Source organism: Podarcis tiliguerta (genome assembly GCF_965153285.1).
Source record: "Podarcis tiliguerta genome assembly, chromosome: 14".
Classification (NCBI taxonomy): domain Eukaryota; kingdom Metazoa; phylum Chordata; class Lepidosauria; order Squamata; family Lacertidae; genus Podarcis; species Podarcis tiliguerta.
This window is the reverse complement of record NC_139547.1, coordinates 10,780,197-10,852,285: the sequence shown is the minus strand read 5'-3', so window position 1 is coordinate 10,852,285 and position 72,089 is coordinate 10,780,197. Positions and strand designations below refer to the sequence as shown.

General features: G+C 43.1%; 1 protein-coding gene across 3 annotated transcripts; it reads left to right on the top strand.

Annotated features, from left to right (window-relative positions):
* Positions 1–46,533: 46,533 nt before the first annotated feature.
* On the top strand, positions 46,534–68,033 carry PKM (pyruvate kinase M1/2). Of its 3 annotated transcripts, none has more exons than XM_083412093.1 (11): positions 46,534–46,754; positions 52,418–52,578; positions 53,717–53,808; positions 57,341–57,472; positions 58,077–58,263; positions 58,540–58,810; positions 59,220–59,370; positions 60,173–60,325; positions 64,413–64,579; positions 66,467–66,648; positions 66,947–68,033. In XM_083412093.1, the coding sequence occupies exons 2-11, from the start codon at positions 52,437–52,439 to the stop codon at positions 67,051–67,053; spliced, it is 1,584 nt and encodes a 527-aa protein (XP_083268219.1). In that variant the 5' UTR covers positions 46,534–46,754; positions 52,418–52,436; the 3' UTR covers positions 67,054–68,033. The 3 variants fall into 3 exon arrangements, 2 of the variants coding, with proteins under 2 accessions (XP_083268219.1, XP_083268218.1); XR_014504576.1 differs by having other exon boundaries at positions 46,607–46,754; positions 63,728–64,579; XM_083412092.1 differs by lacking the exon at positions 64,413–64,579 and adding an exon at positions 63,728–63,894 and having other exon boundaries at positions 46,607–46,754.
* Positions 68,034–72,089: the final 4,056 nt, after the last annotated feature.

Below are 72,089 nucleotides of genomic sequence, written 5' to 3'. Positions count from 1 at the left end.
TTCGAATCCCCGCGACGGGGTGAGCTCCTTTTACTCGGTCCCTGCTCCTGCCAACCTAGCAGTTCGAAAGCATGTCAAAGTGCAAGTAGATAAATAGGTACCGCTCCGGCAGGAAGGTAAACGACGTTTCCATGTGCTGCTCTGGTTCGCCAGAAGCGGCTCAGTCATGCTGGCCACATGACCTGGAAGCTGTCTGTGGACAAACGCCGGCTCCCTCGGCCTATAGAGCGAGATGAACGCGCAACCCCAGAGTCGGTCACGACTGGACCTAATGGTCAGGGGTCCCTTTACTCTGTTTTAGAGAGGGCAGTCCTCTGAAGGGTTGTCTGGCCCAATTAGTGTGAGAGGCAGTGTGGTGTAGTGGTTAGAGTGCCGGCATAGGACCTAGGAGACCTGGGTTCAAATCCCCATTCAGCCACGAAGCTTACTGGCTGACCTTGGGCCAGTCACCAACACTCAACCCAAACAACTTCACAAGGTTGTTGTGAGGATGAAACGGAGAGGCAGAGAACCATGTATGTCACCTTGAGCTCCTTGGAGGAAAGATGGGAGACAAATGCAATTTAAAAATTGGTTAAAAATTAAGTAGTGCAAGAAGGGAGAACAAAGACATTGAAGTTGTGCATTTGGGCAGCATACTGAGTAAGCACATTGTTGGCCTGACCACAGTTTCCCCCACTATGGCAAGATGTATTTTATTTCTATTAAAATGATACTGGTTATTTATAAATCTTGCCTTACAAAATAGCATATGTAAACTGGTATTCCATTTTTTCCGCTTTTTTTGGTGATGCATAATAGGCCACCCTAAATATATTTAAAGCCAGAATGTTATTTTGTTGGCTTGCTTTTTGCTTGAGCATCTATATACCATACCAGCTGGAAATTGTGACCAGCTGAGAGTTGTTAAATTGCTTTGCTGTTTTCACTTGTGCTTATGCTATTATGGAAGACTTTGCCATAAGAAATAAAATTGTATTCATATTGTATACCTGGCCTGTCTGCTCTGTAAGTGAGGCAGCTTATAAACCTGAAATAAGAAAAAATCCTCTAAAATGAATGTTTACCATGTGTATAGATTTGAGTTGTGTTCCCCAGCACACATTATTATAATTGCTATTGATTTATTAATTACCTTGTCTTGAGGTGACTTACGTATAAGATCATTAAAAACAGTTAAACACACACACACACACACACAATAAGTAATAAGAATAAGTAATAAGTGGACACTCATGGCAAAGACCCCATTTACCCAGCTGGGAAAGCCCATCAAAACAAAAATATATTCAGGTGTAACACCTATTTGTGTTGCACCAAAGAGAACAAACCACGGGCCTTGGAAACCCAGCAATTGCAACAAGACTTGATTAACAACTGTGTGAGTTTCCAGCCCCTCACTATGGATCCCAGGGATCTTCAGAGCCCTAGCCTAGAGGTTCTCTGGCATCTAGAAAACACCTGGTAAGCTCTTCCCCCTGGTTGAGTTTAGAGTCCTTCTGATATGTCTATTCAGACAGTCTGGTTTCCCCTATAATCCCTCTCTTATCAAGTGCATCAGGTTGTCTGACCTACTTCAGCAAACCCATTCCTTCCTTGGCTTGCCCCTGAGGTGGATGACCCCAGAATTGTCACCTTCACCATCCTCCTGCCCTGTCCAAAGTCAGCGGGCAAGGCTTGCCCATAGCTTAGCTCTTTACTTTTTTCTTTTTCTGCTGCTCCTCCTCCTCCTTCACCCTCGTTCCCTCTCTGCTTTGGACTTACCATTGTCCTCTGGCTGGTTGAGCATCTCTCCTTCTCCAGCAGGGCTGTTGTTCTTCTGGTCTGTTCAGCTCACCTAACCTGCAGCTGATGGTGTGAGGAACTGCAGCACCAGCCACTGGGCTACTTCCTATAGTCCTCCTGGCCTGGAAGTTCAGGTGATACTGGGCGGGGTGGGCAGGGGGCATCAGCACAAAGGCTTTCAGGCTTTCTGATGTCCTCATTTCAGGGAACTTGTTGCTGGGGGATGCCATTATCTGGTTTTCCCATTGTGTACCTGGTATCATCTTTCCGTCTGCCCACCTCCAAGATACCCATCTGCCCTCAGGCCTGTAAGCCTGACTTTGTCTTTGTTGTTGAATAGTCACATGCTGCCAAAACAGCAACCCCACCTTGGGGAATGCTGTATATATCCAAACACAGAGACTTTAGTGTGGGAATTGCATGTATGGTTACCCATAGTTCAGGGAGTATTGCAACGTCTGTAACCCCACGTACGCCAATAATTTAAAAGGAGAAAATGAAACAGGCTGCTTTCTTTTGTGATGGGGAGAATGCCCAAATCATAATAATAGATTTTAATAATAAATTTTATTTATACCCCACCCTCCCCGGCCAGAGCCGGGCTCAGGGCGGCTAACACCAGTAAAATTACAGTAAAAACATAATAGGGGGAAAAAACCAATTTAAAATACAGGTTAAAATGCAATTTAAAATGCAGCCTCACTTTAAAAGTAGCCCATAAATTGGCTATTTATCAAGCAAACAACTAGTTTTGGAGCAGATTTTCTAGGGCCCCTGCAGACTGTAGTGTTGAGCACCTTTCTTCAGTGTTCCAGCCAGCCATGCCCTATTCCAGGATACTCCATTCCCTTTCTCTTCCCTCCCTGTTTTCCCATCTCCCCCTCCCTGACAGCCAGCCAACATTTTATGGCCCCTCATTGGGCTAGTTTCGCGGTCCTGCTCCTCCCAAATATTTGTTGTTGTTCTACAAAACCTAGGGTTCCCCCAGGGCCCAGGCCTACTTCAGGTGTGTGGATGGTGCCATTTGTGGTTACATAAGGATCCATGCTCAGATAATGAGTTTGCAAGCACAAAGTCCCATGTTTAATCCCTGACACCTCCAATTAAATGGACCTCTGAGTCTGACATAGACTCCTCTGTGGCTGAATACTTGGAAAGTCATTGTCAGAGTAAATAGTGTTTGGGTAGGTGGACCAACAGTTTGACTCTGTATACAAAAACTTTGTACGCTCATAGGGTTTTTTCCTCTTCAAAATGCTTGCTGCTGCTATGGAACACACTGGTATTTAAAGGACATGAAAAGACAGTGCTACAAAGATGCATTCTCAAAGGAGAATAAGTGTGTGTCACCAGGGAATTATCTTCTGACCACAGTTCAGTTTTCAACCCCTGGAAATTTTGCAAGCCTATTGGGTGTGTTTGTTCAAATGAGGCAGGTTAATGATCAGACTGTTGGGTAAACAGAAAGGGGGTCCATACATATCGGCCTTAGTAACCAGCCAAAATTTGTCACACTCCCTCCCCAGCCTCAAGGCTTCTAGCATCAGCCAAACTTTGGAGGCACTCGGATTACTGCAGGGACTTGCTCCAACTTCTCCACCAGCTCAGACTGGGGGGGGGGGGGGGCTATCTGCATTCACTTTTGGAAGTGTCTCCAGCACATCCAAGAGCCAAAATAATTCTGGAAACATTTACAGATTGTTCCCTATTGAAGGAGAATTACATGAAGATGATGTACAGATGGTACACAACACCAGTGCAGTTGGGGAAAATGTACAAAACTAGTTCAAATATATGTTGGAAGTCTAAGGAAAAGGAGGGGACATTTTATCATATGTGGTGGGATTGTAAGGTAATTTTAAAAAATTGGGAAATGATATACAACGAATTGAAGAAAATGTTCCATTTAACATTTGTTTAAAAACCTGAAGCATTTTTATTAGGTATTGTAGGGAAAGATCTGCCAAAAAAGCTGAAAAACATCTTCATGTATGCGACAACGGCCGCGAGAGTTCTGGTAGCACAAGGATGGAAGACTGAAGAAACACCAACCAAAGAACCATGGCAAGAAAAATTGATGGACTATGCAGAACTGGCAAAATTGACATACAAGCTATGGGACAAGGATAACTGTGACTTTAAGGATGAATGGGAACCCTTTACAAAGTATTTGAAGACGCAACAAAGTGACCTGGACTCCTTGGCTGGTTTTGAATAAACATTCACAAACTTTTTGTTGATAATAATCAGCTAAATAGTTTGAGGATTTATACAACTGTGTAACATGCAGAAAACAGCATTTTTAGAGAAATCAAAGACTGGAACTGAGGGAAGTCGGGGGTGGGGGTGGGTGGGTTCTGTGGGGAATGGGGGGGAAATAAGGATGATATGTTTCTGGATAATATGTTTTGTTTAAATTTTGAATAAAAGTTATTTTTAAAAAAACACACAAAATAATTCTGGAAACAAGGTCTCCTTGCAACTATTTCCTGCTATGCTCACCTTTATTCTTACCAGAGAGCCATTGTGATGAGTGAATTTCTGGACCCTGATTACGATTTTCTTTTTCTATTATTGACATTATTTATATCAGCCTTTGCCAACCTGGTGGCCTCCATTTGCTTTGGACTGCAACTCCTATCAGCCCTAGAGCTAGGCTAGGGCATCTACTGGGGCTGATGGGAGTTGTAGTCCAAAATAGATGGAGGGCACCAGGTTGACAAAGACTCATTTATATTTTCTCTTATAACAAAAATTTTCTGGGTGACTTAGGTTGCAACATTAAAACAATAACAGTACTTTGAAAATGCAATAAAAGTGATCAATGCAATCACATCAATAAAATAAAATAAAGCCTTATTGATATCATTAGAAATAAAAGCATAAACCAGATCAAATTAAAGAGACAGCACTTTAAAAGGCACATGATCAGGAACTGGGTGGGAGAGGGTCACATAATTAGCTTTGCTAAGAATTTGCTTTGCATACAATTAATTCATTAATCTGATCAAGATTTCCTGCTGCTTCTTTCCAAATCTGTTCACTTTACTAAGAATAGCTTTGTTCTTTGGGGCAGCGGCTGTGAAAAGTTAATTGAAGTGAGAGGTCCTGTTGTGTTAACCACTTTGGAAGGCTGTACAGTAGAAGTTTTGAGGCTGACAAAACTAATCTTCTCCGTCTTTAGGCCACTACTGAAAAATCAACAATATTGAAATAATATTAATATATAGCATTTGAAATATGTACCTTCTTCTTCTTCTTCTTCTTCTTCTTCTGGAATCACTCACAGCCGAGTAAGATTGTCTTCCATAAACACGGTTTTAACAATGAATCCGTAGGTGACTGTGGAGGCCAATTCTGGATCCACATGTCCTTCCACAGTGGGGACATTGGTTTCCAGACGGGAGTTGATCATGGTGTGGATTTGCCAAGCGTGCCTTCCTCTTAGCATGTTTCTCCCTTGCGTCCTGAGTTCAAGTGTCTTCAAAGCCCATGACACCTTTGGTAAAGGCTGTTCTCCAATTGGAGTGCTCACGAGCCAGTGTTTCCCAATTGTTGGTGTTTATACTACATTTTTTAAAATTTGCCTTGAGACAGTCTTTAAACCTTTTTTGTTGACCACCAGCATTACGTTTTCCATTTTTAAGTTTGGAATAGAGTAGTTGCTTTGAAAGACGATAATCAGGCATCCGCACAACATGACCAGTCCAACGAAGTTGATGAATGGTTACAGGGGCAGGATTGTGAAATATGTACCTAATGTAACCATCTTTGCAGTTCCCACACTACCAGATGAGAGGTCATTATCCTGCCAGTTCATGGATTACCCAATTTGAGACAGTGACCATTGGCTGAGTACTAGGTTGCGAGCCTGGGAGACACAGCACACCAATATTGCCTGTATGATTTTTTTAAATGACTTAAGTTTGGTTCACTTTGCAAGGAGGTTGCTTGAGATCTGATGGAAATTCTGGACACAAAAGTTGTTGAGCTTTTTTTTAACAAAGTTGTTAAGTTGTTTGTTTGCTTTTGCCTAAAGTTTGTGAGCTTTTCTTTGCAAAATGAAGTTTTTGAGCTATTTTTAAGGAAATTCGCCAAAATCTACACTTCCGATGTGGGTTGCCATACATCCAGATTTTACTGGACATTAAAGCAATTTCCACCTGGGCGCTGTTTCCAATGGCTGAATCCTGGCTATGTCTGGGAAATTCTGGATGTATGGCAGCCCTAGCTTAGCTATGTCACTCCCTCTCGCCTATCTTTTCCTTTTATTCTACCATGTTGTCAGGGACTGGCTGGATGAAGAGCAGCAGTGGGAGGCACCAGGCAAAGAACCCTCAAGGGAAACCCCAGGGGAAGAAGGCTCAGAACCAGGGGGTTGGTGGTGGAACACAGAGAGGTCATAGGGGAAAGAGTGGGATGGCTTGTTTCATGCTGAAGGGGCAACTTCTCTGACAAACTCTACTTCTTACTTGCTAACCTGCGTCTGACTCCAGCCCTGACACATGTGAACCCCTGCATATAAAGGTCTGAGCTGGTTGCTCCAAGCTCCATCCACATGGCTTTCTACAAGTCATCTTTGTGTACCTGTACAAATAATGGGATACGGGTGGCGCTGTGGGTTAAACCACAGAGCCTAGGGCTTGCTGATCGAAAAGTCAACGGTTCAAATCCCCACGATGGGGTGAGCTCCTGTTGCTCAGTCCCAGCTCCTGCCAACCTAGCAGTTTGAAAGCACATCAAAGTGCAAGTAGATAAATAAGTACCGCTCCGGCAGGAAGGTAAACGGCGTTTCCGTGCGCTGCTCTGGTTCGCCAGAAGTGGCTTAGTCATGCTGGCCACATGACCCGAAAGCTGCACGCCGGCTCCCTCAGCCAGTAAAGCGAGATGAGCGCCGCAACCCCAGAGTCATCCGCGACTGAACCTAATGGTCAGGGGTCCCTTTACCTTTACCTTTTACAAATAATTTAGGAACTTTCACCGCTTTGGAACTAACCTAACTTTTGCTGCCTGTGCTTTCTGAATACTGTATGGAAAGGCGTATGAATCTGACCTCTGAAGAAATTGCAAGTAAACAATTTTTAACTTCTCAAACGTGGTCTTTTTCTATCCTGGGGAAGTGGGAAACTTTGGAAGGAACTTAAAAGGGCACAATTTAAAAGTTAAACAGCCTGTAATTTCATGCTTTACTTTTCTGCATGTTTTCTGATTTTAAATCTCTGCTAAGGTTTTCTCACCAAAGAGTTCTTGCTCCGGAATCTTGGCAGGCAGGAAATTCTCCATTTCATACCATTTTTTCCCTTGCCAACCATCACGAGTTCTAGGCCCAGGGAAGTAGACATGGCTAAATTCTTTTGTTGTTGTTTAGTTGTTTGATCGTATCCGACTCTTCGTGACCAGATGGACCAGAGCACGCCACTCCTGTCTTCCACTGCCTCCCGCAGTTTGCTCAAACTCATGTTGGGGCTAAATTCTTACTCCTTTACCGTTTTAATTGGCACACAGTGGGGAAACAAGGACTGTAAACACCACTATTAAAGAAGTAACAGAAACAAATAATAGATATCTGAAACCTTGAAGCGGTAGTATCATCATCCTTTACCCACAAAGAATTCACTTGGACTGGCATGTGTTGACAGATGGATTTATTTGCTGCATGCCTTCTTTCCAACTTGTCCAACCTCTCACGGCTTTGGATCAACTCCTTTTAAAAAATGACGCATACACTGTGATGCATATTCCTCTGCAGGTATTTGGCACGTGAGCTGGCGTGCATAGCTGGGTACGGATGATTCAGATTGGAAAATTGATGCCTAACCTGAATTAAGGATGACATGTAGCTGAAATTTGCAGAAGTAGATAACTTTGCATGCAGACCAGCGGTCAAGTTTGTATAGATTTTTCCTTGCCAAGAAAGTTGGGGGTGGGGAGGTCTTCATCTGTTGGTAGGTGGCTGAAATCTTGGAGGGACCTCTGTTCTATAAACTGGCAACAAGCACACTTACAATGGGATTCACATTACAGACTCTACATTTTAGACAGATGATGCAGCGAAGTAAATAACACAATAGACAGAGAGTTTATAATTCTCAGATACAACAAATCTTGCCCTGGGCTGCTTCCAGGAAAGGTGCTTCTAGAAATTGGTCATGACAACAGTGGTCAAAACATAGGACAAAGGTGCTGGCTAGGGTTAAATCTTATTTAGCCTGATTATTTCAGAAGCAAATTAGGTGCCCATTTCCCATTTTGTTTTTGTTTTTTAATAATGGTTCTAAAAATGAGTGCAGACAAAACCATACAACACCAAAGAAAAACAGATTGTAGAGTATCACATCAACGACGGTTGCAGCTTTATAAGTCACATTTCAGAGTCAAATGAGCATCTGTTACATCTCATTAGCATATGAGTCCTTCTCTCCTGCATATGAGTCCTTGCAGAGGAACACATGTGAAAGCAGACATGGGGGTACATGGCTAGGTTTCTCTTCACAAAACTATGGAAGGAAAACCACACCTTTTTGAACTGGGCTTGCTTTCCCAAACCTTGAACCTTATTGTCCTGTTCCTTGCTATCTCCATATAAGCAAGCACAGGGCTATAAGTCAAGGTCTAAGACATAATCCGGAGACTAGGCCCAGTTCAAGATCAATGGAAAAAGGATGCTATGAACAACAAAGCAGAGGGATATAACTCAGAAACTAGAAAACTGCATTCTTCCCAGAAACTGGAAAACTTAAGAGGTAGGCCCTGAATACTCTGGCCTTGCTCTCAAGGAGACCCCTACTTTGAACAATTGGGTCACATGACTCCGGGTTTGTAGTTGGGTCTGCCACCAGGGAGTACCCTGGCATGCTTAGAATCTTTCTCATGATTTGGTCCCTGACCTGTGTGTGATCTCACATCCCCTCTCCACTTTAGTGTACCCACGTTCACGTTAATGCCCCAGCAGGGCTGATTGTCGCAAGTGCACAGGGCCATCTTTAGAATACGCGGCGCCAGGGTGCAAAGATACACTCAGCACCCCCTCCCGCAGGTCACCCAGAGTTGTCAACCTTTTCTTTTAGGGGGGGAACCCCAAAGTTGTGGACCTTTTTTTAGGCCATGCTGGCGAGGTGCACACGGCAGAGCTGGCCTGGCCAGCCGCCTCAATAACAACAGGGGAGCCTGAGGCAGCAGCGGCAGCAGAGCAAGGCCAGGGCCAGGGGTCGGGGGGTGGACAAGCAGAGCCCAGCACAACAACAGTCAAGCCTGAGGCAGCGGCGGCGACTGAATGAAGCCGGGTGCCTCATGTGAGCAGTGTGCACCCGCCAATCCCAGGCATGCAGGAGGGCGGAGCCGGCCGACTGCCTCAGCGCCTCGCTTGCCCACAGAAGAGCTGTGGCTCCAATGGGCTCTGGCCCACTCAGCAGTGGCTGTTGGCTCTTCCCAACCCCCAGACTCCAAATCCTGGCCCCGGACTCTTGGCCTGGCGCCGCTGAGAGCCCAGCGCCCTGCACCCCTAGCGCTTATGGGTAAAACGGCGCTGCAAGTGCAGCAGAGTCTGAAAGCCTCAGACTTTAACCAGAAAAGACATTCCCTGCTGTCCTTTCAGGACTAGAATGTCCTGGTCAGGGCTAGAATGGAGCCAGGGATATCTGTTTCTGTGTGCTTATCCCTGTATATATTTTTATAGCCTATCCTTCACCAAGCGGACCGAGGGTTTCGTGCAGCTCGCTGCAAGAAATATAGCCCCATCATGCTTATCTCTAAAGCAACAATAAAAAACAGCACATTTTGGAGCGATCAGGTCAGCAGCAGCATTGCAATAGGGAATATTTTTCCCTAGATGGGGTTTGCTGCAAGTTGTTGTGACTAGGGAGCAGAGCTAACATGTTATCCATCTGATTGATGCTGCTTCGAAAGGAAGATGGTTGCTGTGGAGTCAGTAATCAGGTCGAGGCTGAAGAATCAAGGTCAAGCACTTTGACTGAGGGCGAGGCAAAGTACTGAAGTAATGCAAGATAGCTGAACATACGAACCAGAACTGCAAGAGTGAGGGAATCAGGAAAGGAACTGCTCTGCTGATCAGGCAAGTTCTGAAAGCCAGGTTCCTTGTATTGGTAGAGGCCTTTTATTGGCTGCCTGTAAATATGGTTAATACAGTGGTACCTCAGGTTACATACGCTTCAGGTTACATACACTTCCGCCAATCCAGAAATAGTACCTCGGGTTAAGAACTTTGCTTCAGGATGAGAACAGAAATCATGCTCCGGCGGCACAGCAGCAGCAGGAGGCCCCATTTGCTAAAGTGGTGCTTCAGGTTAAGAACAGTTTCAGGTTAAGAACGGACCTTCGGAACGAATTAAGTACTTAACCTGAGGTACCACTGTATTGGAAATCTTTGTTCTTTACTAAGCTTCAAGGCTGGGGGTAGTTTACCTGGCTCGGTCTTAAGGCTCTGTTTGTTTGCCTTTAACACTCAGATGAGGTAGAAAATGAGTGCTAAATCTCAGCCCAGCTATACTTGTTTTGCTGGAAGCCTGCTTCTTGCTTTTGGGGGCCATGGTACACAAGAAGCCTTGTTTCTCCAAAAGAGGTCTTCATTTTAACCCGCAAGTCAGCATTCTTTTAGTAGCTACAAACTGACAGGTACTCCTCTCCAGCAGTAATGTCACTATGTAGATATGGTTCAGTTAGACAGTGGAATACCTGCTTACCACTGCCACCTCAAGTATGGCCATTGATTTCATTGGAACTGGAGTATTAGTAATTTATTACATTTATACCCCTCATTTTTCCCCCCATAGTGTGACTTCCCCCCATAAAAACCATACATTAATCACGTTTTTAATAGGTGAAAAAGTGGACTTTAAAGTTGATTTAAAGGAAACAGTGCTTTATATGTGGGGTGCTTGCCTAAAATCGTATGATCAATTCTAGAGTCAACTACATCTCAAATGTCTCATCTGAGCAATCCTACTCAAGCCATTAATCATCAAACAAACAGCAGTTCTGTTAATCATCTTTTCAAATTAGTGACCCTGGGGGCTGCTTCTCGGAACATTATTTCCTGCACCAAGATAATCTCTGTACAAGACATCATGTGTACAATATAATGTGTGACGCTTAGCATGGCATTTTAGTCCACTTCATTTATTTCCTGTATTTTGGAAGTAGGATGTTGCTGGGCTCCAGTTCCAATCAGCCCCAGCCAGCCTGGTCATGTTGCTAAGTGCTTAAAAAATTCAACAGGCGAGCACATGGCACATTTTTTCATAAAATTAACATATGCAAATTTACATGCATAGATGCCTCTGGGAAAATTAAAATGGTGGATAACTGAAGTCTTGCAACAGCTGTGTGTCACAGTGTGTACAGCCACCTTGTAAGGAAACAGGGGCGGGGGCGGGATTCAGGTCACATCTACATCATACATAGGTAAAAGCAAAGGTAAAGGATCCCTGGGCAGTTAAGTCCAGTCAAAGGCGACTATGGGGTTGCGGTGCTCATCTCACTTTCAGGCCAAGGGAGCCGGCATTTGTCCACAGACCGCTTTCCGGGTCATGTGGCCAGCAGGACTAAACCGCTTCTGGTGCAACAGAACACCATGACGGAAACCAGAGCACATGGAAACGCTGTTTACCTTCCTGCTGCAGTGGTACTTATTTATCTATTTGCACTGGCGTGCTTCCAATCTGCTAGGTTGGCAGGAGCTGGGACAGAGCACTGGAAGCTCACCTGTCATGGGGATTCAAACTGATGACCTTCCAATTGGCAAGCGCAAGAGGCTCAGTGATTAAGACCACAGCGCCACAGCGCCACAACACGTCCCTTCATACATACATCATACATATACTGTAAAGCACTCATACCACTAACAGTCATGGAGAATCTTGTGAACTGCAGTGTGATAGGGGCGCCAGGAATTGCAGCTCTGTGAGGTCAGCACCATTAATAAATTACAGTTCCCAGGATTCTGTAGGGGAAGCCATGAGATGCATGGTGGATGTAACCTACATTTAAAATTAAAAAAAGGTAGGGAAAACTGTTAAATAGTGAGTAGACATAGCAGACGACGCAGTGATTTCTCCAAAGCAGCTCTTTATTTGTAAGCTGGAACAGAACTGAACAGCAAACAGCTCAGCTGGCCTGCTTTTATAGGCAGCCGGCTGTCAACATTGTAGCAACAACAACCCAGGGTTTACCCCCTTAAGTAACTGATGTGGACCGGAGTGAAAACTATATGTGGTACCTCGGGTTAAGTACTTAATTCGTTCCGGAGGTCCGTTCTTAACCTGAAACCGTTCTTAACCTGAAGCACCACTTTAGCCTATGGGGCCTCCTGCTGCTGCCGCACCGCCGGAGCATGATTTCTGTTCTCATCCTGAAGCAAAGTTCTTAACCCAAGGTACTATTTCTGGGTTAGCAGAGTCTGTAACCTGAAGCGTATGTAACCCGAGGTACCACTGTACACAATACTCCTGGTGGCCGGGTGAGAACTTCAATACATAACAAAAACGACAGGAGACAGGTAGATTATTTTGTATCCCCCAACCACGGCTTACCTGCTCACTCGCTGGCTCCATGGAGCCCTCACTGCTGCTATCCAAAAGCAGTTGACAGTGGACCACCTGAGCTCTCAGGGTTCTTCCTTAGAGTGAGGCCACTGTGTTTGAGATGACCACAGAGAGCCCCTGTGCCACAATGCTGGCAAACACTGGTGAGGAGGAGAAGGAGCAACAGTGATGCAGCATGCAAATTTATTGTGACATTCCTATAGTATTTCAAGGGATTCAAGGAACAAGGCACATATCCAGATATAAGGCAATACTGTATTACAAGGCAGTAATGAGGCTGCTTTAAACGTGCAGTTTATCAATGGAGTTGGCAGATCAGTAAGATGAGCATCAAGGAGAGTGCAAATTTATTCTAAGTAGCTGGGTAATTATTTCCTATGTTCTTCCAAAGCCCTTTCATTACAATAATATGCTATTCGTTGTTTTTTATCACGCTCATCCAGACCTGCTAAATGTTGGATTTTGTGCATCCTGTTTTCCTTATCCTTGCATTTGGAATAAAAAAGTTGATGAATTTATAAGAGCAATAAAGCTGGCTTCACATCAGACCATAGCCGTGTTAGATACATAGTGCTGAAGGATGTTAGAGAACAATAATAAACATATGCAATCCTGATTTCTTTTAAATTAATATGGCAAACTGGAGATCACATTTCATTGGGCTGAAAGTGTTTATACTGGAATCGTGCCTTAAACTGTGGACTATTTTTGGAATCCTGTTTGCAGCATTATTCGTACTCAGAAATGATTAGTCATTGCAACTCAGCTTTCCCCAAACCTCTGATAGTTTCTCATTTCTTTCTGAATTATAACTGAAGGCAGTGCTTTTTTTCTGGGGGGACACAGGGGGATGCAAACCCCTAAACATTTTGTGAATCTAAGTTTGGCCTCATTGAGGGTCAGTATTTCAACAGGAGTAGGAAAAAGAGAATACCCCTAAACATTTTTTTAGAAAAAAAGTACTTACTGAGGGTATAATTCATTTTTACACCCTAAAAGGTTTACAGGATATTCTGGTGGATTATTGGAAGACTGGCAATAGATTGCCAAGCGCCTCTCAATGTAACAACAGGAATAACTCCCCGTCCTCCACAAAATTAGGATATTAGCATCCCTGCTCTGACCTCAGACACAGTATATGGAGGTCACTGAAATGTAAGGGTCATGAATGGAAGTAGCCAACTTCTATTTAGTAAACAAGCAAGCAAACAAAAACATGCAAGGCCCAATCTCTTGCTTAAAATTATTATTGTTGTTGTTGTTGTTGTTATAATTGTATACCACCTGTTAAGTTGTGGGTGAACATATCAGACGACACAGCGATTCTTCAAACAGCTCTTGTTTATTCACAGACTAGGACAGAACTGAACTGAAGGGTTCAGTCAGCCTGCTTATATAGAGCTCCAGTACAACGTAACTGTAACAACTTTCTAAAACTATCCAATCACTGAACGTCACTTTCGATCCCTTATTTGCATAACTATCTACAGTATCCCCCTGCTAGCCCAGGGTGAGAACTTCAGTACATAACACCGCCCTTCATCCATAGATCTCAAGGTGGTTCACAACATAAAAATACAAGATAAAAACACAATATATAAAATAAAATGAAGAACAAAGAAAAAACACAAACCAGTAACCTCCCCACCCCCTCCCACAAACACATTTAAAAGAGTATTGGATGTAAATAGATGAGCCAACAGTGTGACGCGGCAGCTAAAAAAGCCAATGCAATTCTGGGCTGCATCAATAGGAGTATAGCATCTAGATCAAGGGAAGTAATAGTGCCACTGTATTCTGCTCTGGTCAGACCTCACCTGGAGTACTGTGTCCAGTTCTGGGCACCACAGTTCAAGAAGGACACTGACAAACTGGAACGTGTCCAGAAGAGGGCAACCAAAATGGTCAAAGGCCTGGAAATGATGCCTTATGAGGAACGGCTAAGGGAGCTGGGCATGTTTAGCCTGGAGAAGAGGAGGTTAAGGGGTGATATGATAGCCATGTTCAAATATATGAAGGGATGTCACATGGAGGAGGGAGAAAGGTTGTTTTCTGCTGCTCCAGAGAAACGGACACGGAGCAATGGATCCAAACTACAAGAAAGAAGATTCCAGCTAAACATTAGGAAGAATTTCCTGACTGTAAGAGCTGTTTGACAGTGGAATTTGCTGCCAAGGAGTGTGGTGGAGTCTCCTTCTTTGGAGGTCTTTAAGCAGAGGCTTGACAACCATATGTCAGGAGTGCTCTGATGGTGTTTCCTGCTTGGCAGGGGGTTGGACTCGATGGCCCTTGTGGTCTCTTCCAACTCTATGATTCTATGATTCTATGATTCTAAATCAGCCAAAGTCCGGTTGAAGAGGAATGTTTTCACTTCTCTGGTGAGAACATTCCACAAACAGGGAGCCACTGCAGAAAAGGCCCATTCTCGTGTTGCCACCTTCCTGACTTCTTGTAGAGGAGCCATACAAATAAGGGCCTCAGAGGTGATTGCAGGGTCCAGGCAGGTTCATATGGAGAGCGGCAGTCCTTGAGGGATTGTGGTCTAGTTTGGCTTATGGAAGTAGAGACAGGTGACATCCATAGCATACGTTGTTGTTTTAACGGCTTTCCCCTGAAAACTGCAGTTTGTTAGGGGTCTGATAATTGCAGCTCTGTGAGGGGTGAATTACAATTCCCAGGTTTCGTTGGGGGAAGCCATGTGGATGTAACTAAAGCTGTGAGTCGGCCTGTCTATCTACCTGGGACATTTAGAAGACATCTGAAGGCAGCCCTGTTCAGCAAAGTTTTTAATGTGTGACATTTTAATGTATCTTTAATCTTTCTTGGAAGCCACCCAGAGTGGCTGGGGAAGCCCAGCCAGTTGGGCGGGTACAAATAATTTATTATTATTATTATTATTATTATTATTATTATTACCTTCATGTAGATGTGATACTAATGATGAGTTCGGGACTTGCATACTTATCTTTTTTTTAATATTTTATTGATTTTCACAAAATGACAGAAAAAACACACAAAAAAGAAAAAGAAAAAATACAAAAATACAAAAAATAAAATAGAAACAATTAAGAACAATTCCATCTTTCAGAACATATCTTACATTTGCTTGTTTCTCGGACTTCCCCACACCTCCCCTCTTTGTATTCCAATTCAATTGTTTGTTCAGCAAATCCTTTCCCTCTTTACCTTTATCTTAATTTTGATCTTAGTAAATTTTAACTTTATCTTTCCATCTGTTAACATTCCATTTTTACATATTCTTTCAAACATTATTGCTAAAAACCCCTTAACCTCAATCCAAACATCATTCTATCATTCATTAAGTTTGCAATGTTTCTGTAAGTAATCTTTAAATTTCTGCTAATTCCATATAGTCCATCCGGGACTTGCATACTTATCAAGCAGGTTCTGTTGCAGGACCTTTTCCTAGGGTTCTACTGCCTTGTTGCAGCAGTGCCTGCTTGCCTCTATTTATTCTCCTCTTGTAAATAAAGCAAAGATTACAGGGGCAGCGGGTCCCTGGATGCCAGTTGCTGGAAATTGCAAGTGGGGTTTACCATAAGCCACTGTGGGGTTGGCCACTGTGAGAACAGGATGCTGGACTGGGTGGGATATTGCCCTGATTCAGCAGGCTCTGATGTTCCCAGGAAGACGTATCGTGTCCACTTTGCTCTAATCCAAACAGACCCCGGTAGCCCTGAAGATAGAACTCATGACTGCTCAGAAGAGTGGTAAGCAGCTAGTACAGTGGTAACTCGGGTTACATATACTTCAGGTTACATACGCTTCAGGTTACAGACTCCACTAACCCAGAAATAGTGCTTCAGGTTAAGAACTTTGCTTCAGGATGAGAACAGAAATCGTTCTCCGGCGGTGCAGTGGCATCAGGAGGCCCCATTAGCTAAAGTGGTGCTTCAGGTTAAGAACAGTTTCAGGTTAAGTACAGACCTCCGGAACGAATTAAGTACTTAACCCGAGGTACCACTGTATTTATTTAAGTAGGTCAGAAGAGTTGCGTTACTGTGAGGTCCACTGTGCTTGGCACAAACACACAGTCACCAAGCTTGCTTCAGTTTGTTCTCACAACAACAAAGCCCTTGGCTGATGTCTCTTCCTCCAGTGTGACTCACAATTAAATTTTTTAAATCTGCTTTGAGGTGCTCAGTATAAGCTGCTCACACCCAAAACGGTATCCCCTGGCATCTCCTCTAGAGACAGTATTTGTTTCATGACTTACTCTTCCTCATTGCTTACCTGTATGCCTTTTATAATTTTAGAACTGTAATCTTAAGAATGCGTGTAAGTCCGGTTCAGCAGAACTTACTTTCTAGTCAACAAGCGTACACTTAAGATTGGAAATATCCTGAGACGTATCTGCCCCAATAAACTACTCAATCCTTCTACCACTGCCCCAGCTTTTCTTATGTTCTCCTAGTCACACTATAGACCCAACTTTCTCAGCAAAGCCACCACAGCCAGGTAAGCCGTCCAGGAGGTGGCTCATCACAGAGTGATCCAGGAAAACCTAAAACCCAGAGCTATCCTTAGGCTTCCTGTTTGAGCGAGGGTTTTTCTTGGGCAATATAAGTGTTCTTTGTTCTGTGTTGTGTTTCACCTTTGATTCCTGACTTTGTTCGCAAGCTCTGGGTGCCAGTTTTTGCCCTCTGGCACAAGTCCTGACATCTGACTCCCAGCTCCTGTCTTGATCATGACAGCTGCCTAGAGACTGGCCCTGGCAACCTGTCCATACAGTTGCCACTTGGCTATCCCAGTGGAGTTACAGGCCTACCAGTGACCCTGCATGTCCCTAAGGGCCAAGTTGTTTATTATTATTATTATTATTATTATTATTATTATTATTATTATTATTATTATATTTATACCCTGCCCTTCTGGCTGGGTTCCCCAGCCACTCTGGGAGTCTTACAGCATATATCAAAACATTATAAAACATCAAACATAAAAAACTTCCCCATACAGGGCTGCTTTCAGATGTCTTCTAAAAGTTATGTAGCTCTTTATCTCCATGACATCTGATGGGAGGGCATTCCACAGGGCAGGCGCCACTACCGAGAAGGCCCTCTGCCTGGTTCTCTAGCTTCTTGCAGTGAGGGAACCACCAGAAGGCCCTTGGCGCTGGACCTCACTGTCTGGGCTGAACGATGGGGGTGGAGATGCCAGTGGCGTAGCGTGCGTTGTCAGCACCCGGGGCAAGGCAAGTAATTTGCGCCCCCTAACCCGGGGCAAGGCAAGTAATTTGCGCCCCCCGCTGCACTGTCCCTCCCCCAGATAGTCCCTCGCTCTCTCTCCACACCGCACCGCATGCCTGGCACCCTCCCCTCCACAGTGGGCGGCGACCCAGCGGCTCGGATCGGATTCGCACAGCCAGCACTGCAGTGAGAGAGAGTGAGTGAGCCAGGTAGGGGCAGAGAGCTGCGAGTGCGAGCGTGCCCGCCCCCAGATGTTGCGCCCGGTGCAGCCGTCCCCCCCCCCACACACCCCATGCTACGCCACTGTGAGATGCTTCTTCAGATATACTGGGCTGAGGCCGTTTGGGGTTTTAAAGGTCAGCACCAACAATTCGAATTGTGTCTAGAAAGACACAATTCTATGCATCTGCAAAAACATGTTTGACACGTTCACATTTAGCATTTTTTCAGAGTACGCTCAAAACATCTTAAATATCCATCTAAAATGCAACACATCAAGCATTCCTTGTGATTGTGAAGCTTGTTCATTGTTAGAATGCTTGGGGAATGATGTGAATCCTTCAGATTTCATACTTCTCCATCTTCTGCAATGCAGTTCTCAGCTAAAGAAAACCCAGAACAAAAAACATTAAGAATTCATATTTCAGAACAGAACATGTTTAGAAATATATCAGTTAAAATAAAATAGGTATCTTATGGAGTGCTTTTTTCAGGGGCTACTCAAGAGTATGCAGTACCAGCACCGCTTTTTGTTGTTGTTAAAAAGTGTGGCATTTGTTGTAACAACTTCATGGCGAGTACCAGCACCTATTTTTCTAGAAAAAAGCATTGTACCTATGATAATATACTATATATATATTTATATACAAATTTGTGTGTAGATTCTTTAACAAATTGCAGATTTACATGAAAATGGACTGGAGCAGACTTATGAATGGACATTTGCAAAACTGACATGGACTGGAAATAAGCTAATATGTACTGTATTTTTCTGTGTATAAGACAAGGTTTATTTATTATTAAAAAATGTTTAAAATTGCAGGTCGTCTTATACACGGATAGTGCAGGGGGTGGGTGGGCGATGGTTGGCAGCCGCAAGCAGCAGATATTCAGCGGCGATTGGGCGGGTGATTGGTGGCTTTGGAGTTACTGTCATTAATCCCCCCAAAAGAAGCTCAACAACTCTGTGCCTTTCCCCCCAAAACAACTCTGGGTAATTCCCCCACCCAAAAAAAGCTTAACAACTGTGGGCAATCTCCCCATAGTTTCTTAATTTGGAGTCCCCAAAAATAGGATTCGTCTTATACACGGGGGAGGGTGTTGTACGCGGAAAAATATGGTATGTCCTTAGTTTATTGTAGGTTACAGTAACATAATTATTATTATAACATTACAGGTTCCAAAGTTGAGCCCTAGTGTTGACAACAGTTTTTGAGGCTGAAATCAAGCCCTGGATAATATATTAAGGAAAGTCTGACTAGGGATTCTAGGCAGGGAGGGAAAGGGCAGGATATGATTCATCAGACAAGAAAGGAGTTTCATAATTTCATGGACTAGGTTTTCCCATGTTGTAATGATTTCCTATTTGGATGACAACTTTAATTGACAGTTTTTCAGTTTGGATGGGCTGCCTCAGATAAGCTGGCACATCCTTCTACAGAAACCATCACAAGGAGATTCCAAACACCCATTTTTGAAACAACATTAATATGCACAAATCCTATATAGCAGTGGTGGCAATCCTTTAGAAAATAAAAACTGTTTCATGATCTACATTATGTTTTATATTTTTCTACACACTTTTCGGCTAGTGTCTGAATGCAGAGCAGTTTATAAATTCTCAGATCAATCAATCCTTATCCTGCATATTCAGGCTGAAGTTCACATTTTCAAGCTTGATCTCTGTACCTGTTTACAAGAGGGCCAGGAGCTATGTGAAAATACAGAATCTCCCTTCAGGTATCACCATTAAAACTTGTGTGTATATGTCATAGTTTTCATAGTTTTCCAAGTTCGGTCGCCAGAGCAGTTGCCTGCCCAGCAGGGGAAGAGAAAAAAATCTGATACAGTGGTACCTGTACATACAGTGGTACCAGGTTACATACGCTTCAGGTTACAGACACTTCAGGTTACAGACTCCGCTAACCCAGAAATAGTACCTTGGGTTAAGAACTTTGCTTCAGGATGAGAACAGAAATCGCGTGGCGAGAGGCCCCATTAGCTAAAATGGTGTTTCAGGTTAAGAACAGTTTCAAATTAAGAATGGACCTCCAGAACGAATTAAGTACGTAACTGTTAAGTTGTGGGTGAACATATCAGACGACACAGTGATTCTTCAAACAGCTCTTGTTTATTCACAGGACAGAACAGAACTGAATTGAAGGGTTCAGTCAGCCTGCTTATATAGAGCTCCAGTACAACGTAACTGTAACAATTTTCTAAAACTATCCAATCACTGAACGTCACTTTCAATCCCTTATTTGCATAACTATCTACAGTATCCCCCTGCTGGCCCAGGGTGAGAACTTCAGTACATAACAGTAACCAGAGGTACCACTGTGTAGCGTTTCAATGAAGTGAAACCCCCTTGAACCATAGAAATCAATGCAGAAATGCAAGAATTGCACATACCTCCTGGGGCTGGGAATAAGTGTCTATATCTCAACCCTGCCTTCAACCTCTAAAATGGAGAAGCAAGCTTCAGAACAGCTTGTTAATGGCCGAGGATGCTGGGGGAGCATGAAATGCTAATTGATGGTTGGCAAAAAGTGGGGGGGGGGGGAGAGAATGAAGTGGAGGGTCTGGAATTCTGAAGAGAAGCTCTGCACACTGCAACATTTTGTTGCAAGGCCTCACTTTGAACCCTGGATGCCATTAGCTTGGGAGCAACAACAGGAGAGGACCATTACCCACAATTCCCGTTTGGGGACTTCTCAGAGGCGTCTGGCTGGACACTGAGGGGAACAGGATTAGATCAGGGATTGGGAACCTGGCACCTGCCGAATGTTGTTGGTCATGGGTAGGCAAACTAAGGCCCAGGGGCTGGATCCGGCCCAATCACCTTCTCAATCTGGCCCACGGACTGTCCAGGAATCAGCATGTTTTTACATGAGTAGAATGTGTCCTTTTATTTCAAATGCATCTCTGGGTTATTAGTGGGGCCTGCCTGGTGTTTTTACACGAGTAGAATGTGTGCTTTTTATTTAAAATGCATCTCTGGTTTATTTGTGGGTCATAGGAATTTGTTCATTTTTTTTTCTTTCCAAAATATAGTCCGCCCCCCCCCCTCCGAGGTCTGAGGGATAGTGGACCAGCCCCCTGCTGAAAAAGTTTGCTGACTCCTGTTGTTGGTCTACAACTCCATTTGCCCCAGCCAACATGGTCAGTGATCAGGGATGATGGGGGCTGTGGTGCAATGTCTGGAGGACAACAGGTGCTCCATCCCTGGACTAGATGAATCTATCTGATCCAGCAGACTCCTCTAACTCTCTCTACCACCTTGTGTCATACCAAGACTGTCTTATTTTATTTGGTCCCTGTGTCTTGAACTAGCTTTTTAAAAATAACTTTTATTAAATTTTACAATTTAAAGTCCTCCTTTTTACATCCTTAAGATATCAATGACTTCCCTTCTTCTCTTTCCATGGTTCATTTTACATATAAATCCCTGCATATTTTACAAAAACTATACCATACAGTATTCCATTATTTAAAAAGGTAAAGGACCCCTGACAAGTTAAGTTCATTCGCGAACGACTCTGGGGTTGTGGTGCTCATCTCGCTTTACAGGCCAAGGGAGCCAGCATTTGTCCGCTCCGCAGACAGTTTTTCCAGGTCATGTGGCCAGCATGACTAAGCCTCTTCTGGTGCAACAGAACACCGAAACCAGAGCAGCGCACAGAAACACCATTTACCTTCCCACCGGAGCGGTACCTATTTATCTAGTTGCACTTTTTGGGGTGTTTTCAAACTGCTAGGTTGGCAGGGGCTGGGACCGAGCAACGGGTGCTCACCCTGTCAGGGGGATTCGAACCACCGACCTCCTGATCAGCAAGCCCAAGAAGCTCAGTGGTTTAGACCACAGCGCCACCCGCGTCCCCAATTCCATTATTACCTCCATCAAAACTTATTTACACTGTTGAATTTATCTTAATGCTGCCAACATTTTCAGCTGTACACAATTATTTCTCATATATTCATTAAATCTTTTCCAATCTTCTTTAAATGTAAAGTATGTTCTTCTTGTTATCTTATTCTGTATGTTAAGTCTGCAAGCTGTGCATATTCTGTCAACTTAAGTTGCCACTCTTCTTTGGTTGGGACCTCGCTCGTTTTCCATTTTTGGGCTAACAAAACACAGGCTGCAGTAGTGGCATACATAAATAACATTTTTTGACACCTGGGAATTTCAGTCTGAATTATCCCCAATAGAAAGGACTCTGTTTTTTTTTTTGGGGGGGGGAGTACTTTTAAACATTTTTTTCAATTCATTATAGATCATTTCCCAATACTCTTTTACCCTTTTACAAGTCCACCACATATGAAAAAACATTCCTTCTACCTCTTTGCATCTCCAGCCTGTGTTGTGAACTATCTGTGCACCATGTACAACTAACAAACTGTAGTTTTAAATTCTGTAATGCGTTTATTAAATTGTTTCTGCTACAAGATTATTTATAGGAGAAATGTAAAAACCTGGATTTCTCTTATTGCTTCTGTTACTACTATCAAGGTGCAACTAAATGGTCTACTAGAACTGATTATCCACTACAATAAAACAAAGTAAATATGATACAGTCTTTGTGTGTGTGTGTGTGTGTGTGTGTGTGCACGCACACACACACACATACCACATCTTTGCTGCTTTTGTGGATTGTTAACTTCTTATCCTAGGTTGGTTACACAACAAATAGGTGGTGTTAAATTACTGGTAGGGGTGTTTTCTTCTGTTACGTAAATACAGCTCACTGGAGTTTCAGACTGAGTAAACAAGGTAAGAAATCTGCTCAGAAGCAACACTGACTAAAAGCCCACAGGGATTAAAAATAAATAAATCTTAATGTTACACAAATTGCACAACAAAGGGCTTGCTCACATAAAATACAGAATGACGTAACAGGCAACAAAAGGGGCAGAGTGGAGCTACAGTTAACATGTGGCTTCTACTAAACATGGCATCCCCGCGTGAAATCTTTTCCTCACTTTGTTAAGATCACTTACCCTGTGTTGCTGTGGCTAAGGATGGAAAGACCTGCCAATTTTTGTTCTCTTGGCTTATCATTTTTCCAATCTCAAATTCAGTTTTCCCCATTTCTGCAGCAATTTGATAGTTGTTGTTTTTTTTAAAAAAAGCAAAACAAAACAAAATTAATGATCATGAACCGCATTTATTGGTTCTGTGAAACACCCTGAGACTACTGGGTATAGGGCGATATAGAAAGTCAATAAATAATAAAATAAGAATAATGGAAACTTGTCAGAATTTTAGGGTGTGTTTCTCCTAATAAACACAATTTTTTTTGTACGCAGTTTTGCCTAACACACACACATTTTTGTAAAACAATTTCCCCCAATATTATGCATCTCTGTATTTTATTTTCACTGGTGGATGCAATTACTTAGGTGGAGAACTGTGTTGCAAATTTCAAGGAATGGCTATGTTTTAGGAAAATGCGGATTTGGTAGGTTCAGCTTTGAAAGTGAAGAGGCACCATGGCATTGTGTTTTCCCTGTCTTCATCCCTCATCACTGGCTGACACCAGTGGTGACAGGGTGGGTCTGGGAGACACATTATGTGATGATGCCGCAACAAAGAACTAGTTATTATTCAATTGATTCTCCATGTAAGGGAAGAGACAAAGACAAAAAACGGAGATACAGTTTTTCAGTAGCAGCCCTATCTGGAACATTTGTAGAGACAGCATTTCAAAGTTGAGTTACCACCACAGAAAAGGCCTTGTAGACAGTGGCGTAGCGTGGGTTGTCAGCACCCGGGGCAAGGCAAGTAATTTGCGCCCCCTAACCCGTGGATTTGCGCCCCTTAACCCTAACCCCCAGATGTTGCGCCCGGTGCGGCCGGGCCCCCCTGCACCCCCCACGCTACGCCACTGCTTGTAGATACATAATGCACTTCATCAACTGATGGCACTCAGAGAAGGATCTCATTTAAAGAATTTAATGCATGAGCAAGCTTGTAAGGGTCTGAGGCATTCCTTCAGGTATTTGGGTCCCAGGCCATGTAAGGCTTTAAAGAAGGTCTTGGCAGGGGCATCGCAAGAGGCGTGCAGGGGGCGTGGTCCGCCCCAGGTGTCATGCCGGGGGTGTGTGACAAAATCCCCCCCGAGTGGATCAGCGTGGTGGCGCTCACACCCCCGGCGGGCAGATTTTCGCAATTGTGATTATACGACCTTTAGAAGACATCTGAAGGTAGCCCTGTATAGGGAAGTTTTTAAATATTTAACAACAACAACAACAACAACAACAATTTATTTATACTCTGCCCATCTAGGCGGCTTCCAACCAAATATTAAAAACAATACAGTGGTACCTCAGGTTACAGACGCTTCAGGTTACAAACGCTTCAGGTTACAGACTCTGCTAACCCAGAAATAGTGCTTCAGGTTAAGAACTTTGCTTCAGGATGAGAACAGAAATCGCACGATGGCAGCAGGAGGCCCCATTAGCTAAAGTGGTACCTCAGGTTAAGAACCGTTTCAGGGTAAGAACGGACCTCCAGAACAAATTAAGTTCTTAACCCGAGGTACCACTGTACAGCGTCAGACATTGAAAACTTCCCTAAACAGGGCTGCCTTCAGTTGTCTTTTAAAAATAAAATAGTTGTTTATTGCCTTGACATCTGATGGGAGGGCGTTCCACAAGGCAGGTGCCACTACCGAGAAGGCCCTCTGCCTGGTTCCCTGTAACCTCACTTCTGGCAGCAAGGGAACATAATGTTTTATTATGTTTTCATATATGTTGGAAGCTGCCCTTAGTGGCTGGGACAACCAAGTCAGATGCGCATGGTAAAATAATAATAATAATAATAATGGAATGGGACATCCCTTTTTTTATCAGAGAATGTTGGAGAGAATGGAAGCTACCTCATTTGCAGTCTGACCACTGTTCCACCTTGCCTAGCACTTGGTCTCAGGATGAGATTTGTTTGGATACAGGTGATGAAATGTGGAACCTGAGACATGCACAGCACGTGCCCTTTCCGAGAGCTATGGCCCTGCCCGCAAGAGCACTCAGCACCAATCTTAATAAGAGGTTAGACATTCTTTTAATTAGATCTCAGCACTGTGGTTGAGTGGCAGGAAGGTGTGCTCACTGATGATACAGGAAATAGGAAATGAGACCAAAAAAATAACCCATTGAAGGCATGCATGCCATTCTTCTTAATTGTTTTTGTGATCCATCTTTCACGAGGAGCAGAAGGCTTTTGAGCCTCACAACAATGCTATGAAGAAGGATGGACTAAGGCAGACCAGGTGAGCTTCATAGCTGACCAATGATTGGAACCTGGGTTTCCCACATTCTGGTCTAGGAGCCTAGTCGCTGCATCACATTTGCTTTCACTAGTAAATGCCACAGAGAGAAAGGGAGCTGCTTAAGGCTGTATACACACACTAGGTAAAGGTAAAGGGACACCTGACTGTTAGGCCCAGCTGCGGACGACTCTGGGGTTGTGGTGCTCATCTTGCTTTACTGCCTGAGGGAGCCGGTGTACAGCTTCCGGGTCATGTGGCCAGCATGACTTAGCCGCTTCTGGCGAACCAGAGCAGCGCATGGAAATGCCATTTACCTTCCCGCCAGAGTGGTACCTATTTATCTACTTGCACTTTGACATTCTTTCAAACTGCTAGGTTGGCAGGAGCTGGGACAGAACAACGGAAGCTCACCCCGTCGTGGGGATTCAAACTACCGACCTTCTGATCAGCAAGCCCTAGGCTCTGTGGTTTAGATTACAGTGCCACCCACGTCCCCTGTGTACACACACACTACTGTACCTTTAAGAATAATAATTTTATTATTTATACCCCACCCACCTGGCTGGGTTTCCCCAGCCACTCTGGACAGCTTCCAGCAAGATTCTCTTAAATAATTCTGGGCTTGTAGTCTCTACTTTACTATCTCTTGATACAAGATGTATTTGTTATTTATTTGGTGCATTTATAGCTTGCCCTTCGCCAAATTGTCCAAGGATGGGGGTGCATATAGTATCAAAGCCATAATCAAAAGCATTTCTAAAGCTAAAATGCGGAACATAAAAACACTAATATAAATCTGCATGGCAGCAAGGAGAGACGAAAACAGTTAAAGGAGTCATTTCACTTAAATCTGGGATGGGGAGCCTGTGGCAAAAGTTGATGGACTTCAATACCCAGAAGCCTCAGCCAACATCACGGCCAATGCTCAGCGATGGGAGTCAAACTTCTGTAGCTTTTGGAGGGCCGCGGTTTCCTCAACCCTGATTTAAATGAAATGACTCGTCCCTTGCTAAGCATGTTCATTTGGAAAGGGTGCCGTCAATATCAATGGGACTCCTTTCTTCCCAGGTCAGTGTAATTAGGTGTAATTTATCATTTATGTGTGGGCAAGTGTTTATGTCCTTGCCTGGTTTCCTCAATGAAACTTGATCCAGTGACATACATTGTCCTCTTCCACCATGAAGTGTGCCGTGTTTGCCCTCTGCTGGCAAAACTACAAGGTTGCACAGGAAAGATCCTGTCTCACTTCTGAGTTTCTGTTTCTAAATCTTTCCAGAATTTGGTTAGGAAGGCTTCCCATTGTCACAAACAATAAATGTTCGCAATTTATTTTCCTGTGTGACCCACATTGCTCACTTTTATTAACATTAACTGTTAATGATATGGTAAAAATAAAACCTCTGTTCTATAGCAACAAACTATCCCATTTTTTGTTTTGTCTAAGCTGGCATTTTGTGCACGTGTGAAGTGCTGCAGATAATCTTGCAAGGAGGAGTTACCAGCTGCATACTTCCTAGGATTTCAAAGGGAAATGTGAGGTTGGTGTATTCATTTATTCCTTCACCGATTCAAAAGCCATAGGGTGTTTGTTTGGGGAAGGGCACAACATCTATAGATAGCCGACACCTATGAACCTGCCCATGTTTTAAGATCAGTTTGCGAGACCCTCCTTGGGTGCCTGCCATTAAGATCCATTAGGGTGGTGGTCACTATAGGCAGGGCCTTCTCAGTGCTGGCTCCCACCCAACATATACAGCTAGTTCCTTCATTTCAGGTTTTATACAAAGTTCTAAAAACTAATCTGTTTTTGTCCTTGGCTGTTTAAAATTATTTATCTATTTATTTTTTAAATAAAGAGAGTACAAAAGTACAAAATCAGTTGTCATACATTAGTGTTATACCCGTATCAATGGTTACAATTCAGTCTCACTGTCATAACATCTATGCTATGTTTTCATTATGGATTGGGCTCTCCCTACTGGTTCTCTTTCTGACTCCAGATTTTTGTGGGACGGCACTTCATGACCCCATGGACCAGAGCACGCCAGGCACCTCTGTCTTCCACTGCTCCCGCAGTTTGGTCAAACTCCTGTTCGTAGCTTCGAGAACACTGTCCAACCATCTCGTCTTCTGTTGTCCCCTTCTCCTTGTGCCCTCCATCTTTCCCAACATCAGGGTCTTTTCCAGGGAGTCTTCTCTTCTCATGAGGTGGCCAAAGTATTGGAGCCTCAGCTTCAGGATCTGCCCTTCCAGTGAGCACTCAGGGCTGATTTCCTTAAGAATGGATACGTTTGATCTTCTTGCAGTCCGTGGGACTCTCAAAGTGTCTCCTCCAGCATCATAATTCAAAAGCATCAATTCTTCAGCGATCAGCCTTCTTTATGGTCCAGCTCTCACTTCCGTACATCACTACTGGGAAAACCATAGCTTTTACTATACAGACCTTTGTTGGCAAGGTGATGTCTCTGCTTTTTAAGATGCTGTCTAGGTTTGTCATTGCTTTTCTCCCAAGAAGCAGGCGTCTTTTAATTTCGTGGCTGCTGTCACCATCTGCGGTGATCATGGAGCCCAAGAAAGTAAAATCTCTCACTGCCTCCATTTCTTCCCCTTCTATTTGCCAGGAGGTGATGGGACCAGTGGCCCTGATCCTCGTTTTTTTGATGTTGAGCTTCAGACCATATTTTGCGCTCTCCTAGGCATCAGCTATGTTTAAACCACTAGGTGTCAGTATAAACATTTTAGATGCCTTGATAACCAGGCAACTGGGATTTCCCAGGCTCGGAAAGTAGGCAGAGCTTTCCTTCCCCCTCTGCAAAGATTCACTGAGCTTAGTCAAACAGAGATCTCATGCTGTACTATAAGAATGAGTTCCCTGGGGAACTAGCTTGACGCTTACCTCAAAACTTTCCTCCAAGGTGCCCGAATTAAATAACAGGAACAGAGACACAATTTATGTGACTCTACTACATTCCGTTTCCTAGTTTTGTTTTCGTGAAGGGCATCCTTTGTTGTATTTGCATCCAGAATTGAAGTTCTTTTTTATTCATGCCTAGTAATCAGGCCATCAGAAAACAAAAAGTTTAAGAGAACTGCATAGCCATATCAAATTGGCAAAAGTTAAAATAAGCATAAACAGCACACTAGCAACAAAAGTTAAAACAGATAAACTGAACAAATGTTTATCTACAATTAGATAAAAGCAAAATTAGCCTTAGTGGTGTCCTTTAAGAATTTGGCAAGGAGGAAAAGGATGGGGGCATAACTAGAATGAATTTGGCTTTGGCGCCACCTACTGGTGACCTCCATTCTTTTTGCCCTACCAGTCCCATTGAACACCAATCTCCACTGCATCCAATGAGCAGCAGTTATTCATTGCCAGCCAGGAATGGCTCCCGAAGCAGCTGACAATTAAAATCCAAACGTACAATATAACTTGGGATGTATTGGTGTGTGTATGACCCTATCAGTCCTGATGAACACCAGCTGCCACCACAACACCCTGTTCATTATCCCCCTGGATTTGCTTTCTTCTGTGTTGTTAGAAGACTGTCTCTTTTTCCAGCCAGGTCATTACTGCTTTATAGTACATTTACTGAGCCTTTCCTACATTAGGACTTTAGAGTAGCATATAGAAATTTAATAAATTTAGCCCAGACACTGAGATCCAGCACGAAATGTCTTCTGGTGGTTCCCTCACTGCAAGAAGTGAAGCTACTGGGAGCCAGGCAGAGGGCCTTTTTGGTGGTGGCACCTGCCCTTTGGAACACACTCCCATCAGATGTCAAGGAGATGGGTAACTATATAACTTTTAGATGACATCTGAAGGCGGCCCTGTATAGGGAAGCTTTTTAATGTTTAATGTTTTATTATGTTTTTATAGATGTTGTAAGCTGCTCAGAGTGACTGGGCAACCCAGTCAGATGGATGGGGTAGAAAATAATAAGAATAAGAATAATTCTGCTGAGGCCGTGGGGGGAGAGGAATGGAACCAGGGGGTCTCAAACTGTGGAAAAGTCGGCCAAGCCTGCTTTTGGCTTGCAGATCTTTGTACTAAAGATCTGCAGTGCAAAGAAGTCCTTTTCAGAAAGAAGACACAGAACAGTCCCACCCACAGACCTGCTGCTGAGAGAGAGAAAGGCAGTTATCAAAATGATTCAGAAAAAGACTCAGGAAACGACATGAATATGAGTCATAGATAGACTCAGGATGACTGTGTTAGCTGAGCTGTTCTCCTAAACCTTCAAAGTCCTGTGATGATTTCAGCGCTGAGTATAAAAGAAAATGGTGGTAGTCAAATTTCTGTTGGTGTGAAATTTATACATTCTGAATGGTATGGTCCTATGGGAAAGATACACATCCCCTTCGTAAAGGCAAGTTTCCATTTTTTTTAAAAAAAAGAATAAAATTTAATTTGTTTTGCTTTAGGCCAAATGACATATTGCATTAACTACATATCTGTTGCTGTATCCAATGTAGCACTAAGCAACCTTCCAGTCACTGCAAGGATTTAAACTTGCACAATAGGACTCTTCCTGCTGCCCCCTCACATGCCACACCCTCTCCAAATCTGCTCTGGAGGGTTTATAATAATAATAATTAATAATTTTATTATTTATAGCCTGCCCATCTGGCTGGGTTTCCCCAGTCACTCTGGGCGGCTTACAGCATATAAACATAATAAAAACATCAAGCATTAGAAATCTCCCGATACACGGCTTGGGAGGAAACCGCCAGAACAGATTTTAGGAGCGCATGAGAGGACAGGACGAGAAAGGGCATTGATGGAATGGCTCCACAGTGTTACAGTGACTACAAGTCTGTGATTTTAAGTGCCGGCAGGGACGTACCTTGGGATGCGGGTGGCGCTGTGGTCTAAACCACTGAGCCTCTTGGGCTTGCCAGTCAAAGGTCACGGTTTGAATCCCCCCCATGAGGTGAGCTCCTGTTGCTCGGTCCCTGCTCCTGCCAGCCTAGCAGTTCGAAAGCACACCAAAAAGTGGAAGTAGATAAATAGGTACCGCTCCGGCGGGAAGGTAAACAGCATTTCTGTGTGCTGCTCTGGTTTCGGTGTTCTGTTGCGCCAGAAGCAGCTAGTCATGCTGGCCACATGCCCTGGAAAAACTGTCTGTGGACAAACGCCGGCTCCCTCGGCCTGTAAAGCGAGATGAGCGCTGCAACCCCAGAGTGGTTCGCGTCTGGACTTAACTGTCAGGGGTCCTTTACCTTTTTAAATAATGGAATATTGTATGGTATAGTTTTTGTAAAATATGCAGGGATTTATATGTAAAATGAGCCATGTGACTCAGTTTCTTTCCTTTATATTTATTTTGTATTTTATTTTTTGATAAATAAAAATAAAAAAGGAACCCAATTATCTTTAAAGCTATTTTTTATCCATTTAAATTTAATTAGAATTTTAGGTGAAGAGTGCCTGTGTCCATTCAGGTCCATGATTCTAGAATGATCATAGGCTGGTTCCATTCAAAATGGAGAGTTTATGTCTAGTCAATGTGGCGTTATGTGACTAAACCATTCCCAACCCCAACCCCCCTCACAAGCATAAAACCACAACTTCAAGGGTTTAATTGTTCAGGAGGAAGTGACTGGGCTTTGAATAAGGTGGGGGAATGACTATTATGTAGAAGTGGAAATATTTCATTCTGAGCTCATTTTCAAAAGTAGCATCTGAAAAGGTTTTCAGTTAAGAGAAACAGAGCTGGATATGAAATTGGTACTCTAGGCCCATCTGCAGTATAGCGCAGATTTAAAGCAGTATCATGCGACTTCAAGCACTCATGGCTTCTCCCAGAGAATCCTGGGAACTGTAGTTTGAGAGTTCTTAGAAGAATCCTATTCCCCTCCCATAGCTAATTCTCAGAGTTCCCTGGGAAGAGGACTAGGCTCTGGGAGTTTTAAAAGATAAAGGTAAAGGGACACCTGACCGTTAGGTCCAGTCACGGACGACTCTGGGGTTGCGGTGCTCATCTCACTTTACTGGCCGAGGAAGCCGGCATACAGCTTCTGGGTCATGTGGCTAGCATGACAAAGCCGCTTCTGGCGAAACCAGAGCAGCGCATGGAAACGCCGTTTACCTTCCCGCCGAAGTGGTACCTATTTATCTACTTGCACTTTGATGTGCTTTCGAACTGCTAGGTTGGCAGGAGCAGGGACCGAGCAATGGGAGCTCACCCCGTCGTGGGGATTTGAACCGCTGATCTTCTGATTGGCAAGTCCTAGGCTCTGTGGTTTAGACCACATATTATGGCCCTCCAGATGTTGCTGAACTACAGCTCACATCATCTCTGGTCATTGGCCATGCTTGCTAGGGCTGAAGTTGTAAATTCAGCGACATCTGGAGGCCCAATGGTTTTCCACACCTGGTTAGCAGATTGGACTAGCGCTGGAGTAACCATGATTAAAATCCTACTCAGCCACTAAATTCATTTTGTGACCTTCAACCAGACCTTAGCTTAATCTACCTCACAGGATTGTTGAGACCACAAAAATGGTGGTGAAGAGAAATATGTTCTCTGAGGGAATGCTGGGATAAAAACACATATACTTAATATAATTATCTTATATAATTTACTTAATATACGTATAATACTAAATCATCCAAGGGTCCTTCACCTTTACCTATAATACATATAACCCGACCATACCTTATTCACACTGCAATCAAAGTAAAAAATCATGTTTATTTTGAAGTAAATCTCAGTGAGTTTAATTCCTTTTCATAGGAATGCAGTCTTAACTGTCCAATCCTAAAGGTGCTGAATCAGTAGAAAAGTCCCATTAAGCTTCTTGAAATTTACTTTCATGGAAGCAGGCTGTCAGGAGCAAGCCAGCAATAAATCACATGGGGTAAGTGAAGTTAATTCTTTATTAAAAGAAACAGGATCTGCTCAGGAGTACCAGGTCTAATGAGCACAGCAGCTCTTCTCTGTAGGTTTTACCCCTTTGAGGAAATTGTGGAGGCCCACAGTAGCCAAAGGCTCCTCCTCTCCTCTTCTGCCACTCTCAATTTTTTTTTGGGGGGGGGGGGGTTGAACCCTAAGTTGTGGAATTCCCTCCCCACAAAAATGCACCTGGCACCTTCACTGTACAGCATTTAGTGAATGTTGAAGACACACCTCTTTATCCTTGCATCTGATGCCTGAGCAGTGTCAGAAACTGAGATAAATGGCACTTTAAACCTAGGTTATGGACGCAACAGCGAAATGTCTAGGTGCACTTTTTTAGGTATGCCCCACGGAGAACCTTAAGGTCCATAAATAACAACACCCTAGAGGTCCCGGGCCCTAAGGAAGTTAGATTAGCCTCAACCAGAGCCAGGGCCTTCTCAACACTGGCTCCGGCTTGGAGGAACGCTCTGTCTCATGAGACCAGGGCCCTGCGGGATCTGATTTCTTTCTGCACGGCCTGTAAAACAGAGTTGTTCCGCCTGACCTTTAGCTTGGAGCCAATTTGATTCCCTCCCCCTCTTTCTTTTTCCTTTCTCCTCCTGTGAAGAGGCTGCATCCTAATGTTTTACTGTTGTATTTTAATCTTGTTTTTTAAAATGTATTTTAATCAACTTGTTTTTATTATTGGTTGTTAGCCACCCTGAGCCCGGCCTTGGCTGGGAAGGGCGGGGTATAAATAAATTATTATTATTATTATTATTATTATTATTATTATTATTATTATTACAATAATACAAAGCTGAAAATTAATGAACTGCAGCTAAAATCTTATACAGTGGTACCTCGGGTTACATATGCGTCAGGTTACATATGCTTCAGGTTACAGACTCTGCTAACCCAGAAATAGTACCTCGGGTTAAGAACTTTGCTTCAGGATGAGAACAGAAATCGCACGCGAGTGGCGCAGTAGCAGTGGGAGGCCCCATTAGCTAAAGTGGTGCTTCAGGTTAAGAACAGTTTCAGGTTAAGAATGGACCTCTGGAACGAATTAAGTACGTAACCAGAGGTACCACTGTGCAGTCATACCTTGGGTTACAGACGCTTCAAGTTGTGTTTTTTCAGGTAACGGACCTGCCAAAACCTGGAAGTACCGGAATGGGTTACTTTTGGGTTTTGGCGGTTGCGCATGCGCAGAAGTGCCGAATCGCAACCCGCACATGCGCAGATGCGCCGCTGCGGGTTGTGAACGTGCATCCCGCAACCCAAGTGTCCACTGTATTAATTTTTTACATGGTCTAGTCCACATCTGAAGATTGCAAAAAACAAAGCCATGCTTCCCCTGCCTGCCTGCCCCCCCAATATTCTTTTTTTTAAATATTTTATTGGATTTTACAATAAATACTAAACAACAAAAGATATAAGACAACACAACAAAAGAAAAAAAAAGAAATAGAAAAGAAAAACACAGCGACATTACAGCAAAAAATATAAAAAGGAAAAATAAAAATATTAAAAACAATTTTTGTCTCCTTGTATTCTTTGCATTAACTTGTTTCTCTGACCTCCCCAGACCTCCCTTCTCTGTATTCCAGATCATATATTCTGTCAGCAAATTCCTTCCCTCTGTCATAATTTGATTTTATCATAATCTTAATATCTTAATATAATTACATTTCTTTACCCTTTTTTACTAATAACCTTTTACATTCAATCTGGTGTCATCAAACATTCATTATCTTGTAGTGTTTCTGTAGATAGTCTTTAAATTTCCTCCAATCTTCCTTCACCGTCTCTTCTCCCTGGTCTCTGATTCTGCCAGTCATTTCTGCCAATTCCATGTAGTCGATGACTTTCATCTGCCATTCTTCCAGCGTGGGTAACTCCTGTGTCTTCCAATACTGTGCGATGAGTATTCTTGCTGCTGTTGTGGCGTACAAAAAAAATGTCCTGCCCCCCCCCCCCAATATTCTTAAGAGGGTCTCTTCTCCAGTCTTCAGAGAATGGCTGGAGGTGGGGAGGCAGAAAAAGGTCCTCCTTTCCTTCCACTCTGCAATTTTAATCTAAAATCTTAGACTCAGTACTGCGCCCAGAGCTCAGAAACTGCTCACGCTAATGAAATTCCTTGTTGCAAAATGCGCCTAGAACAATGTGTTATAAGAAAATTTATCTGTCTCCCTTTTTGGGTTTCTGGAGCCACGTATATATAGAGTTCCTCACGAAGTTCTCTATCAGTTGGAGAGAAGAAGCAGAGGCCAACCAGAGTATATGAAAGCAAGGCGGCCAATAAGCGTGATCTTTATTAATAGAAATGAGCTGTTGCAAAAGGTCCCCACTCACCACAAGCAGGAGGGAGGAGAACCCAGAACAAACGAAAACCATAATTTGTATACCTTTTGATCCACAGGCAGATCTTCCTGAGACCCGCCCAGCAAGAACGTCAGTCGTATATCAGAAATACAGTATGTCATAGAAAGGAGGCACACAGAAAGGAGGCACATCAGATAGAGTTACAGGTAAGTTTCACAAGTTACAGGTAAGTCATTGACACCTCCTCAGGTGTGTGGGGGGGTGTTACTTAGGAGAGGCAGGCATGGGTGGGTTTCCATCTGACACCTCAAAACATCTCCCTGCTAGTTCCTGTTTTGTTTTGTTTTTACTTTTTACTTTTTTCTTGTATCCTAATATCAATAACATGCTAACAATTTCTTGATGTTGTCTTTTGTAGGAACAAAAGTGGAGAGCACATTCTTAGGAATGTGAAAAGGAAGTACCAAAGGCTTGGAGTTTTTCTAGCATAACAATGTATAGAATGTATAGACAATGTATAGAATGTTGTAGTTTAATGTTGGATTTTGGATATAATGGAGATGTAAAAGATTTGGATTATTATAAAAGATGCAGGAGGAAATGGTTAACGAAAGGACCCACAAAGGGGAGGGCATCATGCAATGTTGGGTGGGGGCAGAAACACCACTTAACAGCTTATGAATGCAATGAATGGAGTGGACTGACATTGTGAACTGGTGTTGTTCAGTACAGACGCAGTAGATGTCGCTGTGTAGCTGTCAGAGCTCCTTCGCTGCTTCTAAAAGGAAAAAACCCATTTCTTACCTTTTGCCAGATGCAACCTTATACCCAAGTATCAATTATTATACCTAGTTTCATTTGGCTTAAGATAATTTCTTCTAACAAATGGGAGTTTTGAACGCTGTGCCCGAGGTATGTGCTTTCAGGGCCTGCCCTATTCCTGTGACTGTAATTTGTTTTAACTGTTTTTAGTACCCAAGTTTAAATTGTTGTAACATGCCCTGAGACCTGCTGGTGAAGGGTGGGTAATAAATTATTATTAATTAGAATAATCAGGGCTATGTTTCTAGAGAAAGAGATGCCGGAACTCACTATGAACGCCTCCTTTGTTCTCTGAGAAAGGCAATGGCGCCCACCTGAGAGGGGCCGGAAGTGAGTTCCGGTGAGTTCTAGATGAAAAAAAGCCCTGAGAATAATAATATTAATAAGAATGGTTGGGATTCAACTACAGTGGTACCTCGGGTTACAGATGCTTCAGGTTACAGACACTTCAGGTTACAGACTCCGTTAACCCAGAAATAGTACCTTGGGTTAAGAACTTTGCATCAGGATGAGAACAGAAATTGTGTGGCGGCAGCGGGAGGCCCCATTAGCTAAAGTGGTACCTCAGGTTAAGAACAGTTTCAGGTTAAGAACAGACCTCCAGAACCAATTAAGTTCTTTACCCAAGGTACTGCTGTAATGAGTCCTGTCAGTGGTTGCCCAGTACAAGGACTTCCATTTGCCTGAGAGGATTCCCCCCCCCATATGTTCCCCTCAAATTGGCCCTGTGGTGGGGTCAAGAGAACTCCTGGAATAGCACACAAGGGGAGGAGAGGAGGATCATTTCACCTGGCAAGCCGAAATGTTTGTGCTGATGGAACAATTCTTCCTCCTCCTTTTCCCAATAATAATCAGTGCTTCCAATCCTTCCTTGGCAAGCAGAGCACCACTGGAACCGGCTGGGCTCAGAAGTTTTCCATCAATAACTCCCTAGTGTAGCCTGTGAGGTTCTTGGTTGAGAGCCCAATTGCCTTCTAAATCCAGCCTGTGGATGGTCCAGGGATCAGTGTGTTTTTACATGAGTAGAATGTGTCCTTTTATTTAAAATGCACCTCTGGTTATTTGTGGGGCAGAGGAATTTGTTCATTCCTCCCCCCTTCAAAATATAGTCCGGCCCCCCACAAGGCCTGAGGGACAGTGGACCAGCCCCCTGCTGAAAAAGTTTGCTGACCCCTGCGCTTATTTGATAGATGCATGGCAAAGGACTTAGCAAGGTTATAAATTTTATGACCACACTAAACTCTTTTTGTTGTGCATCTGCATTCTGCCCTCCGGCATCTCCTGAGGGAAGAATACAGCTACACAATGAGGGACTTAAGTTGGCTAGAAAGTTTATAGCCATACTGAACTCTTTGTTGTGCACCTACGGCCTTCTCTCAAGAGAGGTTGGAAGACATGCGCCTGAAGCAGTATGGGGGTAGAATTTCAAACTGTGGTGAGAAAGTGGTCTGTGTTGCCTTTAGCCAGCTCTATGCAGCACAATCCCATCCATGCACCCTCAGAAATAAGCCCCATTACGTTAAATTACGTTAAAAAGCAGAGACATCACCGTGCCAACAAAGGTCCGTATAGTTAAAGCTATGGTTTTCCCAGTAGTGATGTATGGAAGTGAGAGCTGGACCTTAAAGAAGGCTGATCGCTGAAGAATTGATGCTTTTGAATTATTGTGCTGGAGGAGACTCTTGAGAGTCCCATGAACTGCAAGAAGATCCAACCTCTCCATTCTTAAGGAAATCAGCCCTGAGTGCTCACTGGAAGGACAGGTCCTGAAGCTGAGGCTCCAATACTTTGGCCACCTCATGAGAAGAGAAGACTCCCTGGAAAAGACCCTGATGTTGGGAAAGATGGAGGGCACAAGTAGAAGGGGACGATAGAGGACGAGATGGTTGGATAGTGTTCTCGAAGCTACCAGCATGAGTTTGACCAAACTGAAGGAGGCAATGGAAGACAGGAGTGCCTGGCGTGCTCTGGTCCATGGGGTCACGAAGAGTCGGACACCACTAAACGACTCAACAACAACAACATGTTAAATAGGGCATTCTCGCAACAGCCCTATAAGGTAGGTATGGCTGAGAGGAGACTTTAATCCAAAGCCTTTACGGTAGAGATCTAAGATTGTTCTACAGTGGGCCGTGGGAAGACAGGTTTGGAGGGGATCCCAAAATCTGGGGTTCTTTCCTGTGTCTGGAGGATACAGCAGGCTACCAGCTCTGTTTCTGAGTCTCTTCCACCCTACCTTAGACTCTCCTGCAGTCACAAACATTTATATAGGTGCAGGCTTTGGGTCTGCATTTCTGCAACTTCTGAAACTCTTCCGCTGCTCTGAGGCTCTGGGAGTTGCTTCCTTTCACGGAGGAAGGCATTATATGTGTTCTTTGCAAAGGAGGAACATCCTCTCCCCCATGTATGAATCAAGCATTTTGTCTGGTTTGGTTTCCCTGTCTGAGATATTCTCTTTATCTTGTTGATAAAAGAAGTCTGTTGTTTAAACAGGTCATGCAGTTACAAGGACTTTTCTTTCATAACCTCAGACATAATTTTCCATCTTGTTATGTAACTTTAATTTATTATTCGGCTGTGAACTGACCTACTGTCCTGGAAAATAAGACTGTAGGCTACTCTTCCACTTCCCTGGCAGTGAGATGCTTGTGGGACAGGGATGCCTGATCCACAGTGTGATCCCATCTTTGTTCTTACAGATATAAGTCCCACTGAGTTCAATGAGACTGTCTCCTTTCTTTGGGTTGCAGCCTGAACAGAGCAATTTCGGCATCTTTATTTGAGGGCAAGGGCTGCTCTTGTTCAATAGTGCTTGCTCCCTTTTCTTCTATTCGGGATTGCATTTTTACAATGCAATCCTAACCATGTCTAATCAGACAAGTAAGGCCTATCAAATGGGAATTGCCCCCAGGTAAATGGGGCCAGGATTGCAGCCTCAGTATCATTCGGATTAGAAAGCAGAGGAGACTAAACATGTCTTTGCAATGTTACACACAGCACAGAGACTTCAGGGGTGCCAGCACATACCCCAGCTTTGATTTCCTTGGAATGAAGGTCACCAGAGACTGTGGTGTCTTTGGGGTATATGGTTTTACTTACACAGATACGAGAGCTGAGCGTAAGATGAAAGTCTTCATAGAATTAGCATGCCAACAAATCTGGCTCCCCCATTAGGTTTCTAGTGGGGTTCCCAAATATAGTTTTGGGTTCAGCACAGAAAGCAAGGTCTTCCCAGCTCCAGAGGAGACCATACAAGGTAGGCCTCTGGCCTGTTGTTTTCCTTTCACTTGGAATGACCTTGCCTCCTGCCAGAGGAGAGGTGAAGACCTGCAAGTCTAGGTGCTGTATGGTCCCAGCTCCAGACTAGACCAGACTCTGTTGGTCCTCAGTGGGACATCACCTCCAGCCAAGACAGGGGAAACAAGCATCACATCTGTGATGGCCAACTCTTTAGTCATATAAAGAGATGCTTTATTATGAAACCTCTAAGATAATATTTTAGTTTCCTATTAATTATGTTGCTTTGAATGCATACATATTTGACTTCTTTTGTAATGCTTTATTCTAGATTGTTTTATTTGATCACAGAATCATAGAGTTGGAAGGGATACCATCTAGTTCAACTCCTTGCAATGCAGAAATACTGTCCACATCTGTCCCTGGGTGGGCTTGAAACAGCAACCTTCTGGTTCACAGCCAGAAGCGCTAACCCATGGTGCCACTGGGGGCTCCTTAAATGATGTCTTAATGTAAACTGTTTGAGATTTTTTCTTAAAAATATAAAGCAGTATACAGTGGAACCTCGTGTTACGTACCGTTCCCCCTTATGAACGCTTTGGGTAACGAGCTCCACTAACCCGGAAGTAGATGCTCCTGGTAGCAAACTTTGCCCCTGGATGCGAGTGGAAGTTGCGCTCCAGTGGCGCGCCGGCAACAGGAAGCCCCATTAGCAAAAGCACACCTCATGTTAAGAACGGTTTCAGGTTAAGAACGGACCTCTGGAATGAATTAAGTTTGTAACCGGAGGTACCACTATATAAATGAAAGGAATATGATGACAATGACTAATGCTTAATGGATTTGGCAACACTGGTTTGACCACTGCAGCAGTTCATTCTGCTACAAGAATCCATTTTATATACATAAAACCACAAGTTTGGATGGGCCCAACAGATATTATCCAGACTAGTCCCCCATCCTATTTGTTTTATTCAAACTTCCTTTATTCACACAGCTACAAGCACAGCAAGGGATGTGGGTGGCGCTGTGGGTTAAATCACAGAGCCTAGGATTTGCCGATCAGAAGGTCGGCGGTTTGAATTCCTGCAACTGAATGAGCTCCCATTCCTCGGTCCCTGCTCCTGCCCACCTAGCAGTTCGAAAGCACATCAAAGTGCAAGTAGATAAATACAGTAGCGTAGCGTGGGTTGTCAGCACCCGGGGCAAGGCAAGTAATTTGCGCCCCCTAACCCGTGGATTTGCGTCCCCTAACCCGTGGATTTGCGCCCCCTAACCCTACCCCCCAGATGTTGCGCCCGGTGCGGCTGGCCCCCCTGCACCCCCCACGCTATGCCACTGGATAAATAGGTACCGCTCCGGCGGGAAGGTAAACAGCGTTTCCGTGCACTGCTCTGGTTCGCCAGAAGTGGCTTAGTCATGCTGGCCACATGACCCAGAAGCTGTATGCCGGCTCCCTCGGCCAACAAAGCGAGATGAGCACTGCAACCCCAGAGTCAGCCACGACTGGATCTAATGGTCAGGGGTCCCTTTACAAGCACAGCACAGCTGGATGCAAATATTTTTAGAGGGGACCCTGTGTTAGTCTTTTGCAACAAAAATAACAATGGGCGTTAGCCTTTAAAATGCCACAAAACTCCTGGTTGTTTTTGGAAGCAAAGAGCCACTTGAAGGACTGTTACCCTAAGTCAGACCCTGAGACAGAGTCCTGCACCTACAAGGTGCCTTTAGACTTCTTACAATTCTTTCTCTTTCTCTGAGATTTCAACTGCCCCCCAGCCCTGCAGCCGCCACTGCTTAACTGAAGTTCTCCAAACCTCTGCTGGGGTATCTCATTCAAGAAACAAGACACTTTGAACTGTGAGGAAACCATCATTGACCTGACCATTATCCCCCATTCATTAAACATCAACTGAACATCCTGGACCATTAACCAGAAATGTGCCTAACAGATCCATGACACCTTCAACAATACTCAGTTTGGTTACAGAAAAGAAAAACAAAGGAATTAAGTGCCCTTCTTAAGCTCTTTTAACATAAGCACAAAGATGAAGGAGGAGGAATCCCTCTCCTTCAGAGATGGGGATGGCTTCCTGGGGAGTGGGGAACAATAGCATAATAGGGGGATGGGGAAACTGTGTCTTGCCACGTTGCTGGATTGCAACCTCTGCCACCCCTGTAAAATGGCCATGCTGACTGTTGAGGCTGCTGGGAGTTGGCATCCAATAACATCTAGAAGGCCAGAAATGTTCCCTCCCCATCATGCGCATAAGACATAGTTTTTGGATGTGTTTTTCTTTCCTATGGACCAATGCAGCTGCCTTGGTAGGGGTTTTGTTGATGCTGTTATTTTGCAAGTGAGAGACTGTTTTTCACCCTTCCCTTGAAGCAGATTCATCCCAGTGCGTCTTCTTAAGAACGTGAGAACAGCCTCTGGATCAGGCCAATCTAGTTCAGCATCCTGCTCTCACAGTGGCCAACCAGATGCCTATGGGAAGCGCAATGCAGGACCTGACTGCTTTGTGCAAATCAAGGCAGGAAGCCACTACCTGCGGCGACAAGGAGAGACATTCCTTCTCTTGGTACAAACAGGCCTAGTGCAGACACACCTTAAGTGAATACCGTACATCCTGTGTTACATGCAACACTGGGGTGCTTTGCCTCAAGAAAGCCGCACCCAGGTTTAGTTTCTGCAATGCATTACTGGGAAGACTGCTTGCCTACTGCCATCATACATTATCCTTCTAAAATATCACTTTTAAATCTCATGGGGAAACAAAGCATCCTTACATTTTCCAACTGTACAGTAATTTCCCCAGGAACAATAAAACCTTCCTGGTTCTGCAAGGCAGATGGAAAACAGACCTATGTGGCAGATGACTGCCATTCATTCATTATATTTATCCTCTGCTTCTTTCAGCCAAGATTAACTCAGCTGAAAGTCCACACATATGTACAATATTTTTATGAGGATTATTTTTTTTGGGGGGGTGGGGAGGAGTAAGCTATATTCCTGAGTCCCCTAAGGAAATCAATGGACATTACTTACATCCTGGTCATTAACTGGATGGGTCTACTCTAAGTAACACTTTGTTGAATGCCGTCCCTGGTCCTTAGGGCCAGGAACTTCTATCAGCAGGAAAGCTGAGACAGAACATCAGCTGAATCAAGTCAGGCTGCTTTATGGTGGTAAGTAACTCTTTTAAATCCTTTGACTGCTAACAGAATAAATATATTGAAAAATTCCTTCCAGTAGCACCTTAGAGACCAAGTAAGTTTGTTATTGGTATGAGCTTTCGTGTGTGTGGTATGAGCTTTTTGTGTGGTACTAGAAGGAATTTTTTTTTTTGTTTCGACTACGGCAGACCAACACGGCTACCTACCTGTAACTAGAATAAATATATGATACTGCCACCTACAGTTAAACTTAAATCTCTGTGCACCAATCTGTCCACGGAGGCAGGTGAGCACAAGGAAGGAAGCAGACACAATTTCCTTCTTTAGAAACTCTGGGGCTACCCAGCTGTTCCATATGGTAAGCAGCTCCTTGCCAAGGAGAGCCACCTGATTTATCTCCCAACTCCTGACAGATGATTCTCCTCTCCACCCCCTCACCCCCGGCACCCACAGCAGTGCCACTTCCCTTTGCCCATGAATTACTATTCTAGAGTTGACATTTTGCTGGCCCATGGATTTAGCAGCTGCTTATCTCTGCCATCTGAAACTGCTCCTGCTGCCGGGAGTCTGGCCTTAGCAGATGCGGGAGGCAGTGCAGCCAGGGACAGAACATACGGATATGAGACTAACCCAAGTTGTCTGTTTCTGTCAGGATTGTTCTGTTGTTATTTGTAAGATGCTTAAAATCCCCAGCACTATAATCTAAAATGGGATCCCTCCTCTAAACAACAACAGCAACAGCAACAACAGCAGCAGCAGCAGCAACAACAACAACAACGGCTTATAATGTGAAGGTAAAGGACCCCTGGATGGCTAAGTCCAGTCAAAGGCGACTATGGGGTTGTGGCGCTCATTTTGCTTTTCAGGCCAAGGAAGCCAGCGTTTGTCCACAGACAGCTTTCTGGGTCATGTGGCCAGCATGACTAAACTGATTCTGGAGCAACGGGCCACAGTGACATAAGTCAGAGTGTATGGAAACGCCTCCACAGCGGTACCTATTTATCTACTTGCACTGGTGTGCTTTCAAACTGCTAGGTTGGCAGGAGCTGGGACAGAGAAATGGGAGCTCACTCTGTTGCGGGGATTCAAACCGCCAACCTTCTGATTAGCAAGCCCAAGAGGCTCAGTGGTTTAGACCACAGCGCCACTCATGTATAGTAAGGGAGGGCAACCAGAGGCCTCTGGCCTAATTTCTCATGGGTGGCAATAATGGAAATATGGAGTGAAGCGCATGATGAAGCACGGGGCAATTGTTTTGAAGGAGTTTTCTAGGAACTCAAAAGGCCGCATTAAGAACATGTGAAAGAGCATTTTTAATAATTTTATGTTCACAATTATTTTAATAGTAAATGATGCCAATAGGGACAAAGATTTTAATAAGGATCGTTGAAAGAGGAAAGTTTTTAGCAGGTGTGTGAAAAGACAATGGACAAGGTCCCTGTCTGATATGCAAAGGGAAGGCATTCCAAAAGGTAAGTGCCTTCACACCAACATCTTTAGTGGGAAGGATTATCCAAGTAGCTGGTTTGCAGGAGATTCAGGGCAGGGAACAAAAAGTGTGGTGCATAACAAATGCATAGAATTAGCTGTCACAAGATCTGATAATGGCTATTAGCTAGGGCTGAGGAACCAGTGGATAATAGCCTAAACAAAAGAATATTGTAGTGCCTTAAATAGTAAGTCTGCAAATTCACCTTCCTGGGAGTTAGCCCAATTGAATTCAATAAGTCTTAATTGAGCGCAAAGAATTAGAATTACACTAACACATTTAAAGTGGTGTACTCTTTGGTTATCAACAACAATTTCTTTCACGATTACCCATGACCACTGTCTATACTTTTCTGCATTTCATTTCATTCTTACCTCACTGTTTATAATTCCACACACACACACACACACACACATATATATATGCCTGCAACTCAGGATAACACTTCATGCGCATGATGAAGCACCGGGCAATTGTTTTGAAGGAGTTTTCTAGGAACTCAAAAGGCCGCATTAAGAACATGTGAAAGAGCATTTTTAATAATTTTACGTTCACAATTATTTTAATAGTAAATGATTACAATTTGAAGAAACTTGACATTTAAAACTTAACAATAACAACAAAAACCCCTCCACAACTCCAAAAGGAGGTTTGTTTGTTTGTTTGTTTGTTTTACAAAATCCCATTCAGCATAAATCTCTGCAACAGGCCTCTTGTCTCCAGTTGAAAGGAAGTGGACAACAGCAGGCCAGGGATCATAATAGGCTGTACCAATCTCATTCAGAGCTATGTTTAGCCCTGCATTAACAACCATACTTGTTCACATGCCATCCACCAGTAGATTAGGCAGAGCCACAACTCTTTCAGTTTGCCCTGAGTGGGGTTGGGCTTTTTGTTATTGTTGACAGTTATGGGCAACAGGTGGTGAAGACTCACCAATAGTGAACATGGGAGATGTGGCGCTTCAGAAAATACTTGCCATTGTTTGCATGCATCATCTACAAATGCACCATCTATCCCTAGGAAGACTCTGGTGCCCAGTATAAATCCTGCTTTCACAAACCATGTGAGTGATTGGGTTGATAGCAGATAATGGATATTATTACGGTTCTTTATTCATTGCCTTCCACATATATGTCTTAGGGTGATGTGGAAAAAAAATAACAGAAGCAGCTAAAAAAAGTTTAAAACAGCACAAAATGAATTTAAAAACAATGCAAAGCAGACACCCATGGTACAGACCTATCCATCCATCCTGGGAAAGCCTGTCAGAAAAAAAGATGTCTTCAATTGTTTACAGAAAATGCAGATAGCAGGTCTCTGTCATATCTCAATGGACAGAAGACTATCCACAGACAAGTTCTATCCCAGGCTTCCTCAACCTCGGCCCTCCAGATGTTTTTGGCCTACAACTCCCACGATCCCTAGCTAGCAGGGCCAGTGGTCAGGGGTGATAGGAATTGTAGTCTCAAAACATCTGGAGGGCCAAGGTTGAGGAAGCCTGTTCTATCCTATGTTCCCTTATGGGCAAGCATGGTCTCCCAGAGCAAGTGCCTGATGTAGCACCTGGCAAAAGCAAGCTCACGCCTCTGATTTTGTATGCATACTTAAGATACATATGTAAGAGACTCGTTTATCATTATGTTTTGGGAATGATTCAAGCTTTTATGTAGCTGCATTATTTTATGTTTTCTGGCTGTCCCTTGATCATATTATACAGGAGTTGTGTTCTATGTTATAAATCAAGTACTGCGCTTGTTTTTGAATGTATTTCTTATCATTTAAAAAATCCTGAAAGTGTGGCCCAGAGAAAAAAGTTTGTGAACTGCTGCTCTAGATAAATCAGTCTCAGACCTGCAGTTGCTCCGCAACCATCCTCTCCACCACCTTTGCCAAGAAAGGGGTGATGGTGACCAGTCTGTAGTTACTGTTGGGTCTAGGGTGGGTTTCTTGAGAAGTGAACACACCGCTTCCTTTTTGAGGACAGTGCAAAAATGTGCATTGTGCAAAAATGCATTTACCACACCTCCAACCCATTCCGTCGCCCCTACCCTGGCCAGATTTAATAAGGCAGGGTAGACAAGGATCTAATGAAACATCACTACAAGTTTCTTCTGCAGGCCACGTTAACTGGGGATGATCCCACAATACATGGCTTCAAGGTTGCATTGGTCATCTCGGCTGGTACTGCTGCAATCATGGCCACTGGGCCCATCACCTCCTGGCAAATAGAAGGGGAAGAAATGGAGGAAGTGAGAGATTTTACTTTCTTGGGCTCCATGATCACTGCCGATGGTGACAGCAGTCACAAAATTAAAAGATGACTGCTTCTTGGGAGAAAAGCGATGACAAACCTAGACAGCATCTTAAAAAGCAGAGACAGCACCTTGCCGACAAAGGTCCGTATAGTTAAAGCTATGGTTTTCCCAGTAGTGATGTATGGAAGTGAGAGCTGGACCATAAAGAAGGCTGATCGCTGAAGAATTGATGCTTTTGAATTATTGTGCTGGAGGAGACTCTTGAGAGTCCCATGGACTGCAAGAAGATCAAACGTTTCCATTCTTAAGGAAATCAGCCCTGAGTGCTCACTGGCAGGACAGATCCTGAAGCTGAGGCTCCAATACTTTGGCCACTTCATGAGAAGAGAAGGGTCCCTGGAAAAGACCCTGATGTTGGGAAAGATGGAGGGCACAAGGAGAAGAGGGCGACAGAGGACAAGATGGTTGGACAGTGTTCTCGAAGCTACCAGCATGAGTTTGACCAAACTGCGGGAGGCAGTGGAAGACAGGAGTGCCTATCGTGCTCTGGTCCCTGGGGTCATGAAGAGTCGGACACGACTAAACGACTAAGGTAAAGGTAAAGGGACCCCGACCATTAGGGTCCAGTCATGGCCGACTCTGGGGTTGCGGCGCTCATCTCGCTTTATTGGCCGAGGGAGCCAGCGTATAGCTTCCGGGTCATGTGGCCAGCATGACTAAGCCACTTCTGGCGAACCAGAGCAGCGCACGGAAACGCCGTTTACCTTCCTGCCGGAGTGGTACCTATTTCTCTACTTGCACTTTGACGTGCTTTCGAACTGCTAGGTTGGCAGGAGCAGGGACCGGGTAACGGGAGCTCACCCCGTCGCGGGGATTTGAACCGTCTACCTTCTGATCGGCAAGCCCTAGGCTCTGTGGTTTAATAAACGACTAAACAACAAAAACAAAATTGCTGCGGAGCTGAACAACTTTATCGCATCTAATTATCGGGTACTGCACAAAGGTCCTCCCCACCCCCCCGTTTGAAATTATATTTACAAAGAAAAGTGAGGTGCCAGCAACTGAAGTAACTATATAATTGATGGGCTGAAGCACGACAATCCGGCTCGTGTTTTTCCTCGGAGGCAACTCCCACGGCGGGCCTTTATCACGTCGCCTTTAAGAGCCGCTTCATCCCGTCCCCTTTAACGGCCGCTGCCGTTGTCATTCAGGGCCCGCGTGCCCGGCGGCTGGCCGTTACCCCATTGGCCCGTTACCTTCTTTTTCCCGGCCGATTCCTACCACGCTGCATCTTATGAGTCCGCCAAACGGCGAAAAAAATAAGTCCAGATGTCCCGCCTACTACTCAATCCTTACGCGGGATTGGAGGGCGAAGGAGGACTGACGAGCGGCGGAAGGATCTTGGGGGCGGTGATGTGCCCTTGCCCACAACTACCTTAAACGCCGTTACCGGCAGCTCGGCTGCTCAGAGAGGTCGAGACTCTCCGAGGTGACTGACGCTTGATAGCCGGGCAGGTAAGGCTGGTGAGATGGGTAGGGCGGGGCGGCTTATCCATCACCCGCTGCACGTAGCTCCTGCAGAGGCGTGACGAAGAGCCCTGCTTCTCTAACTTCTCCCCAGCGCCTCACTTCCTTCTCTGCTCCCCTTTTATTCACCTACGACATATTCTCCATCTTTAGAGCCACCTCACTCAAGGCAATTTAACGTGTGTTTTTTTAAAATAAAAAAAAAACCTAAAGCCCTTCCCAAAAAATAAAAACCTTATTGGGCTTGCGAGCGTATGGGGAGCATTCTCCTCACACCCCCCCTGAGGGCGCGGGGCTGAGGGCGGTTAGGTAACGGCCTGGCACGCGGCCTAACTGTCTGGAGAAAACCCCAGGAAATGAAGGGGAGCTCCTGAGGCGCCGAGGTTTGCGAGGCACAAAAGTCCCCCCCCTTCCGTCTCCATAGAAACGCGGAGGGGGGGGGAGAGAAGAGAGGGCCAGGAAGCACGCACGTGGGGGGGGGGGTGCTGCGCACGCGGGAGCGCACTTTTCGAGGTGCCCATCATGGCTTCCTCCATCTTCACGCTCTTCCTACCCCCTCTGATTTACTTCCTCGTTCTTTTTCCACGCTCTCTCTCCCCCTCCTCCCTGAAAGCCGCCTCTGCGCATCCTTGAGCAATTCCCCCCCCCACCCCCGCGGCAGCAGCCTCCCCCTCTGCTGGTGGAAGCGGGAGGTATCGAGTTTCACCCGCGTGCCAATTGTGGCCGGGCTATCATATTGCCAAGGGCCTGGTTTCATGAGCGTTATCGGGTCGCACCGATAAGGCAATCAGAGTTTGCTATATCTTTGCTTTCCTCCCGGATCTAGCCCCAGTACCACGCAGGTTCATGCCGCTAAATCACAGTGGGTTGTAACCTAAGTTGTATGCAGAAAAGGTCCGTTGAAATTAATGGACCCGAGTTACCCATGTTTTAAAATGGATCAGCCCTTGAGAAGGACCAACAACACCCCATGGTGCTTACTCATTAAAAAAAAGCATGCGTAGCATTTGCAGCCTTATTCTGACCTTCTCGAGTAAGGATGCTTTTCTCTAGTTGCCTAAGGTGGTATTTTAACTCCCGCATGCCTTAGTGAGTGCAGAGAAGGCAAGACTTCCTTGGGAGCACAGTCTACCATGAGGCGTTTCTCTAGGGTGACCTTGGCTATTGCAGCAGCAGCTCTGTGCAGGCCAAACATTTCACGCCTGCGGGAGTAGGAACAAATACTAAGAGATTCCATCAGTGTGGTTGCCTGCACCTATTGTTGCTTTTGTAACAATACTGGGGTGGTTTTTGGAAGAGGCATAACTAAGGAACCATAGCATATGTTTTTTTTAATCTGGAAGCAAGTTTCACCTTAATACTTGTTTGGTGGGGAATGAATAATTGCAGCTTGTGATCAATATTTCTCAATATTTCACAGAATAACAATAAATAGTGCTGAATGAAAACAATAATAGGCACAGAGGTTGTAGAGAAACTGTTTCACATAGGTAAGGTTGTCTGAACCATAACAGGTTAGGAAGCTGTCCAGTAGTCTCAGTACTGCTGCCACACCAGAAATAGGTTCTTTATCTATATGGTATTCTGTACAGGGGTCCACAAATTGGCTGCTAACAGCAGGTATTTGTTTAGTAGCCATGCTTCAGGTGGAGGTTCCAAATCTTGATGTGAAATGAGATTGCTTCCCATTTTTCTGAGACATGAAAATTTAGAAGGGGAGGAGTCATTACTAACTGCTCAACCCATGGGCTTTTTTACAGATGTGATGTAATTTCCATTTACTGGAAGAAGGAAATGACTGAGCAGTTAATGGAAATTTAAGTAACCAGCTTAAGTTGTTGCTTCTTATTTCAATTCTGCCTGCCTGCTGGAAATACTTTTAGATAAAACAGCTAGGGGGCAACCATTTATTTCAGTTTAACATGTTCTCTCTGTATCATAAAGTAGTACAAACCTGTGTCTAACCTGTAGCAGCTTTCCCTTGACATTTGTTGCCATCATGTGCAAACATGTCCACAAGCCGATGGTTCAGACGGGAGAAGCTTTGGCATGCAAAATAGGGTGCCGTAGCCATTTTATTTGGCTATAATTTATTTGAAATCTCTGTAGCTGAGTCATCTTACATTGCCAAGGCCAGTTGGAACACATGCAGTTGGTGCAAATTTTTTCAACCAGGAGATGACTTAAACTAGAAATGCTCGTATATGGAATCAGCTGAGCTTTTCAGGGAACAGAATTAAAGACAGTAGCTTTATATATGTTTATAATTGTTTTATTCAAATATGTCTATAGATGTTTAATCAGACACATTAAGAACTCTGCTTTTCCATGATGCTGTTGGCTTGCTGCAGTATTCTGTGACTTCTAGCACGTAGGATTTGAATGAGACTGTAGTAACAGCCTATCACCACTACTGTCTCTGTGCGCAAGAAAGCTTCAGGCAAATGATGCAGCCAATGAGGGCCCAACTAATGTGTCTAAATTTAGCTGAGGGCTTACACTTTTGACTGGGAATAAATTCATTCATTTCACTTGGTCAGCAAAGTAGTCTTTCCTTTCTGAAAATGAAGGACTATTAAAGCAGCATATTCTAGTGAAGTGGTAGTTTAAAAATTATGTTGGAAGTTGATAGAGATTATATAAAGGCATATTTTAGATAAAGACATATTTTAGTGAATAGTGCATGTGTTCTTAAAATAGTGATGATCCACCTTTTTGCAAAAAGAATAGCATGGGGCTAAAATGTTTAAAACCACTTGCCCTGGGATATCCCAATCTTATCTGTACTCACTAATAGCTCACAATATATTTAGGTTTAAAGCTTATCACGTAATTAAGCCTTTCTTTGTTAGTGAAGTTATATTAGATTATATCACCCTGCCTGCTTGTTCATCTGTTCTGTTTTGTGTTGAGGGCCCCTGTGATCCTCCATTTAAAATTATCTGCACTAAATTGAAATCCATCACCTTAAGGGTTGTAGACTACAGATAATCTGGTTGGATCAGAGTATTTAAAATGATATTTGGGGTAACCTGAAGTGTGCGTTTGGTGTTTTGGCATTGGTACATTTCCAAAAACTATTGGAATATGCTAACACAGTCAGGCTACTGTCTTGTACAGGTTATAGGGAAGTATTTATATACTGCTTATTCCACTAAGTTTTTGGTAGATAAAATGTGATAAGATTTTAAGAATTTAAAGGTAAAGGGACCCCTGACCATTAGGTCCAGTCGTGGCTAACTCTGGAGTTGCGACGCTCATCTCGCTTTATTGGCCGAGGGAGCCAGCGTACACATGATGGTGTGGGGGGGGGGGTCACCTCAGTCTGCAATAATTATGAGTTGAAGTGACATATAACTCTGGAGTGGCATATAATTTTTTCAGGTCTAGGCAAATCCCAATACGTAGCTGTCAAATTTCTTGGATACATTGATTTGATTATCCTGTTCACTTTAAAACTATAGTCTCCTACTTGGCAAGAAAAGAAAATGCGGATTCAGGAGATTACTGTTAAAGTCTTCATTGTTTTTATAAAGTTACCTTATGTCAAATTGTAACACATTGTAACTGATAGGCAGCATGTCACATTCCTTGCACAAAAGACTGCTTTAATGTCTGGATTTAGTAAACATACTGTACTAGGACCACCTTCCTAATTTTCAGAGGGATTGCTTGTTCTACCCCCAAATATTATATAATGGTTTTGTAGTTAGGCCAGCATAATATGTTTACTAATGTATGGGAAGGTGCAAACTTTTATATTTCTTTATTGAAAAATTAAAAGTATAAAATTAAAAGGGCACAAGATAAAATAAGATGTGAAAAGAAAAAAAAAATGTAAAAAAAGTTCATTAGTTTTGTGTCATGTATTGAAAAAGTGGAGCAGTACCAAATGTGGCAGTAAATGGAGAGTATGAGTCCCAAGTTTCTTAATACTGTTTCCCATTGCAATGTTGTGCCAAAGTTTTTTGAAGCCCAGTGTAAACTGTCTTTATAGACCTACAAAGAGATGTCATTGGAGTAGTGGGTGGGCTCCCCAGAAACAAGATGATAGTTTCTGGATGATAGTTTACCCCATAAGAAAAATGCTAAGCTAGACTAATTTAGTAAAGAGTTGGGGCAAGCTTAAGCAGAAAGAGTGCCATTTTAAATAGATATTTGCAAAAGGTTGTATAAATATGAACCTGGTTGCATAAGAATCTTCCTGTGCTGGGAAGACATTGGTCTGCATCACTGCAGCAGCTATTTCCTGTCTCCCCACCCCCACCCCCCCAGCATACTTCTTTTAATTTGAAAGTGAGTCAGCATCTTCACTGAGGCTAGAGCTTGTATTTCCTCTGAGAATTGGCTTATTCAAAGGGAAGGTGAGGGATGAGAAGGGAGATTGATGCTTGCAATAAGCTGAATCTGAATCGGATGAGTTAAAGCTCTTGACTACGAGGGAAGCTGCACGTACTACAGAGGTCCTAACCAGAAAGGGTGGAGCTAATGCACATAGCCTAAAGCTGCTGGGAATAACTATGCAACAAAAAGGGGGAAAGGTTTTACTCTTTGAGAGTAATTAGTATAAATCAGAAGTGCTTGCATTGTAGCTTGTTGAGCACAATATTGAGAACACATTGCTAGTGACAACCATTTGTTCCAGGGATAGCATGTGAAGCCAACATCTTGTATAGTCAAAACACATTGAGTTCAGTGGTAGGTCTTTTCCTGGATGCCTGTCTTATTTTTTTTAGCTAGCTAGCTATGCGCACAGGTTAAATGTGTGTAAGTTGCAAGTTACTTATATAGGCTGGCTGCCAAAGTGCAGTATTAAGTGTAAGTCTATTTAGTTCAGGTTTACTGGGTTAGTTTTAAACTTCTATTTAGATTAATCCATTATATGTTTGGCAGTTCCTAAACATTAGTTAAATAAGTGTATGCAATAATGTGCCCCTTTTATGAGAATAAGGAGCAGCAAACACTCAAGTTGCTCCCTCCTTGGTTGAGCATGCATTAATGCAATGCTGTGCATATGTGCGGTTTATTATATACACTCAAAACTGCATAGGAGTAAGTTGATTTGCTGGCTGGGACAGACCTCAGCCTGTTCCTTCATGGCAGTCTGTCTCTTTTGCCAATCTGAGCATGGGCTGAAATCTTTCCCTTGGAGTTACAGTGGTGCCCCGCAAGACGAATGCCTCGCAAGATGGAAAACCCGCAAGACGAAAGGGTTTTCCGTTTGCAGAGGCGCTTCGCAAGACGAATTTCCCTATGGGCTTGCTTCGCAAGACGAAAATTGACGAAAAATTTTGAATTTTTTTTCCGCTCCAAAACCCCTTTTTCTGAAGCGCTAAGCTGCTAAAAACATTTTAGCAGCAAAACCGCTAATCCCTTAAGCCTTAAAAAGCCGTTTTTAGCCCTTAAACTGTCAATAGCACTAATAGCGCTAATCCGCCAATGGGCATGCTTCGCAAGACGAAAAGACTCGCGGAACGGATTCTTTTCGTCTTGCGAGGCACCACTGTAATCAATTTGCAATGAAGGGCTTCAACCTATCATGTAGGAATCTCTTCTGCATGGCTACATCCCAGGAATGTATTAAATGGGAAACATGTTCAGTTGATTGCTGCAAGGTCAAGCAGATGTATTTCCTTTATTTCTTTTTTTAGATACCAAATCTCAGCAGCCATGTCAAAACAACACGATGCTTTCATCCAGACCCAGCAGTTGCATGCTGCCATGGCAGACACATTCCTGGAACACTTGTGCCGTCTGGACATCGACTCTCCCCCAATCACTGCAAGAAACACTGGCATTATCTGCACAATTGGTAAGTGGAGTTCAATCACAAATTTAACATAAAATTTGAACACTATTTGCTCTGCCATCTTACGGTTTTTACTAGCCTACTCTACATATCAGCTAAGTCAATTGCCTACCTGAGTAAAGTTTTGAAAGAAGCTTTCAGATAAATATTGAAATACAGTGGAACCTCAGGTTGCAAATGTGATCCGTGCGGGAAGCACGTTCTCAACCTGCAGCACCACGTCTACGCACGTGCGGGTTGCGATTTGGCGCTTCTGCACATGCGCAAAGCGTGATTTAGTGTGTCTTTGCAAGCGCCGAAACCCGGAAGTAACCCATTCCGGTACTTCCGGGGGCGGTGCGCAACCCGAAATTGCATAACCTGAAGCGTCTGTAACCCGAGGTACACTGTACAAATAGATCTTCATATTAGTTGTTTTTACTATATTTTATACATAATCTCAAGATATGTATGGAAGGCAAGTAACAGCAACCGTAATAACCGCTGCTATAAAAACGAGCATATTTCCTAATAGATAATTTATGTGTATTTCTTTTAGCAGTATTAGTGAGAAGTGAAAAAGTAATGAATGTAGCTAGCAAGCTAGAAGATGGGAGTTAGTCAGGTACTTGGCTGTGTTTGAACAGCCTCACCTTTGCCCTGCACAAGATTAAGGAAGTAAAACCCAGTATGCTGTGGACAACTTACTTACTTATTACATTTATATCCCACTCTTCCTCCCAAAGGAGCCAAGGGGAACAAAGAACAAATAATAAACATTTTATGGCTGCTATGAATATTTTAATTGTTAGTTGAGAGGCTTTCTCAATAAACTTGGTTCATTTTGGCTGTGTGCCCCTCTTCATGGTATACTAGCTAGAAGGCTAAACATAGGTTTTTAAATGTTTTTAAGACTTAAATGCGCCTTAAGACTTAAATTGTTTAATAATAGCTTAAACAGTTAGTTTGCAGACAAGAAGACAAAGGCGTAGAGTAGTAGAATAGTCGTCTTAAGTAGCTCTGGGCGGTTATCTGGACTTTAATACTCTGTTAGCAATGATTTCAGTGGATCTGCTCTAAGTATGACTTAGTTGACTACCACCCGTAGACTTGTAACTATTAACAGATATATTCTAAAGAAACTTCATTTTCAAATCTCTAGGCCCGGCTTCTCGGTCAGTGGAAATGCTAAAAGAAATGATTAAATCTGGAATGAATGTTGCTCGTCTCAACTTCTCTCATGGAACCCATGAGGTAAGGGCAGATTTGAGGGCAAATATTGCACTCACTTGAGAAAGAACTGTTCTCATTAGATCAATGAGAATGATCAATGATCAATGTTTTACCTTGGGGCTAAAGACTTGAGGCCTCATTTATCCAGTCTGCTGTTAAAACACACACACACTTTAAACCAAGTATTCCAACAAATATGCATGCTAAGAGGTTTGTATATCTAAAAGTGCTACTGAGTCCTTGTTAAAAGGCTGGTAAAAAATACATTTTCTTGTTGGTCTTCTACTTTCAGATAAATGTAGTAGTCCATACCTTAAATGAACAGTTAAAACTGCATGTAGCTGGAAAGCAAAATGATGAAATGAGTTAACCAAATAATTTCTCCAAGAAGATCGTGGCCATCTTGAATACGGAACTGTGTCCATGCAGCCACTGTGCAGACTTTGGAGACAGAGCAAATGTCAGAGGCTGTGGATCTCAAAAAAAGATGCCTGTTACAAGTACAGCGTGTCCATTTCAGTATTCACTGAAAGTTCACCTGTTAAAGGTCACTCCTCTGTTACCAGATACTGCTGATGCATGCCTGACTTCCAAACAAGATCTTGAAACATGTTCACCCTTGTAGCCACAAACATCTCCTCCTGTTAGGAGTGGTTAAATGAAACTGCTATGCTCTGGTTCATGGGGTCTGCTCAGGTACAGTGTCATCTGAAGCTGCTGCTCCTTTATTAAGGTTATAGCAGTACCTATATTAAGAAAATTTAACCAGCATTACTTTTTAGTATATGTTCTAGTTATTTCCCTGCAAAATTATGAGATCTGCAGGGAGCCAGTTAGATATGACTGAAATGGAGTTGCCAGTCAGTTAAGATACAGCACGTCTGCAAGGCTTGCAAAGTAAGATTTGGGAATAGAATTATGTTGATAGGATTTTGGCACTTTAAAAAGCAGAGTGCTTAAGGTCAGAAGACTTGCAAGTAACTTGTAGTAGAAGGCAACCCCCCTTCTATAAATAAAGCAGCCTTCTCACTATTGCTACAGGATGGGAGGCTCTCGGGCTCCCATTCCCAACTGCAACTTTCCTTAAAGGCCACCTGAATGCCTTTGGGCTGGCTGCTGTTAACTCTTTGAAAGGTCAAGCTGCAATCTGGGCAGCAGCTTGCAAAGTTATGTTAGCTAAGAAAGTGTTTTGGCCTCTTCTATTGGTCTTCTCTTTAAAAGGCATCATGCTGAATGTGCATAAAATACACGAACACTCCTAGACTTTTTTTTATTTTAGAAACTGCTGTATGTGATGAATTACAAGTGGTCATTTTTACACACACACACACACACACACACTCTCTCTCTCTCTCTCTCTACTGCAGTATGTGCACATAAGTCTTATTGGTGGTATTATTATTTAATTTCTATACCAGTCTTCATTTTTAAATAAAATGGATATGCTTTTAACAAGCAGTGGAAGCTCACCACAGTAGGTGTGTGCCATATCTTAAGCGGGAGAATCATTTCACAAAGTGGGCCACTTTGGAGAATGCTGCCTTGCACCTCAAAATTCTGCAAGACTGACCCAATAGGTTCACTTCTCAAGTTCTTGGTGAATGAGCAGGTCTATATGGGAGAAGGTGTTCTTTCAGATTGCCTGGTCTTAAGTAGTTTAGGGTTTTATGAATTAATGACAAAACCTTAGACTTTGCTTCCTAGTAGGGTGATGGTCAGTGCAATCTCTAGCACAAGTGTTACATGTGCATGGTAGGATGCTTCACTTGGTAATCTAGCTGCTGCATTTTGTACCACGCAGCATCCCTACCAGCCTTGAAGGCAGCCCCACCTTGGAGTGTATTGCAATAATCCAGTCTCTAGGTTATCAGTGCATGTGTCCCTGTAACTAGGCTATTCTGTTCCAGCAACAGTTGTAGTTGCCACATGACATAAAGCTGCAAAAAAGTACTCCTAACCACTGAGGCCACTTAGATCTCCAATAACAAAAGTGGAGGAAGGAGTTCCCTCATCTGAGTACCTATTAACGAAATAAGGCTGGCTATCATCAGCATATTGATGGTACCATGCTCCAAATCCCCTAATCCTGCTCCCACTTGCTTTATATAGATATTAAAGAATGTTGGGGACAAGATGGTTCACTGTGGCAGCCCACAGGACTACTGTCTGGGAGTCAGAAATGATCACCAAATGCTCTCTGACACGAGCCCTTCAGCTAACACAGTGCCTCCCAAGCAATGGAGACTGTTGTGGAGGATGCCATGGTTGATGGTATCAAAAGCTGCTTTGAGAAGCAAACAAGAGTAGCAGATCACACTCCCTTTCATGAAAGGCACCCATCTGGCAACAGAGTGAGATTGAGTCCCCAAACCTGATCTGAACTCAAGAGTGTAATGGGTCTAAATAATCAGCATCCTCCAAGACCATATGCAGCTGAACTGCAACTAGTCTCTTGAACTCTTTGCTTCCAAAGAGCTATCTGCAGTAGTAGCTGAAAACTGGGTTCAGGAGCAAACACACTACTGTCTTCTTACTAAAGTTTCACCTGGGATCCTAATGTCCCACTGTTAATGCAATCACAGTACTTAATTTCTGAACCTGTGTTAATGCTGATTAGTTAAACTGCTGTTCTGTATGGTGATCAAATGAACTAGTCAGCCACTTCTGTTTTTTCCTGCAGAAACTTAATATTTGGCATGGCATGGTACATTGCTGCTTTCTTTTAATAGCTGTAACAGTAAAAGTTTACATAACCTTGATTGCAAACTTTGCCTGTCTTCTATTGCTGTTTGATCAAGATAAGCAAACAGTTTTCATAGGTTTCACTTCACAGATTAGCCTATCTGTTAGTGAGGATTCAGCTAATCTGACTTTGACTTGAGGTGAAGGCTCTTTTCAGCAGAGCTCTGTGGAACTGATAATTCTGGTGCTAGATGAAGATGAGAGCTTGGTTACCACCTAACTTCAATCATTCAGTCAGATCTTTATTACAGTCATAGACCAGCATACACTTAACTTCATTTGCAGTTGGCTGTATCTGTCTCTGATACATTGCTATCATTGAGCAATGGATGAAACAAACTGAGTTTGTAACTCGCAACTTGCATTTTAACTTGTGTGCATTCAGCTTTAAGCACTTAGCAACTTAAGGGTAAAAAATGGCAAGAGGGAGAGACTTTGTCAGTCCCACCTGCCTTTAAATCCAATGTGTTTTGACTATACACAGTTTTGGTTTATGCACTATTCCTGTATGTAACACTTGTAAAAGTTGAGAATCTCCTCTATTGTGTTAAGTTTTCAAAATAAAATGTGGAAGTCTTAGGCCATATTTGCCTGTGCTAGAAACTGTTCTTCATCGTATTTGACAAGATGGCAGTAAAAGTTATAGGATATATTAATAATGAATATATATAATTGTCCAGCTTCTAGACAGAGCTCAGGCAAAACAAATTGTAGTGTCCATTGCATCTAGTTAGCCAGACCTAAGGCAGCCAGCTCTGTGTCAAGGTAAGTGATTATTTCTGTTCTGTAACCATTGTATCTTCTGTATTAGTACCATGCAGGAACAATCAAGAACGTTCGAGAAGCTACTGAGAGCTTTGCTTCTGATCCTATTTCGTACAGACCTGTTGCTGTTGCACTGGATACTAAGGGACCTGAAATTCGCACTGGACTCATCAAGGGGGTAAGTGTGTCACACTGTTTTGTTCTTTGTCTTATTACTCATTGTAACAGATAAGATCACGCCTTTCCAATAAACATCAGTAATAGACACCCAGATGACAATGCTGCAGTTTCTTATAGTATTGTGCAGTCTGCTGCTCCATGCAAGGATCTGTAGTCAGGGGTACCAATCAAACACTGGTAGTCAAAGGAGAATAGAACAGTTCATTTCTGACCCATCTAAAACCATAACACAATTGTATTTAGAACACAAAGTTGTTCATTCTAAATCAGGCCAGGATGTAGTCTTCCCCACAAATCCAACAAGAGTCATCTGCCAGAGGGCATTCAATCTACCTAAGTCTTGGTGGAAGAAGGGAAACTTAATTGAGGATCGATTTCTGCCCTTTAGCTTCATGTTTCCGCTTCCAGATGTACAACGTCTGGTTTCAGTACTTGTTCTGAAATTATCGTTGAAAATTGAGGGAATTATAGGGTTATCCTAGTAGGGTTAGCCTTTCTGCTCCACTTGTTGCATTTAGACTGTGGCAGCAGTCAGGATGGCTTAATTCTGAGGGAAGGGGATATCCTCTGGCAATGCCAGTAACAGTTGTTTGTCCTTCCAGAGTGGTACAGCAGAAGTGGAGCTCAAGAAAGGTGCAACTTTGAAAATGACCCTCGACAATGCCTTTATGGAGAAGTGCGATGAGAACACACTTTGGGTGGACTACAAAAATCTCATCAAAGTTGTTGATATTGGCAGCAAGATCTACGTGGATGATGGACTCATTTCCCTGAAAGTTAAGGAGAAAGGTGTGTTTGGAAGGCATTCCTGTTATTGTGGGCATACTTTAAATAGGAATACATATTTATGTGGTGATGCTACTTGCTATAACAGTGTGGTTTTTAGAAACTGCATAAACGTAATTGCTTTCAGCATATTAGAAACTGATATGAAGAAACCAGGTGTCTGCAACTTGATAGATTAGGAAAGAAATTGGGGGGTAATTATTGTGGACACAAGGGGATAATTATTGTGGAAATGAGCTTATTTTGAGTTATAATGCTGATTCTTGGAACTCTGTGCAGGTGCTGATTTTGTCATCACTGAAGTTGAAAATGGTGGGCTGCTAGGCAGCAAGAAAGGTGTAAATCTGCCAGGTGCTGCAGTAGACCTTCCTGCTGTTTCTGAGAAGGACATCCAGGATCTAAAATTTGGTGTGGAGCAGGATGTAGACATGGTGTTTGCTTCCTTCATCCGAAAGGCAGCCGATGTTCATGCTGTCAGGAAGGTGCTGGGAGAAAAGGGAAAGAATATCAAGATCATTAGCAAGATAGAAAACCATGAGGGTGTACGTAGGTAAGTTGGTTATTAAATTTGTAACAACCCATTTGACATGTGACTTTTCTTGGAGTAGATATGTTTCTTGAAAAGTGAGCTGCATGCCAGGTTGCACCTCCTAAAATGGGTCGGTAGCTCTCTACTTGCTGTCGAATGTTGACAGTACGCTGTGAAGGATGCATATTGTGAAATTCAGTGCTTAGAAGCATCCTCCTTGTGTGCTCAAATACAAGGTGGCAGATAATTCTTCAGAAGTGGGCTTGTCAGTGACTTCTTTCTCTTGATATCTGGGACAATGTGTGGTTTTGGTGTGCTACAGTATTCTGAAAACTCCATATAAGGTAGATAAGCAATTTGACTATGACCCCTTGCACCCGCCTTCAGTATCACTTTCACAAGAAATAATTTTGTCTTTTGTGCATTTCAGGTTTGATGAGATCATGGAAGCTAGTGATGGCATCATGGTTGCCCGTGGTGATCTTGGTATTGAGATTCCTGCTGAAAAAGTCTTCCTTGCCCAGAAAATGATGATTGGTCGATGCAACAGGGCTGGCAAGCCAATCATCTGTGCTACTCAGGTACTCGAAGAAAAGTTGACTCCGAAGGCCTGTCCTTCCTACACATATAGGCTATGTGAAACCTGAATTATTTTATGCTAGTAAATGATACCTTCTGTCGCAATCAGTAAACATGGAAAATGTTAGTCTAAAATGCTGAGGTCGATTCCACATCTCTGATTGGATCCAACACTGTTTGAAGAAGGCTTCTTGAAAATCTTAATCAGAATTCTTACGGGTACTGCAACAGTCTAGTTGTAAAAATGGTTTTAAAATGGAGGCTACAGCTATAATAATAATTGGAGTAGTTACAAGTACTAAATAAATTACATAGTGCACCATTGTTTTCCCCTGCTGGTTTTGAACAAGTTAGTTGAAAAAAACTTAAATGCGTGGTTTAGGAAACATAACACATCATTTTGACAAGTCTTTGAGCAAGCAAAATCGAGATTTGATAGGTTTGCATTTTTGTTACAGAACATTCTGTGATTAAACATCATAGAAATTGTTCTTATATAGAGTGTATATGAATACTACGAACTAATGTGAGTTTGGATACCGAAATAATTGCAAGCAAGAAAGCATGTTCCTGTGGTGCTTTCATTGAAAGCAAGTCTCAAGGAGTTTGTTCTTCATGGTGCAAATAAGATTGCAGTTATTTTTAATTTCTTAACATGTCTTTAACCTCTGGATTTTATAATGCTGGCATGGTTACCAAGGATTCTGCCTTGATGAACAGTACAGAAACAAAGCATTTCAAGTTTTATGTAAATAAGATGATTATCTTGCAGTGAAACCTATTAACTTCACCTTGTCTCATTAGATGTTGGAGAGCATGATTAAGAAACCACGGCCAACACGTGCAGAAGGGAGTGATGTAGCCAATGCTGTCCTGGATGGAGCTGACTGTATCATGCTTTCTGGAGAGACTGCCAAAGGAGACTACCCTCTGGAGGCTGTCCGCATGCAGCATCTTGTAAGTGATAACCATTCAATGTTAAAAGACAGTACCTGTATACCTAGAAATATTAGCACAGCTTATTCCCCGTTACCCAATTTCCCACCTGCTCAAATACCATCCAGGTCTGGTGGCTAGCTTAATGTGTAATATATGACGTGGCTGTTTTCTCACTATAGCTTGCTATATGCCATAGGTCCCTCAGGCTGCCATAGACTTCTTTAATGGCAGTGAAACACAAAGTGCTTTCTTGCACTGGCTGCAAGTATAAAAATTTTTTTATGCAAAGGCAAGTGGAACAAATTCTGAACTGTAGTGATTAGTTTTGACAGCCTTAAGTGTCTGAAATTGTCCAACTTAGTGTATATTATATTTTGAGACAACTTCAGATACTGTATCTGGGATTCCAATGATTGAATTGTATTGTTTTGATGAATTTGTTGTTTGATTTATTTATATGCTGCTGTGTTAGATATTATAGTGATTGCAATGCTTGTTTTTTTTTAATGCTACTGTGATTGTTGTGAGCTGCTTTGAGTTCAACATTTGTTGTTGGAAAAGCAGAATACAAATATTAAATCAAAGCCGAGACAAATCAGGAGTGGGCCTGGAGTATGTTTTCCGTTTCACTCCTCATAGGTAAGAGAACTTGTGAATTGGGGACCAGTCTATATTTTAAGTTCTGTAGGTGGCATGGGGGGAAGAGTGTGAGCCCAAGGCCCACTCCCAATCTCATCCTGGGAGGGGAAAGAACATCTGATTCACACTCTGTAATTCACCTTTGGGGTTGGCACAATTGTTTTATGCACAACGGTTGTGCCCTTGGAACAGCGTTTATTTTTTTTTAAGTGCATGACTGACACTTTTTACATGTTTAAACTGCCAGAAAACTCTCTGCTCTGCTTTTGGAATTCTCCAGTTTCTCATTGACAACATGGCACTTCGTGCCAGAATTAAAGTACTGATTGTGTTGACGGTCTGCTGTGAATTACAGCCTTGATAACCTACTAGTTTGAGAGCTGCAGTTCAGGTTAGCTAGCTTACTCCGAACAACTCTCACATAATAGTATGCTAACTACCTCTTTGCTTGGACTCATCCTTCTGTAACCTGGTCCATACTGTCAAGCAGTTGAGGGAACCAGTTCCTGTGAGCTGGTGGCAGATAAGCATGGTTGTGTTGTAATGCAGCCTGATTTCTAGCCATCTTGAACTCCCTTTCATTGAAAGGGTTGACTTTACTGGCCTTTGGTATCTTGCCATTGTACTCATACCTTGCTATTTGCTTGAAGCATGACTGTCTGAAAAAATGGGGTTTCGTCAGTGCTGTTTAACAGCTACAAAAATTACGTATTAAAGTGTCTTCAAAATGCCTACATAAACCTGGTTTTCCTGTGGAGTTCAAATGTTCTTCTTTAATTTTCATAACGGAGCTCACCACCATAGTAGTGCATGCAGGATCCCTGGCTGACTTAGTAGTTCTTGATGCATTCTTCTGAAGTAGCTAAGAAAAATGGGACACCTGGAAGTTGAACCTGGAACATTGAAAAGATCAGAAGTTAAGTTCAAGACCCTGTCCCTGCTACTTGAAAAACTAATACATGCAATTAATAGATGTAAAGAATGCCTTACTTTTAAGAGCACATGCATACAACTTAACCCCCTCCCAATTATAAGCTAGATTTTAAACCTCATTTGAGAAATGTACAACAAGGTTGTAAGAGTGTTCCATGCAACATTCAGCCAGTAGATGCTGAAATGGATTTACTATTGGGTCGTTCTTGGCCTTCTCAAAGCAGTTTTGCCTTTTTATGTTACCCTAATGACATTCTTAAGTATTCTGGGGGATTTTAAATCAAAGTTTAGTGCAAACAAACTTCTTCCTTGATTCCCATTATGTTAGACATATAAATGTTGACATAGATGCCCTTCTGGGGGAAAAATAAGCGATACTTTAAATAGGAAATAAGAGGAGGGGGAAGAAAGATCAGTCAGCTTTGTGTTGTGCAAAGCATCTAACATAACTTAACATAACTGCTAACCCAGAATCTTGTTCAAGACGTGTTGCTCCTTGTTTTTAGTGCTTGGTATGTGTTTGAGATATAGTTCTTACAGATGGGGTTGTAAACCTGTTCCTGGACTGTACCTAGAACAATTTTCACCAACATGCCAGTTTTCTACGTGGGATGAATTTTTCTTCTGTATGGAGGAGCATTCAGTCATGTGAGCCTCCATCTGCTGAAGACCTGGGTTTACCATTTCATCTATGAAAACCAGGGCTTACTGTTGTGCCACACTGCATAAGATCCCAAGTAACATGCTGCAGCTATGCAACACTGAGTATTCTGTTGATTCTGGTCATCTAAATAATGATGGGTTCTCTGGCTTTGTACTTTCTTTCATGTTCACCTACTGCTCTTCTATAAAATATGCCTAATACTGCCTAATGGGGTTGAATGGGAATAAACTGCACTTCTTGCACAGGTGGTCCTAGGAAAGTATCCTTAATATGCCATGCTCTTAACTCCATCTGATCTTATCTAGACTGTCTAGATGCAATAATTCTTGCATAGACCTGTCTGCATGCTTTAAAAATGCTATGCAAGTCTCTGGCTGGTAAGGACACATGTAGCACCCTCTATTGAAATATGATGGCATAAACCAGTATATGCTGGTAGAAAGCACATTGAATTCAGTGGTATTTCTGAGTAAGTGTACATAAGATTGTACGCTCAGTTTTCAATCCCAAGAAGAAAGTTCCATCTGAAGCCAGTCTGGGGCATATAAGCCAATAACCTGGACATTAGCAATTATCCTACATGTTGCCTGCCAGCTAGCACTATTTCTTGATTATACATGAGACTTGTATTGCCAAATGTGAGAGATTTTATTTCTAATTAAAGGGTAGGGTGGTGCAGTAAAAGAATGAAGCCGTCTGGAGTCAAACCATAGAACTGCCTTAATAGAGGCATTAGCTACAAAAAACTGAGGATTATAAACTTTGACCCAATTAATTGATGTAGTGATTCTGCTTCTATAATCTTAACAGTGCTCAGACCTGCAGAAGCAGAGCTTTGAAGTCATGGTCTTAACAGTCGGGGGCTTCTGTCTTCTTTCTCTGCTTGACAGAGTAAAGAAACATGTTTAAATTATGAGGCAGGATGCTTAAGGGCTTTTTCCTGATGACCACTAATCTGTGGTTATCCTACATTAGCCTGTATCATGTCCAAATTATGGCTTAAGTGATTATTTTAACTTTGAAAACCAGGTAGTTGCACCACCCTGCCTTTAATCTTGCATGACTGACAAATAAGCAATTAACTCTCCTTGCAGATTAACTTTTATCATATCACTCTGGTGAATTTCTTTCCTTTCTGTGTCGCTCCTCTTTTTTTCTTCCCTCCCTCTTACTCTGGCCTACAGATTGCTCGCGAGGCTGAGGCTGCAATCTATCACCGCCAGCTGTTTGAAGAACTTTTCCGCCTCACTGCTAACAACAGGGACCCTCTTGATGCCATGGCTGTAGGCGCTGTGGAGGCCTCTTTTAAGTGCTTAGCTCCAGCTGTGATAGTTTTGACAGAGTCTGGCAGGTAGGGTTCAGAGTTAGGTACACATCTAGGATTTGTAAGGTAACTCATAATTCATTCTACAGTGGCTAGAGGTAGCAAGCAGCTGCTTCAAACCTATACTTGATAAAACCTGTTCCTCATACGGCATTCTTCCAAAACCAAACCATCAGTCTGCCTTCATCTTTCTATCAAAGCAGGATTTGAGGTAGGTAGAAGCAGAGCAAGAGTGACTGGCAGTTGCGCATGGATGAGTGTAATGATTTTGGCAGAATGGAGTGGGGGCGACATGGCAGATGTTGTCTTCAGAAGGGAAAAGTGTGTGCCCAGTGGGTGCAGTCCAAATAGCATGTGCTAATTTTGCTTTTGTTGATGGTGCGCAAACAGTATTCTTGGCTGAAGTTCCCCATCAATCGCATTACTAGATGCTCATTTGGGTTTGCTGCTATAAGCACTCTGCCAAGTCCAGACCCCACCTTCACTCATGCCGCTAGTGATGACAGATGTGAATGTTGTCTTCCGAACGCGTGTTGCTCTTATAGATTGCTCGCGAAGCAGAGGCAGCCATCTTTCACAGGCAATTGTTTGAAGAGCTCCGACGGCTGGCCCCGCTGAATCGGGATCCCACTGAAGCTGCCGCTGTTGGCGCTGTTGAAGCTTCCTTCAAGTGTTGCAGTGGGGCCATTATCGTACTCACCAAGTCTGGAAGGTAGGAGGTGGAAGGTTCTGACAGAAGTCGCATGGACTTCACGTGTTTAAGTAACACACAACATGAACATCTGTCTCAATCAAATACTGTATTTTTCATTGTCTGTGTGGAGGAGTGTCTGTTACATTGCTACTTACTTGGATTTACCCGGACCTGAGTAGTTAATTGCACATTAAACGTTTTTATATTGTCTTTCCAAAGGAAGTCTCAAGATAACTTAAAGCAATTAATTTAAAATAACTTTTATAGGAAAAACTAAAAGCAACACCCAGATTCACTCTACTGCGAGAGCAGTTAATACTGAAACAAGAACAAAATCAAAGTGCAAACCTCAAATTATATGTAAAACCAACCAGCCTGTAAGTTGTGGGCTTACTGTACTAGAATTTCTCTGGCACAAAGGAAAATGGGTGGGAAAATATATGCATGCCCCATTAATGTGGGTTTGGCACTAATTCTATATTTTTGACACATTGAATCGGTTGTCTTGTCAACGTGCAGATCAAAGGCTTTGTGCAATACCAAGTAGCTTCTGTTTTGCCTTTAAATATAAGGTTCCTCAGTGCCTGGCTGCCTGAATGTTCTGTAACTGAACCAGACAGCATGAGACTTTCACTTGAGTTCAGTTTTGTTTATCAACATACAGGAATTGTATTGTAAATGTACGTGGCCATTTATCAGACCAGTAATATCTACATTAATTGAAGCTAGGATCAGTGCAGAGTTCTCATGCCAAATTGTGTAAGGAGTAACAACTGCACAGAAACACTAGGTCGCTCAAGGAAGACATTGCTTTGCATGTTCCATATATATTTAGTTCTCATAAATTATAGGGTGTGAAAGGGGAAACAAAGTGCACACCATGATAGGTCATTGTAGATGGTGCTGCAGTGATATTTCTGCACAGATTCTCCTTGAAATTGGGTGGAGGTTTTAAGCTATGGTGCAGACATGCTCTGAGCTGTACCCTTAAGATTATTACTTGTTTGCAAAGGGTTCTTCCCAGCCTCATGCCTGACCTTTCTGAAGAAATCTGAACTTGAAACAAAATCCAGAGCTAAATTAGACTTTCCTTCTAACAGTACTGCTTAGGTCTCCTTGAGCAACTTAAAGGTTTCCAATACTGTAAGTTTGCATTTGTGAATATTAAATAGTTTGTAAAGCAACAAACTGAAAAAGGTCTAAGACAGTTTTTCTGTTTAGATTTATTAGTCATGGTGCAGCAATGAGAATATGGGGCCTGCTGAAACCATAATGTACACATCTTAAATCTTGGGATACAACCTTTTGGTAGCTTTTTAAAGAAAAGTAAAAGCAATAGTACTTCTTACTCCATTTCTGAGTAGTGTGATTTAGTTACATTTCTTCCCTATTTCAAGCATTTACTACATGGTCCCTATTCTGTTCAAAATGATGATCTCTTCGCACACTGAGCTCTTAGAAGAACTGAGAAAATTTACAAAGTATCTTCTTCACTGCTGCTTTTGTCACCCAGGAGGGAGCAAACAAAGCACTTTTTTTTTGCTAAAATGTCTGGAGAATTGAATGAGCTTCCTGTTTGCTACTGACTTAACGAGTTTGTTTACTGTGCTGAAAATGCAAAGGCATCCTTTTATTATAACGGCATTTGTCAGGAGGCTACAGCGCTAGATTATAGTTGCTAAATATTGTCTGGGGGTATTTCCATATATCCAGAACTTGAGGAGTATAATACCATAGAATCTGGAGACTAGTGTGATGTAGACATCAAAAGTTGGTATATTAAGTCTCTGCTTGGAAGCTGCCTTGACTCCTTTGTACCCTGGATTCATTGTACACACTGAAATAGTATATCCCAGCGATCTAGTTGAGATGACAATTGAACCTGCCACATGTTCTCCTTTGTAGATCTGCTCACCTGGTGTCAAGGTACCGCCCACGTGCTCCCATCATTGCTGTGACCCGTAATGCTCAGGCCGCACGCCAGGCCCATCTGTACCGTGGCATTTTCCCTGTGCTGTGCAAAGAGCCAACCCATGATGCCTGGGCTGAGGATGTGGACCTCAGAGTTAATGTGGGCATGAAAGTTGGTAAGTTAGTAAATGTTGGTATCCTTTGCTCTCTCCGGAAGCTTCAAAAAAATCATACAGTAATTTTATCTGGCAGCTGGAAATATCCCAGAGTTTTGAACCAATATTTGACAGTTTGGTGTATTAGAACAATCTTACATGAGATTTTAGGCTACAGTTGAAGCTATTACAGTTTTAACTAGTTTCAGAATAACTTGGTCAATTTGGGTTGTTAGGTGTTACCAAAACCATTGCTATGCAATTCTATAATTTATATGTTTTAGGACCCATTTTCTCACTGCTTTCTTTTTCTTTCCAGGTAAAGCTCGTGGATTCTTCAAGACTGGTGATCTAGTCATAGTACTTACTGGATGGCGTCCTGGTTCCGGCTATACCAACACCATGCGTGTTGTGCCAGTTCCATAAAATCAGACCCAGCAATCTCAACCCTCCTTTTGTCTCACCACCTTCCCCTTGCATTAGATCAGCAAATTGCTTGCAATATTGTCTTTGCCTGTAGAGTGGATAGAGGCTGCCAAAAACCACCAAGTGCAGTAATTGGGGGAAGAAAGACTAAGTCTAGAAATACTTGAAATAGTTCTCTGATAATTAGAACCCCTCCCCAAACTGTCCTGCCTTATTTGTTGGGAACCAGCGTAAAATTGTCTAGTGTGGCAACTTGGGCTGCCCAGTGTTTCTTCTTCGGCTCTCTGGAGTCCAAAGAAACAGGAGGACCTTCATCCAGCTAGTAAGGCATTTTATGCAGTGGCAATACCTGCCAAGTCCCTTTTCTGTAGTTCTGTACTGTCAGGTCTCCACGCAAACACTCCGGATTAGGATCTACATAGACCGACATAGCTCTCCTTTCTGTAACATCTCTAGTCTTGCTGTGTCCCTGTTGGGTATACAGGGGTTTTTGGTACACTGTAACCGGAACTCTACAACACAATCACTTGGATATCTTAACTGTACACTCCAATAGGTAGTGGCAGAAAACATCACATGCTTGTCCCTTGAAGTTCCAGAAAACCTGGTTTTAAAAATTGGTATCTTATTGCCAGCACAGCTAGAGAATAGCAATGGAAATGAGTGTCTACAGGGTTCTTTTGCTCCCAGAGTCTACTCAGGTACAGATTGCTTCAGGTTTGATACAAAAAAAGTAAAAATGGCATATTTTGTGTATGGAACTTTAAAGGGCTGAGCAGTGCAGTAAAAATTTCACCTGATGCACTCCCCATATCTCAAGCTGCTTGTGCGCCTGTTGCAGTGTTGTGTTTTGTGTTCAAGTTGAGTCGTGTTTCCTGAGCACTATCCTCTATAAATCAGGATGATTTACCTACTGTAACAGGTGTATCTGGTTGTAGAGTACAACTTTGTACATCAATAAAGCAGAGCTCACATACCTACCTGTGCATATTCTGTTTTTCTGGTTTCATGCTTATTTTCATCTTGCCTATCCTCATGCCCTGAAACACTGGTGTTTAAAAAAAATAGCTGCTGTTCTTTCAATCTCGATTATCACCAAGGTGCCTGAGAATCATAGCTTCTTATAAGGCCTCGTGACAGATGCACATTACAGCAATGGTTGCCCTCCACATGTTTGGACAACTCCCATCCTAAGATGGCTATACTGACTAGGGTTTGGAGTTCAACATATGAAGGGACACAGGTTGGCTGCTCATGATTGTCTGTCCAATCCAATAGAACAATAGGACATTGAAAACAGCTGCAGATGTTTCCAAACCTCTATTGGGGACAAAAATCTTTGCACACACTGCTGTGCTTTGATATCCTGTGCAGCATTTTCCATGGACACATTTAGTCTGCCATATCCTAGAGAGTACTGGCTGTTCAGTGGCGTTCTGCTGCTCCCTTCAAGGGGATCTAAAGCTCTGTACCAAATGTATAATTATTAGTATTTTTTTAACAGTTCATTATATTTATATACTACTTCACACAAAAGGCTTGTCAAAACGGTCTGGAAGCCAATAAAAATCAAGAAATTCATTGAAAGTACAAATTGAATGTATAGTTTTTTTTAGTGTTTCAGTTGGGCTGGAGTGATAGCAAATTTTTGTGCCCCTGTACAGACATCTCCCCACTAAACACATGGATCAACTCTTGTGTGGTTGTGTATATGTCTGGTGCTGGGAAATAAATTTAAGCTGGGAAATGGTGAGGAGACCCAGGAGACTGAAAAGGACTTCAGTGACAGTGGAAGAAGCCCCAAAGAGATCAGAGGCACAGCAGGGCTTTCTTTAGTCTGCTCAGCCTAGCAGCGGATGCACATGGTAGCAAAATAAGTCTGTACAGCTAGTGAACTGTTTATTGAATTGCACCTTTAAAACTACTGGGAGAGAATAAAGTTATTGTGCTAATTTTAATACAGTCCTTTTGCCACCCATGATACAAGCGTTTTCACATTCAACACATGATCCGTGTTAGGACCAAGTGCTTTTGCGCTGATTTTGAGAGCTATTTTTTCCATACAAATAATTGTCTTCAAGAACTGGCCTCTGGGAACTTTTTCAATAAGCTTACTGTCTCTAGTTACCTATAATAAATGAAGGGGGCCAAAAATGCCCATCTTCTTAGAACGATCAGCAAACTCAGCAGGGGGCCGGTCCACTGTCCCTCAGACCTTGTGGGGGGCCGGACTATATTTTGGGAAGAAGAAAACACGCTAATCCCTATGCCCCACAAATAACCCAGAGCTGCATTTTAAATAAAAGCACACATTCTACTCATGTAAAAACACTGCTTCCCAGATCCAGCCCCTGGGCCTTAGTTTGCCTACCCATATGTTAGAACCTAGGAAGCCCAGGATTTCAGAAAGGGAGTGTTACCTGCAGTTTGAACTTGAACCACTGAGCTCTAGCCCTTCTCTGAAATTCCTGCCGCTTTGAATGCAAAGCTTCTAGTACTGCTAGTGGGTGCAGATTTTACATAGTCTTCCCCCCCACCCCCAATTTCCTTAATCCTAAAAGTGCATCAAATTTATGCCATTTTACAGTTAAGCTAGAAGCAGTGGGCCTGTTGTTTAGTCGTGTCCGACTCTTCGTGACCCCTTGGACCAGAGCACACCAGGCACTTCTGTCCTCCACTGCCTCCTGCAGTGGGTCTAGACACCACATTTTCAGGTTGGGAATTGTTGTATTTCACTGAGTGCACTTACTAAATCATCCACTAGAGGGGGAGCTTTCTCCAGAATTTCTGGTAATTATTTTCCTGCAAAAGGAGGCTTAGATTCAGAAACTGATGGCCTAGATTCAGAACTGAACTTTTTTCTCATAACTGGCAAATTACTGATGCATCAACATATGCAGAACAATCGAATCAGACTCCAAAGGCAAAAGCACTGGTTAGGTGACCTTGACAGAACTTTTCCCCCTAGAGAAAACAAAACAAAATGACTCCAAATAACTGTCCTTTTGCGACCTAGCTGAATGGCAAGTTGTGCAGAAGTCTGATGGTTTGTTTATGAATCAAGCCGCTCCTGTTTAGCCAAACTGATAATAGGAGGAACAATCCGCACTGCTCCTGCAAAGGCATAGTCATGTCAAAAGTCATATTTGACTGGTCTGAGAAGCTTGTCAAGTTGACAGATCCATAGCCCACCTGTTTTATGTGCCTGTTTTAGTCAGTTGCAACACCTGAATAGGTGACAGTCCTAAGCCTCTGAGGGGTTGTATTAAGGCAGGACACTTGAATGCGGGTGGTGCTGTCGCCAGTTTGAATCTGCAACAGGGTGAGCTTCCTTTGCTCTGTCCCAGCTCCTGCCAATTTAGCAGTTGGAAAGCATGCCAGCACAAGTAGATAAATAGATCTACCGCTGTAGCAGGAAGGTAAACTTTCCGTGTGCTGTGGCTTCCCATCACTGTGTGTGTCCTGTTGCACTAGAAGTTGTTTAGTCCTGCTGGCCACATGACCTGGAAAAGCTGTCTGCAGACAAATGCTGGCTTCCTCAGCAGAGATGAGCATTGCACCCCATAGATTTGACTGGACTTAACCATCCAGGGGTCCTTTGCCTTTTTACTGTAATCTTATTTTATACTATGAGCTCATTCAGGATGATTTATCTGCTGTGGAATTAGATCAGAATAGGGATAAGAAAAAATTGTGTTCATGTGGTGCTTATTGGGGATACCTTTTCCCACTTCTGGCCACACAGGATATATTATTATTATTATTATTATTATTATTATTATTATTATTATTATGTGAGCAAGCTTTTGCGTTCTTCAGAACTCTTTAGCCTTTAAGACGCAGTGTGTAAACCTAAACCTAACAGGCTAGGTTCCCCCAGGTCCTGTGCAGGTTTATGGTCACACCTAGAGAGACTGGGATGAAGTAACTGCAGTGGAACCTTGGGTTGCAAACATGATACATGCGGGAGGCACGTTCGCAATCCTCAGCGCCGCATCTGCGCACACGTGGGTTGCAATTTGGCACTTCTGCACATGTACAAAGTGCGATTTAGTGCTTCTGCACATGCGCGAGTGCTGAAACACAGAAGTATCCCGTTCCGATACTTCTGGGTTCAACGCAGTGCGCAACCCGAAATTGCGTAACCTGAAGCATCTGTAACCCAAGGTACCACTATAATTGGTTGGTTCCTTAGACCTGCCTTCTCATTTGACTAACCCAAAGATTTTACTGAGGGGGGCCGGGTGAGCAGCTAAGTTCTGGATATCAGCTTTTGCATCAGCAGCTCTTCAGTCCTGGTCTGTGGAAATCTGGTCTGATTTGCTTATCAGCCTTTCACAATGTGCTTGTCCCCCTATGCAAATGCACCAGGGTGGCACATGTGGTTCTGTCAATGTGAAAACCTTCCATCTGGTCCCATAAGGGCAGTGTGCATTTGCAGTCTGGCACGTAAGAGACTTGGGACATTCAGAAGGAATAATGTATTCAATCTCTGGCTTTAAGTGTTTATCCTGAATCTCTCCTGTAAGTTCTGGATAGCTTTGTGGCCAGGACTGGATAGCTTTGTGGCCAGAACTTAATGCAGTCAAAGGTTCTGTGATATTAATTGTCAGGTGCCAATATTAGCAGAACAAGGCAAGCAGTTACCAGATTTGCAGTGTTCTCCATCATCTTAGGCTTTGCTTCCTATATATCAGTTTTCCACAGTAGCTTATTTGACTAGAACTAGCTCAGTTGTCAATTCGTCTTCATATATATATATATATATATATGCAGGTTTTGGTGTCCTCGGGTGTCTTCCCGTGTAAAAGTTGGGGTGTCTAGGCGACGTTTCGACGAGGTCTCACTCGTCATCTTCAGGCTGGTGCTTTCGGCTTCTTGTTACTGGAACAGAGCAGGATCTCAGTGTTTGAGTTCCTATAAATACTGTTGAGGAGGTGTGGTGTATAGCCTCCAATGTTCTGGGCAGAGAGGAGGTTCCCAGGCTAGTGTGCCTTTTCTTCTTTTGTTCCTTAATTACTTGAGGGATAAGGAAC

Coding starts and splice junctions, on each gene's coding strand:
- PKM (XM_083412093.1), top strand. CDS start 52,437: ATGTCAAAACAACACGATGCTTTCATCCAGACCCAGCAGTTGCATGCT. Junction 52,579..53,716: donor TGGCATTATCTGCACAATTG/GTAAGTGGAGTT, acceptor TCAAATCTCTAG/GCCCGGCTTCTCGGTCAGTG. Junction 57,473..58,076: donor GCACTGGACTCATCAAGGGG/GTAAGTGTGTCA, acceptor TTGTCCTTCCAG/AGTGGTACAGCAGAAGTGGA.